General features: G+C 42.7%; 3 protein-coding genes and 1 long non-coding RNA gene across 4 annotated transcripts; 1 reads left to right on the top strand and 3 right to left on the bottom strand.

Moving 5' to 3' along the window:
* Positions 1-4,181: 4,181 nt before the first annotated feature.
* LOC117546839 lies at positions 4,182-16,611 on the top strand. Its single transcript, XR_004569079.1, has 2 exons — positions 4,182-4,719; positions 16,194-16,611. It is a non-coding gene; the product is annotated as an uncharacterized LOC117546839 (long non-coding RNA).
* An 18,540-nt stretch (positions 16,612-35,151) lies between these two features.
* lnpep (leucyl/cystinyl aminopeptidase) lies at positions 35,152-49,999 on the bottom strand. Its single transcript, XM_034217192.1, has 22 exons — positions 49,608-49,999; positions 47,393-47,487; positions 46,519-46,721; positions 45,804-45,915; positions 44,942-45,199; positions 44,319-44,509; positions 44,003-44,141; positions 43,339-43,473; positions 43,107-43,227; positions 42,861-43,012; positions 42,658-42,771; positions 42,447-42,578; positions 41,754-41,888; positions 41,220-41,380; positions 41,055-41,143; positions 40,781-40,964; positions 40,487-40,643; positions 39,142-39,326; positions 38,774-38,935; positions 38,113-38,253; positions 37,924-38,005; positions 35,152-37,445 (listed from the first exon to the last, which is right to left on the bottom strand). Exons 1-22 carry the CDS (start codon positions 49,633-49,635, stop codon positions 37,314-37,316), a joined length of 3,108 nt encoding a protein of 1,035 aa, XP_034073083.1. The 5' UTR covers positions 49,636-49,999; the 3' UTR covers positions 35,152-37,313.
* Positions 50,000-50,693: 694 nt separating this feature from the next.
* On the bottom strand, positions 50,694-58,301 carry erap2 (endoplasmic reticulum aminopeptidase 2). The gene is made up of 21 exons (XM_034217191.1): positions 58,197-58,301; positions 57,170-57,516; positions 56,892-57,078; positions 56,625-56,794; positions 56,402-56,540; positions 56,184-56,318; positions 55,958-56,078; positions 55,702-55,856; positions 55,500-55,613; positions 55,259-55,390; positions 54,850-54,981; positions 54,251-54,319; positions 53,958-54,133; positions 53,762-53,841; positions 53,478-53,661; positions 53,207-53,363; positions 52,927-53,111; positions 52,603-52,764; positions 51,947-52,087; positions 51,359-51,440; positions 50,694-51,166 (listed from the first exon to the last, which is right to left on the bottom strand). The coding sequence occupies exons 2-21, from the start codon at positions 57,334-57,336 to the stop codon at positions 51,023-51,025; spliced, it is 2,832 nt and encodes a 943-aa protein (XP_034073082.1). The 5' UTR covers positions 57,337-57,516; positions 58,197-58,301; the 3' UTR covers positions 50,694-51,022.
* A 2,872-nt stretch (positions 58,302-61,173) lies between these two features.
* On the bottom strand, positions 61,174-70,867 carry rgmb (repulsive guidance molecule BMP co-receptor b). Its single transcript, XM_034217203.1, has 3 exons — positions 70,356-70,867; positions 65,584-66,113; positions 61,174-63,438 (listed from the first exon to the last, which is right to left on the bottom strand). Exons 1-3 carry the CDS (start codon positions 70,471-70,473, stop codon positions 62,692-62,694), a joined length of 1,395 nt encoding a protein of 464 aa, XP_034073094.1. The 5' UTR covers positions 70,474-70,867; the 3' UTR covers positions 61,174-62,691.
* Between the last annotated feature and the right edge of the window lie 399 nt (positions 70,868-71,266).

The following is a 71,266-nucleotide window of genomic DNA, read 5'->3' as shown; positions in this document are numbered from 1 at the left end:
AAGGCTTTCAAAGCGGTATAATTTAATTTTGGTTTAGTATTGATAAGTAAACTTGAGTCAAAGATGGCTGCAACTCCACCTCCTGTGCCTCGATACTCTGTTCTTCCAGACAGGTAGGACTGGAACCAGCGGAGTACAGAGAGTCCGATGGTGTATTGGAGGCGCTGAAGGAGGATGTTATGGTCGACAGTGTCGAATGCTGCAGTCAGATCCAGGAGGATGAGGAGAGATGGTGAACTAGTGTCAGCCGCCATCAGCAGGTCGTTGGTGACCCTGACCAGAGCTGTTTCAGTGCTGTGGGCGGAACGGAGACCGGACTGGAATTTCTCAAAGAGGCCGTTTAGTTGTTAGATGTTCCTGAAGCTGGGCGGCAACTACTTTTTCCAGCACCTTGACTAGAAATGGGAGGTTGGAGATGGGCCTGTAGTTGGCGAGGACATCTGGGTCATAGGGTGTTTTTTTTAGAATGGGTCTGATGACGGCAGTTTTAAGAGCCGATGGAACATGACCAGCCTTGGGGAGCTGTTGATGACGTCGGTGATCATGGGACTTATAGCCGAGATGTTCGATTTGACAAGGGCTGTGGGTAGAGGGTCTAGTGTGCAGGTGGAGGGTTTCATCTTGCAGATGATGTCCTCAACCTCTTGCTGAGAGATCTCCGTGAAGCAGCAGAGCGGTTGGAAAATCCCATGCTGTGGGTTGACAGTAGGGACAGACACAGCGCAGGGGGTGGAAAGAAGAGAGCGAATAGTGGCAACTTTTGTCCTGAAGAAAGTAACGAAGTTATTGCACTGCTCTTCTGTAGTGTCGATGTGTGAGGGAGTTTGTGGCTTGAGGAGATTATCGATAGTGGAGAAAAACCGCTTGGAGTTTCCAGGAGTTTTACTGATGATGTCGTAGTAGAACTGTGACCGTGCTTTTTGAGTGACTTTTTGATTATCTGTGAACAGTGAGTCCAGATCGCCGCTCGAGTACACGCCCAGCTGCCTTCATGCTACGTAGCTCTGAAGTGAACCAGGGGGCTGAGCGTGAGAAGCTGACTGTTCGTGTTTTCAGATCCAGGACAGTACTCAGGGTTTTATTGTAGAATTCCACTGATTCACTGACTGTTGTGAAATTTGCAGGGGGGGGGATTTGCTGCAGGTCCAAAGTCATGATGTCAGTGTCGATGTGTTTCAGATTTCTGAAATGGATTTGACGTTTGGGCTTGATGTGGTGAGACAATTTGAACTCCATTGAGGGTAGAGTCAGTGATGACCAGGTCAAGCGTGTGCCCCCCTGGTGTGGACATCAACTGCTGTTTGAGGTTGAGAACATCCAGTAATTGTTATAAGATTCCAGTTCTTATTATGATATAAACAGCAGTAACAGAGAAGCAAGGAAAGTATTAGATCTCAGGCTCACACACACACACACACACACACACACACCACCACACACACACACACCACACACACACACAACACACACACAGAGAAAATATATCCAAAAGAAATTAATCACAGAAAGACATTTTCTCCCACCTCTAACTGATAAGAGCTGCAACGAGGGGAACCAAAAGTGTCTATGATTGGTTTTCTGTTGACTGTTAATAATCATATAATCATACCTGCATCACGATTTACAACAGCATAATGTATTTTGTCTCTCATGCTCTCAAGCTCTCATTTGTTTCTTGCCCTCTCAGGTTTTCCTTCTGTTTTCTTTTGAAGATATATTGTTGGCACTTCCTTATGGGCCTTGATACACCTCCAATATTGGACTCAGATATAATGAGAGAATAATGAGGGGATTATGTTGGTGGCTACAATCTGATTGGGTCTTTAAACCAAAATGATATTAAAGCTAGATGGAAATAAAAGATGTTGCCTTTTCTGAGGTCATACCCTGCTGCCCTCATGAAATTATCATGATTGTGTCAGCAAGTCATTAACATTTCTTTGTGATTCAAGATAATTTCCTGTTTGACACATGGAGAATGACCTAAAGTGACTGCTTTTTAAATGGTCTTATCTACTGAACCTCGATTCCATACATTTGTAATTTTTAACACATTTACAAGGCCTGTCTTGAACATTTATGTAATGGGTAGACAAACTATCTTCCCTAAAGTAAAACATCTTATCAGTATCATAAATAAATCACAAAAGACAGTCCTGGAGCTGGTTGTGGTTTAACACATATTATATATATATATATATATATAGATATAATATTTGCATAATCAAGTATGTAAGATAGGATCAACCTTGTTAGAATTGCCAATTTATTCTATTCAGTTTCAAGTTTCAAGGCTTTTATTGTCAGGTGTGCATAGCTACAGTGTAGTTATGACAATACAAATCTGAGGTCACAGCTGCTTAGATAAAAGAGTTCATGCTGAAATGCAACAATATAGCGTGTGGACAAGACAGAGGGACATTAGAGCGACCTGGTTTGACGCACAGCAGCGATGCAGTGTCCTATCAGACGTGATGTTATGTTGTGTGGGCCTATCCAAACATCTCAGGAGACTGCAGCTTATCACATAAACTGAGACTCAGCCCGCCTTATCAGACTATCAGGAGGAAGGCTGCTTTCGTAAAAGACTCAAATTGAATCGTCACAAAGATGAGAACTGTGCCAATTTAGATATGTGGTATTGCCTCGTTGCGTTGGTACTGTTAAAGTGTAGTGACCTAAATAGCTACTTTTAAACGGCACAAAACGGCAAATTCAATAATCCCACTTAATTCATATTAATTTATATTATGTAAGTGTTTTAGTTGTTTGATTAATTGTTGAAGGCTTTAATATTCATCATGTTTTTATATGACCTGTTTGTAAACTTTGTACAATCCTTTACCTACAGCTTCACATCCACTTAACACTTAACTTACTCCTTGCATATAGGAATATGAGTTATCTGAATTTGTTCAGATTAGTGTGTTTCCAACGTTGTTATCCTGTGTCAAGATCGAGAGTACTTTAAACAACATATCATTACTGAATATGACACCAGATTGTTTCAGTGTCAGGGAGGAGGCTGCACTTTCTGTTTCAGTCCATCTCATCCAACATCACTCATTGACTGGTGGCCTTAAAACGCAAAAACAACACGTTCACACTTAAACTGGAGCAACCACATTTCCTTTCACATTGCTGGTTATAAACAACCAAAAAAGTTGTTGAAACGGTTGCATAAGAGAGGAGAGAGGTGTTGAGAGGTATGTTAGCACGGAAGGAATTCCAGCCTGTCACACCCTTAACATGACCGTAAGAGTCTTTGCCTATCAGTGATCAGACATGATATTGGTTTGATCTCACAGATCAATCTGATGCCTTCGAAGCAGCTCATGGCGCATGACTCCACTGTGACTGAATGAGGCCACTGTTGATTGCTCGATATGTTTTTGAGAGTTGAAACACTGTCCTACACTTTAAGCATCTTTCTGTTAAACGGTGTGTGCATGTGAAAGGCTCTGTGATATGGTCTTAAACAGTGATTCTTTCTGCTTTCTAAGAATATTTTTTCTCTATTATATTTTCCTAGAAGTATAAATATGCTAAGACCGATCTACCAAAACCCTGCTGGCTACGTTCAACACGTGAGGATTGTAGGAGTTTGTTCTTGTGATTATTCTGATTTGCATTTTGCTTACAGATGGCTGCATCCCCTCACAAAGAAGACTTAATTCTGCTGCCACACAGAAAAGTTTAAATGCTGAGCATAAGATGCAGGAAAAGGAGAGTGAAAGAGGGGTAGGATGCAGCAATGGGCAATTTGAACCACCATCTGCTCCATTCTTACAGATGTGCTAGGTGCAACATACTGCTGATATCCCTGTACCTAGTGAGACTCTAGACTTTTATTTCACCTCATGTGAAACGGGAAGTTTTATTTTAAATGTGTCTTAAATTTAGTTTTTGTTAATGTGTTTTCAAATTGAATGTAGTAATACGGAATTCTGATTTTTACTGTGTTGGAGAAATAATGTTTTCTCCACTCTGTGGGTTGTTTTAATGCACTGATATCATGTGTGGCTCTGAACTGAACCTTGCAGCTGCCTCTTCTTGTGATAGGAGGAGGCAGGGCATTTCAGGTTGTTGATATTTATGAGAAGACAGACTTGCTGTCTCCTAAATATCTCATTTCTATGAAGCGTGAAGGAAGTACGTGACTCTTTCCAGAAGACGTCACAGATGACCAATCGCAGATGACCCGACTTTACACCCGCGGCTGATATTAGCGCCACCTCGATTTACGACTTTGTTGTTATCTCCTGTGTTTTGGACTATATAAGCCTGATGTTTTTTGCTGTTCCTTTGAGCAACATACCCCGTGTGTGTGAGTTAACCCATATCCTTTGTATGTGATTTAACTCTGCTCCTTCTTGCAAGAATAAATTAGTTACCTGATCATTGATTCTCAACCTGGTGTCGAGTGATATTTTTCTAACATATTGGTCCTTCGAGCCGGAATCCAAGATCTCCTTTTTTCTCCGGGCAAACGAGCCTGACACTGTGCACAGGGAGTCGAGAGACTCTTAGAAAAAGACCCCTACCTTGTTTCCCTTACAAAGAAACAATTTGGTAAATAGGGGGGCCAGGTTACACTGGAGAGGAGAGGAGTGACGGATCCTTGAACTACCGACACAGGAGAGAAAGTCAATACAGGCACCGTTTTGGTTTCAACCCCTTGGTTCGCGGAAGGATACCAAATGAGTCCTAGAAAGACAGGTAAACTTATCTAAAGTACTTTTAAATGGTTTGTGGTTTCAAACTAGAGGCCTTGGGTATAAGTAGTTTGTGGTTCAAACTATGAGGCCAGTTTTTTTAGTTTCTTAAAAAACTAAAGGATCTTATAGTTCGTGGGTGGACTATAGGGTACATTTTCTTAGTTTTACTAAAACTATTGTGTGACTTTATAGTAGGATACAAGGTACTGCTATTTTATAGTGGGTGACTAAGTACGGCTATGGGTATTTTCTTAGTTTTGGGGAAAACTAGGACAGTTTAGTTTTCTTAGTTTTGCTAAAACTATTGTGAGTCTGTAGTACGAGGTACGGCTATGGGCATTTTCTGAGTTTTGGGGAAAACTTTGACAGTTTAGTTTTCTTAGTTTTGCTAAAACTATTGCGAGCTTATAGTTTATGCGTAAGCTATAGGGCATTTTTATTTAGTTTTGGGGAAAACTAGGACAGTTTAGTTTTCTGGGTTTTTCTAAAACCGTTGTGAGTTTTATAGTTTATGCGTAAGCTATAGGGCATTTTTACTTAGTTTTGGGGAAAACTATAGAAGTCTAATCATGGGTTCATGCTGCAGCAAGACCCATGGGAAGAAGATAGAAACAGACATAGTCATCTTATCAGGAGATGCTAAATGGATGCAGATCGCATAGAACGAGTGTGAAGAGATTAAAAAGTGGCAAAAATAAATACGACTTCCAAGGGAGGTTAGTGGTAGAGGAATGCCAACAATTGATTGATAGCATCGAGAACAAATGTAATGGGAATGGAAAAAGGGAGGAAGAAGAGGATTTATTAGGGGCTATGATGTGGTTAGCCGAAGCAAGGAAGAGAAAGGGAAAATGCTAAGGAAACAGCTAAATCAGAAAAAGAGAAATTAGAATCAGAAAAGAAGAAATCAGAAAATGAGGTTTTGTATAACTTATATCCTAATCTCCCCTATTCCGAGAAACTGGAGAAACTTGACGATCAAGTGATATGCAGACGCCGCCAGCCCCCGCCTCCGTATCTCCCTCCTGTGGAACCTGCTGTGATGCAGGAGCAATGGATAGATGAAAACCATGCACAAGCTCAACACCCCGGGGATCTCCTCGGACCCCTGGCCTCCTGCTCGTCTCACCCCTCTGCTCCCCCACCGACTCCGCTGCCTTGGCCACCCGCTCCGCCCTACCAACCACCTCCACACACCGACCCTCATGCTCCCGCGCAGAGAACAGCCGGCATGAGGGAGGAACCCAGCAACACACGGTCAGGTAAGACATTCAGAATGCCCGTTATGCCATTTATGAATATATCAGGGAATGTGACTGATTTTCTAAGGGGAGCATTTAAACTGAATGGGGTGAAATTGGCAAACAAAAGAAAAAAAAGAAACAAAAGCAAACTGCCGTGTTTTTAACACAGGATGAATCTGATTACACTTCTGATGTATGTTCTGTTGAATTGCTTTTCCGAGGTGATCAAAGTGGTGGAAGGGACGGACGAGGTGGAGGGCGAGGTGGGGCACGAGGTGGAGAACGGGGAGGAAAATTCCCGGAGGGAAGTTGCTTTTTGTGTGGCAAATTTGGACATTGGGAAAACGACTGCAGAGCAAAGAGGCCACAGGAAGGAACGGAGGACTGGGTGGAGAAGGCATGACTAGAGCCAAGTGCATCTGCAAAATCAGGTCATGTATTATCACACACAAACATAGACCCTGAACAGATGAAAAAGGTTAACGTAGAAAGTCAAACAACAGAAACAACTACAAAAACAAGATAACCCAAATCAAGATGACCTAAGACAAAATGACTCAGACCTTGACGGTGACACAGAAGCAAGTTCAGATAACGTGTCTATCAGCTCATCCGATGAGGAAGTGGATATTTTAGAATTAGGTACAGTAGAATTAATGCTGGCTCACGTAGAGAAACCATTTGTTACCTTAAAAGTAATGGGAATAGATGTAACCAGATTATGCAAAACCGTTTGTTCAGACAGCAGATTGTAAGAATGGATTTATGACGTCATGTATGACGTTTATACTCAACTACATGGGGAAAAATAGACCAGAGGCATTTTACTCCTCACAGTTGGACACCATAGCTCGAGCCATGCCCATTTGTTTACAAGCAGTAATAGCAGCCTCCATGGCAGTACAGGCATCTGCAACAATAGTGCTTTTTAGATCCTTGACTCTAAAAGTAACTCACCAGTGTCCGTACTATTGTTACAAAATAAACAAACCTATATGTCACCAGCTAGACATTTAGCATGCATGGCTACGTTGTTATCACAACCAAATCTTACTATCGAGAGATGCCAGTAGAGATAGATGGGGAGCCACATGACTGTATCGCAGAAACTGAGAACAGAGTGTTACCAAGGACAGACCTGACGGACATTCCCTTCCCAGATGCAGACATAACAATGTATGTTGACGGTTCATGTAAGAGGAATCTTGATGGAACTAATGCAACAGGCTATGCTGTAGTGACACAGACGAAACTGCTCAAGGGCGCAGCATTGCCGTCTCACTTATCAGCACAGGCAGCAGAACTAATCGCACTAACAGAGGCATGCAAACTGGGAAAAGGGAAGACAGTTAACATTTATACAGACAGCAACTATGCTTATTCATGTATACATGTTGTCGGAGCCACATATGAAGCCATTTCTGTGTTTGTTACTACATGTTTTTTGAGTCACTATAGATGGTGGGCGTGTCATTGGATTTGTGTGGTGACGTTTGTGCTTATATCCGGTTGCTTTTACCTGCGCACTTGGTAATAGATGGGGAGTGAGCTAGAGAAGGACAATTTTTGTCTGTGTGTGCACAGTATAACCCTCAGGGGACAGTTCAAACCAAAGCAGAGGGTAAAATACCGGAGCCAGTATCCATTTCAGCACATTTGCATGGACTTTATTGAACTAAATAATATGAGGGAATGAATATTGTGTTGAGTTTTTGCGCGTCCACAGTTGTTTTTTCTCTTGTTTAGTCCCTCGCGGCACTTTGTTTAAGATTACTGCCGCAATATTAAGTCAACAAAAAATACTTGTACCACAGCGTGGATCTACGGAAATCGATGCTACGGAGATTCCTAGGATCGATCTGTGACGCTGTGGAATTAAAAGGAAACATTGAAAACGCCGTGTTCGCCCGCTGTATTGGAGAGCGGCTTAAGGAAATTTCAGCGTACTGCCGGGAGGATAAAGAAAGACTGAAGGACAATCCACACAGAATCAGGACGCGAGCGGTAATGTAACTTCTTCTTCATGCGGTGTAAATGTTTGTATAGAACACAGTGTGAATAAGTTTTACTGCTGCGTGTCCATTGGGGGACTGACTTGTTTGCTTGCGTGTTATGGTTTGTGCCGCTAGAGGTTGTGTGGATTGGAGCATTTGTGTTCATTCATTAAAACATTAAAAGGATATGTCCAATAAGTGGATCAATTCAGATGTCAATGTGGGCAAAAAATGGATGAACAAAAGAGAGAGTCGATACTCACTGCCAAGGCTTTGGCAAATAAAATGGAAAAGCTTCAAAGGAACGTTAATCAAAGGTTCACAAAATGAAAAGTGTGATTAAAACAATGAAGGATCTCATGCAAAGGGGTGACAACGCCTCACAAACACAAAACTCAACTTGAACATTTGATTCAACTGGTTAAAGAAACCATCCTGTTACACAAATCTGTAATTCCTCTTCTTCCTGCAGACGAACAGGAAAAACAAAATGTATGGTTTGCCAAGACACTGAAATACAATAATGGATTTATCGACGATGTCAGGCAATGGCTTTCTGAAACTGGGAGACAACCGAGCAGCACCATTGCACATGTTCCCTCAAATGAGATATCTGATGAACACCAGCAAAGTATGTCTCATGTTTCAAAAACACTCTGGGAAAAATGTTGAAACTTCCGAAGCACAAGATGAAATAAAACCAAGTGACAGTGTTTCAAACATAGGAAGCCATTGGGTCTTGCAAGCGGAGCTCTGCTGAACCAGGTCCAGTGTTTCAACTACATCATCATGCATCAAAGCTGAGGCTGACATGGCCGCTCTCATGGCCTGACAAATGTTATTAAAAGACAAGCATGCATTGGATGAACAAGAGGAAGAGCTCAGGAAAAAGAAGGAAGAGCTCAGGAAACAGAAGGAACAGCTCAGGAAACAGAAGGGAGCAATTGGAAATGGAAGTGGAAAATAGCCGCATCAAGGGCTAAAATGAATGTGCTAAGACGCTCTGGAAGGTCTCGTGCTGCAAGTAACACATCTGTGAGTCCCAATGGCATGCATTCTTATTTGGAAAGGGGATGAAAGGAAGCCACACTCAGTGCTGGAGCAAAAACATTTGTGCCTGACACAAACAGGCCTATAGGTGGCCAGTCTGATGCACAGTTTTTCGCACAGGAGAACATGAAGTAGAATATGGACATCTGCAACATCAAGCCACAAGAAGCTCAGAGGCCAATATACATCAAAGTTCAACACAATCACATCCACAGTTACAGCACCAAGCAATCACCCAGAAGCACTGGCACCAAGCAGCAGTGCTCAGAATCCTTTAATTAATGTCTTAGAAAGACAAAATGAAATAACATCCATGTGGGTTCAGCAACAGTCTCTTTCTTTTCTGCCTAAAAGAGAAATTCAGATTTGTGATGGCTCTCCGTTTCAATATCAAGCATTCATAAGAGCTTTTGAGCACAGCATTGAGGAGAAGACTCACAACCCTAAAGACTGCCTGTATTTTCTCGAACAGTACACCAGGGGGCAGCCTTTGGAGCTTGTCAGAAGCTGTCAGCATATGGCCCATGACAGAGGATATGCCAAAGCAAAGGCTTTGCTACAGGAGCATTTTGGTAATGCACAGACAATTGTTTCAGCTTACATGGAAAAGGCTCTTTCATGGCAGCCAATAAGAGTAGAAGATGTGCGAGCTCTGCAAGCTTACGGTCTCTTTCTCTCTTCTGAGAGGATGCTGCAACGTCATGGAAGAGTTTTGAATACATGTGTGAGTTGAACATGCCTAGCAATATGCTAGCCATCATAAAAAAGTTGCCCTACAAATAGGGACAAATGGAGGAACCCTGGCCTATGACTTACAGAAAAGGCAGGGCCGGAGAGCTACATTCATGGATATTGTTAACTTCATTGAAAGACAGGTGGATATTGTGAGCGATCCACTGTTTGGAGATATACAGGATACTCCACCAGCAGCCAACAAAGATGTGAGGAAAGCTAAGTTTGAACCTTGTTCAATGATGAGGGGAAGCAGCTTTGCTACTACTATTACGACAGCGGTAAAGAAAGTGGAACCTGGAATAAGAATGAAGGAGAGAGGCTCACTAGATACAAGTGTTTGCCTGTTTTGTGGAGGTGGACATACACTGGATCTGTGTTTTCAACTGGAAAGAAAGGCTCATAGTGAGAAAATCGCTTTCTTGAGGGAAACACGGTGTGTGTGTTTTGGATGCTTGTGTATCGGGCACATGAGTAAAGACTGCAGGAAATGCCTCTCGTGCAAAGTATGCAGTCCGAAGCACCCAAGCATACTTCATATCTATCAGAAAGAGAAAGAAACTGACACAATGCAAGCTAAAGGAAAAGCTGTAATCAGTGCTCTGATCTCCGTTCAGTCCAGTGGTCTTACAGGGGCCGGTGAGCCAGATTGTACTCTCTCCATAGTGCCTATTCAAGTAAGTCTAAGAAGGGACATGAAACAATCATAACATATGCCTTCCTGGATCCTGGGAGGCTCAGCATCATTCTGCACGGAGCGGCTGATGAACAAACTGAATTCTCAGGGGAAGAAGAACAGACATTCTCCTTCGGACAATGGGTCAGGAGAAAATAGTTGGAAGTCACATTGTTTCTGACCTGCATGTGGCTGGATTAGACAGCAGTCATTATTGTGAGCTGCCTGACACCGACACCCAGAAACTATGCCAGTTCATAGAGGCAACATTCCTCGGCAGAAAGACCTTCAGAGATGGCCTCACTTGAAACATGTAATGATTACTGAGATTGATTCAGATGTGGACCTGTTGATTGTTGTGTTGTTCCTGAGGCACTGGAGCCATGGGAAGTTATTCGGAGTGTAGACGGGGGGCCATATGCAGTCAAAACTATGCTGGGTTGGACTGTCAATGGACCTCTCAGAGGGAGACAGGAGTAGTGAAATTACTTGGACAGCCAGATGTCACTGTCAATAGGATATATGTTGCAAACCTTGAAGATCTGTGGAAGCAGCAGCTAAAGGCTGATTTCCCTGAATGCAGTCAGGATGAGCAGATGGGGACCGTCAAGAGAGGACTGTCACTTTATGGAGTACGTCACAAAGTCTGCTAAGTTGATGGATGGCCATTACTGTATTGGCTTACCTTTAAGGAAAAGGGATGTTAGTATGCCAAACACAGGAGAGTAGCAGAACAACGTACACTGAGCCTCAAGAGAAGGTTTGATAAAGATGTTTCATTTCATGCTGATTACAACCGCTTTCATGAATGACATCCTTTCAAAGGGCTATGCAGAGAAAGTGCCAGTTGTGGATCTGGAATGCAGTGACGGCAGGGTATGGTATACCACACCATGGTGTATACCACCCAAAGAAGAAAAAGATCAGGGTCGTATTTGACTGTGCAGCTACATTCCAGGGAACATCGCTGAATGCGCAGCTCCTACAGGGACCAGATCTTACCAGCACACTGGTTGGAGTCATGACAAAGATTCAGAAAGGAACCTGTTGTACTCATGGCAGACATTGAAGCCATGTTCCATCAGGTTCGAGTACCAGCTGAGGATTCGGATCTGTTGAGGTTTCTCTGGTGGCCAAATGGAGATCATCATCAGAATTTAGAAGAGCACAGAATGGTTGCACATCTGTTTGGAGCTACATCGTCGCCAAGTTGTGTTCGTTTTGCCCTTAGAAAGTGTGCAGAGGACCATCGGGAGCAGTTCAGTCCCAAAGTAATCAACACTGTCCTGCACAATTTCTATGTTTGATGATTGTCTAACATCAGTGGTTTCAGAGGGAGGAGGCAGTGGCACTCTATCATGACCATTGTGCCCGTTGTGCTCAAGGGGGCTTTCATCTCACAAAGTGGATTAGCAACAGACATATCGTGCTTGCTGCTATACCTTCGATGGAGAGAGCGAAATAAGTTAAGGATCTGGACTTGGATAATGACACACTCCCTGTGGAAAGAGCATTGGACGTACAGTGGTGTGTTGAGTCAGATGTCTTTAAGTTCAAGATCATGATCAAGGACAAACCCATAACCAGAAGAGGGATCCTTTCCATGGTCAGCTCAATATTTGACCCATTAGGAATATTGGCACCTGTGGTCCTATCAGCCAAGATGATTGTTCAAGACTTGTGCAGAAGAGAACTTGGTTGGGATGATATTATACCAGCCTCAGCTGCACAAGAGTGGAAAAATTGGCTGAAGGAGCTCTGCAATCTCGAAGAGTTTAAAGTTGACAGATGCCTAAAACCGGTGGATTTTGGGGAAGTGACCTCTGCTCAGCTACACCACTTTGCAGATGCAAGCGAAGACGGCTATGGAACAGTGACTTACCTGTTATTACATAACATCAAAGGACAAGTGCACTGTGTCTTCATTATGGGAAAAGCTAGAGTGGCCCCATTGAAACCAATAACCATCCCTCAAATGGAATTGACGGCTGCCGTGGTTGCAAGTCGTATGGACAAGATGTGTAGGAAGGAGCTGCAAATGCAACTTAAAGACTCCATATTTTGGACAGATAGTACTTCCGTACTGAAGTACATCAGTAATGAGACCTTAAGGTTTTGAACCTTCGTCGCAAACAGGGTTTCAAAAATACGCAGCGTATCAAATCCATCTCAGTGGAGATATGTTCCCACCGCAAGCAATCCTGCCGACTGGGCTTCCAGGGGAGTCAAAGTGGAAACGCTCCTGAAAGATGACACATGGGTGTCTGGACCTCAGTTTCTCACTGGACCTGAAGAACAGTGGCCTGGGAACCCTGATGGTTCTGAAATGGCACCAGAAGACCCTGAAGTCAAGATAAGTCTGAATGTGAACTCTGTGCAGGTGGAAAAAGAGATGGATGCTGTAACCCGATTGATCAATCACTTCTCTTCTTGGATCCACCTGAAGAAGACAGTTGGTTGGATCCTTAGGTTGAAAAACCTGCTGCTGTGCCTTAGTCGGAAGAGGAAGCAATTGAGTCTGACTCTTGCTCAGTCTGGCTTGAATAAGGAACAACAAGACCGAGAGATGAAAAAGGAAATGCAGACTATCAAGGCTCAGGTGGTCTCTGGTTTTCTTTCTATTGAGGACCTCCGAAAAGCTGAGAAAGAAATTATCTGCTTTTGCCAAAGAAAAAGGTTTCCTGATGAAATCAAAGGCTTGCAAAAGGGAGAAGGTGTGAAAAGGACTAGTCACATCTACAAGCTCAACCCAGTACTTGAAGATGTTGTTCTGAGAGTGGGAGGACGTCTCAGTAGAGCAGCAATGCCTGAAGAATCTAAATATCCTGCTATATTGGCAAAAGATCTTCACATTTCTGACATAATTCTACGGCAAGTACACCAAGATGTGGGACACGGTGGTCGTAACCACATGCTATCTAGCCTGCGACAAAGATACTGAATTCCTGGTGCTAGTGTGGCTATAAGGAAAACCCTGTCAAAATGTATTGTTTGTCGGCGACTAAATGGAGCTCCAGGAATGCAGCAGATGGCAGATTTACCTCGAGACAGAGTTTCTCCAGATGAACCTCCATTCACTCGTGTTGGAGTTGACTATTTGGACCTTTTGAGGTCAAGCGAGGAAGGAGTACAGTTAAAAAGTATGGTGTTCTCTTCACATGCTTAACAGTAAGAGCCATCCACATCGAAGTAGCTTCATCCTTGGATACAGATTCCTTTGTTAATGCTCTTCGACGCTTCATCGCAAGACGTGGACAAGTATTGGAATACGCTCAGATAGCGTCTTTGGGTTCAAGAAAAGCGCTATAGAAATAAATATATTATTATTATTATTATAATGGAACCAACTTCGTCGGAGCTGAGCGTTAATTGAGAGAGGCAATAGAAAGGTTGAATATTGCTAAAATCAACAAACACCCTCCTTCAGAAAGGAATAAAGTGGACTTTCAATCCCCCTACTGGATCCCATCATGGAGGAGTATGGGAAAGGTTGATCAGATCTGTGAGGAAGGTTCTGAATTCCAGCCTGAAGGCACAAGAAACCTTGATGAAGAGTGTCTTCACACGGTTCTTTGTGAAGCCGAATCTCATCATCAAAAGCCGTCCCATAACGAAAGCATCCACAGATCCCAATGACTTGGAAGCACTAACCCCTAACCATCTTTTTGCTGCTAAAAACCAAGCCATCTTTTCCACCTGGACTGTTTCATAAAGAGGACATATATGCTAGTCGAAAATGGAAACAAGTTCAGTACATCTCAGACTTGTTTGGAAACGATGGATTAAGGAGTACTTGCCTCTACTCCAGGAACGACAGAAGTGGTCAAATGTCAAGGCGCAACTTCATACCAGGAGATATTGTGCTCATAGTCGATGACTCAGCACCTCGCAATTCATGGCTTACAGGAAGGATTGTACAAACCATTCCAGACAGAAGAGGACTTGTACGTTAGGTGCGAGTGAAGACAAAAACTAGCTATCTGGACAGGCCTATCACAAAGATCTGCCTTCTACAGGAGCAGAAGAGCCGTGAGGAAATTAGTGAACTTCATAGACCTTGACATTGACGTTTTTTCCGACTTTTTATTAAGTGATAGTAAAGATCACTCCAACAAACTATATATTTTTTATTTTATTTTCTATTTTTTGCCTAAAGAAGAAAAGGACACTTTAACAAAGGACGTTTTTATCCGTAAAAGTTTTTTCCTTGATTGTCTCCTACATCATTTTTCAGTTGTGTAATTATTATGTTGATATAATTAGGGGCCGGAATGTAGGAGCCACATATGAAGCCATTTCTGTGTTTGTTACGATACATGTTTTTTGAGTCACTATAGGTGGTGGGCGTGTCATTGGATTTGTGTGGTGACGTTTGTGCTTATATCCGGTTGCTTTACCTGCGCACTTGGTAATAGATGGGGGAGTGAGCTAGAGAAGGACAATTTTTGTTGACCGCACGCATACAAGGATATACGTATATGGATATGGAATATTGCATTTTTGCAAATAAAGGGTCAAACGCATACTGTGTTGGAAAGACTGAGTTTTTGCGCGTCCACAGTGTTTTTTCTCTTGTTTAGTCCCTCACGGCACTTTGTTTAAGATTACTGCCGCAATACATGTGTTTGCACAACAATGGAAAAATAGGGGGATGGTAACATCCACAAACAAACCTATTACACATGAAGATTTGATCCTATCACTTTTGGATGCAGTACAACTCCCTAAGAGAGTGGCGGTCTGTAAGTGTGCAGCACACACTACAGGGACGGACCCAATTTCCACAGGGAACCAAAAGGCAGATGAAGAGGCTAAGAAAGCAGCGCAAAGACAGTGACAGGACAATGACCAATATATTTCTGAAAATATGGAACACATTGATCATGACATCCTAAAAAGACATGCAAGTGAATGCACCTGACAAAGAAAAGATATACTGGAATAAGAAGTTGTGTGTACACAGAATAAAGAGGGGTTGTGGGAAAGTACAGAAGGCACATTTGTATTACCAAATAGCTTATTTCGATATGCAGCTATATTGAGCCATGGGTTGGACCACGGCTCAACAGTGGGGATGGTGGAAGTAATACAGAAGATATTCACAGCCTATGGCTTTACAAACTACTCTAAAAAAAATGTGTTTAGCATGTTCTGTGTGTGCACAGTATAACCCTCAGGGACAGTTCAAAACAAAGATAGGTAAAATACCGGAGCCAGTATCCGTTTCAGCACATTTGCATGGACTTTATTGAACTAAATAAATATGAGGGAATGAAATATTGTCTAACGATCATTGACATGTACTAAAAATGGATTGAAGTTTTTCCAACTAGGAAAATTGACAGTGGCCAAAGTATTGACAAATCACATTCCGGAAAAGATCTATAGTGATAATGGCACACACTTTGTAAACAAAGTAATTCAGGATTTGACAGCTGTATTTGGAATACAATTAAAACGACATTGTTCTTATCATCCACAATCAGCAGGGTTGATAGAAAGACATAATGGTACAGTAAAAGCTAAACTGAAGAAGATGATGGCCGAGACATGGAAACCATGGATGAGATGCTTAGCACCAGTGATGCTAAGCATGCACATTCTACCTAGTGCTAGAGGGCTATCACCTTTTGAAATGTTGTATGGAAGACCATATTATCTGCCTGAGTTAAAACCATTTGTAAGAGAGGACGAGAGTATAAATGAAAACACAGCAGAATATATGGCAAACATTTTGAGAAGAAAAGAGATCACAAATGTTATTGTCCCCTCTGCACAGGAAGTACCTGACACTACACAGACAGTGAAACCAGGAGAGTAAGTGTTCACCAGAGTGATAAAGAGGAAGAGCTGGCACTCGCCCAAGTGGGAGGGTCCCTACCAAGCACTCCTGTCTACACCGACTGCAGTTAGAGTGGCGGAGAGACCATCCTGGATACATCTGACTGTGAAGCTGTTTAAACCTAAAGACAGAAACTCGCCTCTACTGTGGTGAAGTCTGGCTACAAAGGGAGGTGATTCCAATAAGGGCATTTGTCTCAAACCAGTGAAGAAACCAACAGAACCCAGTAGAACTTAAAGAGTGGACATTAGCAGGGAAACAGTAACGGGTCTGAGTGATAGAAACTGACGATGTACAGAGAAAGAATTAGGCCATGGCATCCATTCGGATTACATTAAAACATGTGCCAATACAATCTACCTACCTCAGCCGTTAATGCACTGATATCATGTGTGGCTCTGAACTGTGTATGACCTTGCAGCTGCCTCTTCTTGTGATAGGAGGAGGCAGGGCATTTCAGGTTGTTGATATTTATGAGAAGACAGACTTGCTGTCTCCTAAATATCTAATTTCTATGAAGCGTGAAGGAAGTACGTGACTCTTTCCAGAAGACATCACAGATGACCCATCGCAGATGACCCGACTTTCCGACACCCGCGGCCAGGGGCGGACTGGCCATTGGGAATACCGGGAGTTTCCCCGGTGGGCCGGTGCTGTTTCTGGGCCGGAGGGCCAAAAAAAAAAAAAAGTTTATAAAAAAAAAAAAAAAATCTTTTTTTTTTGCCTAAATCCTACCGGCCCACATTTGTAAGTGTTCCAGTCCAGCCCAGTGCGGTGTGGCCAGGGTTGGGTTGTAACGGAATACATGTAACGGCGTTACGTAATCAGAATACAAAAATCAAGTAACTGTATTCAGCTCGCGTTACATTTGAAAAACAAGTAATCTGATTACAGTTACTTTCGTAAACCTGAAGTGAATACATTTTGGATTACTTATTGGAATTATTGGTGGAAAGATTTCCTCACAACATTTAATATTCATTACTAAAGGTAAAGCCGAATCATCACAGCGCACAAAACCGCGCAGATGGACCAAAAAGGGGAGCGTTTGAAAAAAATGTGCAGGTCCGCTCAGTGAAACAATAACAACGTAACATGGAGGAACAAAAGTCTGCGTTTAAATCGTGTGTGTGTGTGTAGAGGTGTGTGGTTAAAACACATCAGCCACACCGCTATTTAGACTTTCTAATGATTCTGAAGGTAAACACAGTGAAGGCTGTGCGTGAAAGGCGGTGCGTGAAAGGCACTGCACGCTCCTCTTCTCAGAGACTGAGTTAACCCTCCCGCTGCCTCCTGGTGCTGCAGAGATTTCATGAAGTGAAGGAGGTTTTCCTTCTATAAAACAGCTGCGGGCAGCAGATACTGTGAGAGTCACAGACATGAATTCATAGATCAAGGCAGACTGGTGCTCACACTCTCCTGTTTTGCCAATCCGGTGCTTAAACAAATATAGCTCTACACCCCTGGCCGAAATGTCCTTAAAATGAAGTCCGAGTTCGACATTTTAATTCATGTCCTGCCAACACTGGCAGGACAGAAGGCAACACGCCCTTTCTAAGCCATGTCCTCACATCTCAAGCTGCATCCCCAAAAAGTGTATTATGTTGTTACAACAGGGTTCAGGGGGAGTGGCTGTACGGCTGTACCCGTAAGATAGAAAATGGGGAAGTGATGTCTGACTCAGAGGTCGCGCGGCTGTGGAGAAGAACGTGTTGCCCACATTCTGTTTCTGAGTTTAGGCTAGTTAGCTAGCAGGTTTATTGTTTTGGGTGCAGTCACTTTTGCCTCCATTTGCTGTTCAAATAAATGTTGAAAGAAAAAGTTAATCTGTTTACAGTTCTGTTGTATATGGGTGTTGAAGAAGAAGAATTGGGAGGGATGAAACCCTCTTTAATGGTCACACATGCAGAGCACACAGCACACACAGTGAAATGTGTTCTCTGCTTTTAACCCATCCTAGTACCAGGAGTCTAGTACTAGGAGCAGTGGGCAGCTATTGTACAGTGCCCGGGGAGCAATGGGAGTGAGGGGGGAAGGGGGATGTCCGGTGCCTTGCTCAAGGGCACCACGGCAGGGCAGGAGGTGAACTGGGACATCTCCAAGTAGAAGTCCACACTCCAAATAGGTCTGGTCGGGGACTTGAACCGGCGACCCTACGGCTCACAGTCCAAGGCCCTACTGACTGCCATAGATTTAGTCCCTAATTTTGCTCTCAAAATGGACCAGATTGATGCATTTAACTTCAACATTTAAAAAAAAATCTTCCCGGAGGAGCTTGCCCCCGGACCCCCCTAGAGGAGGTGAGGTCCAGCACCTGCTCACACCCCCTGTTAAATTGTCTCACCCACATTGAGGATGCTTCCTACGCCCATGTTTTATTCCATGTGTCAAGTCAGACAAATTGGGTCAAAATGTTATTGCATCAATGATCTGTTAACATTAAAATCACTAAATATATGCCGTAACTATTTTGCTCTATGCAACTCAAGGGCTCAGGTAATGTGATTACTATATGAATAATGGTCCAAAATAACATTAAATGCATTTAATGTTTAATGTTAAGTAACATACTTTCGTCGCTGGCCGGCCGATACATGCCGCGCATTAAGTGGGCCTGTCTGTCAATTAATCCCCAGGCCACTTTTTTCCCCCAGTCCGCCCCTGCCCGCGGCTGATATTAGCGCCACCTCGATTTACGACTTTGTTGTTATCTCCTGTGTTTTGGACTATATAAGCCTGATGTTTTTTGCTGTTCCTTTGAGCAACATACCCCATGTGTGTGAGTTAACCCATATCCTTTGTATGTGATTTAACTCTGCTCCTTCTTGCAAGAATAAATTAGTTACCAGGGGCCTCATTTATAACGCCGTGCGTAGGATTCACGTGGGAAGGTTGCTTAGTGCTTACGTAGTAGAAATCCAAAAAATAGGTACAGACATTTTCCGATTCACCAAACATTGCGTACCGGCGAGGAAAGTGCGTGCAGCACTTCCTACGCCGGTTTCCCTTTATAAATCACAATCGACTGGAAATGCGGTGCAGCTTTTGCGGGCTTCACGTAACGCCCATATTTGCCTATAAATAGTCAAAGAAACGCCCATTCATTCATTCATTTTGACTGACTTTATGAAGAAGATAGCAGGAAATGACGACAGAACAGCTAAAAAAGACATCTCACACCGTGTCAGATTTTGGTTAATTTGGGGAGGTCGAGATAAATCATATTGTTTGTTGGATGCCGTTTGAACCAGAGTAGCAGCATGGAGGTCGGATCGTCACCAAAATAAATAAATAAGTGGTCCGAAAAAGGTTCATGACAAAAAAAATACACATAGCCTTCCTCAGGCAGTGTGTTTGTACCGGGGACAGGAGACACCCCCTTGATGAGAAACTGTAAGAAATGATCGGGGAATCCCTCCGGAGTGGAGTCATGACGACTGGATCTGAATTAAGTTTTCGTATTTGGTGGTTTGTGTCCCAGCTGTCGATCAGCTGTGCGCAGCGTCTCCACTGCAGCAACTCTATATCCACCAGTTAAAGGAAATACAACTAATGTGTTGTGTTATATTAGCTGTACAATTTACCACATATGGTGTTCTTAGTTTCCATACCTCCTGTGTTTTATGAGCGACTTATCAAGTCTTAGCAAGCGGCATAAAACATGATTAAACATGGTAGTGTGGTGACACCATGTGGGACCATAATTCACCTTGCTTATTGTGTTGCCACACGGACCCTTTAGTGGGGAACACCTGTAGCTTTAGCTGCCATTCCTGCTAGCTCATCAGGCAGAGCAGTGCATGTGTTAACCTCTCTGATATTAATGGATAATAAAGATTGGAACTCCATTCTTAATACACCGCCTCCGACTCTCTTTTCACGGCACTACACTGGTGACCCTGACTTTTCCGAGAAAGTTTCCGGAAAATTAACGAACATGGCTGAGCGCGATGTTTTCATAAAGCTGCCGGAATTCTGGGAGCACGCCGCGGAGGCATGGTTCGCACACGTGGAGGCACATTTCGCCTGCCGACAGGTCCGTGACGGGGATCTGAAATACTACCATGTGGTAGCAACGCTGGGGAGCTCCACGTCGTCCAGGTTGGTGGGATTTATCACAGACCCCCCACACCATGGCAAATATGAGGCGATTAACCTCTTAAGCCCTGAGCCTGTTTTTCAGGTTTCAGGCTCGAAAATGCCACTAAAACAACAAAGACTATATCTTCACTTCTAAAAGGGGTAAATTAATAATATTTTCTCTCAAAGCAAGGTTACATCTGTGAGTTGGATGTAGAAGTGTCAGAATCAATATAGATGTTTTTATTTTAAAGTAAATTCAGATGGAACACAGTAAAAACATGTAAATTCTAATGTCCGCCTAAAAAAAACTCATTACTTATAGTGAAAACCACCCTTGAATGATGGGCTAGTAGACTAAAAGCTTTAGGAATCCAAACTATAACATAATAAGTACCCTGTATCAAGATTGATGCAAAACAAGTGAAATTTGACCTTTTTAGAGAGGTTTAGAAAAATAAAGTCCAAGCGGACTCACCTCTGGGTAATTTGGGAACCATCAGTTCCATTTGAACTTTTTCACTGTAAAAATCATTTTATTACTTTGAATTATCACTGTAGGTATTCATTCCATCCAAATACAACTGTTGTGAACAAATAAATAAAAATAAAACAGATAATTCTGTTATCCTCTGAGCCTCTGAATTAGCCCAGAGCGAAAAATGCTAACCTATTACTGCACCGAAAATCACTCCTAGCTCCCTTATTACTTATCCTAGCTGCACATCCAACACATCGTTTATGATCGTAAAGACACAGAATCTAACGGTGCCCACCTCAACACTGAAAGATACAAACTTGCGACGTTAATAAACAAAAACGCAGTAGGGCCTGGCTCATTTCGTGGCATCTGCAGGCAGTGGCAAGTCCTTCCACAGGGTTCGTACGGGTGCTTGAAATCCTTGAAAATGCTTGTAATTTGACGTGGTGTTTTCAAGGTTGGGAAAGTGCTTGCATTTTGGGAATGGTGCTTGAAATTGAGATAAAGTGCTTGAAAATGTAAATGCTTTACTTTTACAATAAATTGCTGTCTGACTGAATAGTTCGCTTTTTAGATTAAAAGAAAATAATTGCTTCGCTTCTACATAAAACAGCTCCGCTGCGGCCTTCCCGCGCTATGCGCGCGACCTGCAAGTGTTTGTGTTGCGTGTGACCTGGGCATTCTGATGAGTGTGATAGATGACTGTGTGCCAGGAGGTTGCAGTTTCAACAAGCGTTGGCTAGCAGAAGACAAATACAAGTCATGGCTAAGACGAAGGTCAAGCCCACAAGTAGCCTCCTGCAAAGTTTGCAAAAATAACAATGCGAGAGTCTGCGCTGACGAGGAACATGAAAGGTACGCCGTAGTAGAGCATTTTAGATTAGGCTAACGTTGCATGTTACGTTTGTTTAAGCTAACGTTAGCAAGCTGAATAGCGAACTCGATTGAGGGATAATAATAATTGCAGGGGACAATCATTTCAGAGGAGCGTACCTATGTTATGTGCGTTACAGTCGCCATCCTGTGGTGTTCAGAGGATGAAGCACTCACGGCATTTCGTGTTATAGTCACGAAATATAATCTATTGATTCGACACAGAGCGATTTTGAAAGCAATGTATTTCTACTGGTAGTATGTTTCGTGCCTAAAACCAAATGTGACTTGCTCTATCGAAATCAGTCACATTGACCCGAAGACACATTTTCGTTTGTATTACTGGTCTGGGGGAAGCTCGCGAGTGCGTTTGTGTATTTTTGCGTTTGTGTACCGGGTAAACACTTACAAGAAACACCGGCCGTTGTTATGCTTGCTGTGATGTTACATTGATGTTACGTTCTCTGCTTGTAATTATGCCGAAGCTTCAAAGTTTTATTTATCATCTGAATTTGCCGAAACAAGTTTAATATTCTGAAAGCCAATACTTTGTTTATTTGAAAACAGATGAAAACAAACTGTCTTTTATATAAAATTGAAGTATTATACAAGTAAAACTACATTTTGCTTTAATCCCATGTAATTGTAGAATGAACACAGTCTTCCTTTGCAGATGTCTAAATCAGGTGTCTTGAGTAGTCAAAATTACCTACAAAACATTGTACACATTTGTAAATATTATTTTCCAATTGTTACCATTGTGAGTCTATTTTTATGCAGCTCTGCGTGATTTTGTGGCTACAATTCAGGCTAATACGCTACCAGAGGTAGAATAAGTACTCAGATATTGTACTTGAGTAAAAGTACAAGTACTCAGATATTGTAGTGAAGTTATAAGTACTCAGATCGTGTACTTAGTAAAAGTAGAAGTACCAGAGTGTAGGAATACTCTGTCACAGTAAAAGTCCTGCATTCAAAATGTTACTCAAGTGAAAGTAGAAAAGTATTCTCATCAAAATATAGTGAAAGTAGCGACAGTAAAAGTAGTCGTTGTGCAGATTGGTCCATTTCAGAATAATATATCTGATATGTTTTATAATGATTGATCATGAAAGTGTTCTCAAAGCTGGTAAAGGTGCAGCTAGTTTGAATGACTTTGTATACTGCAGGGTAGCTTGTGGATTTACTCCAGGTGGAACTAAAGTCTGATTCAACACTTGATTATATTTCACATCATTCATCCAGATCTGAAAGTAACTAAAGGTATTAAATACATGTAGTGGAGTCAAAGTACACCATTTACCTCTGACTTTTGTTTACTGCCAACCTAAAAGTACCTCAAAAATAGTAATCAATAATGTATTGAAAAGTTATTTGGCTGATTGTTTTATATTGGCTCAGACAGGTTATATGGGATGCCCAGTCTACGACAGATCACTAATTTTGAAATATTAAACTTATTTTTCTTTTCTTTAATTTTTCATCCTCAAGTAGAATGCTATCACGAAACACACATTTGGTTGTTTATAGCGTAAAGAACATCTGATTTAATGTGAGGTAGGGAAATAATGTGTATATAAATATGTAATTTACAACAGCTGTAAGATGCTTGAAAAGCTGGAAAATGCACCTTGAAAATGCTTGAATTTGACTTTGGAAAAGGTGTAAGAACCCTGCTTCCAGCATATGCCACAGAGGCCACTACTCTGTGGTAGCTGTGGCAAGTACTTCCGGCATATGCCACAGAGGCCGCTACTCTGTGGTAGCTGTGGCAAGTACTTCCGGCATATGCCACAGAGGCCGCTACTCTGTGGTAGCTGTGGCAAGTACTTCCGGCATATGCCACAGATGCCACAACTTGCCGAGGTATCTGCCGCTGCTCAACGGGAGTTGCCACAAGATGCCAGAGTAAGAGAACATTTACGGTAGCTGCCACTCGCCTTCCGTGGCAAATGCTGCTATTTAAACCCGTATTTATCGTGTAAAATGTCGCTGTTTTGGCATGACTTTATCGAACTGATCTGTACACAGGACTGATGATCTGTGCACAGGGTTGGGTTGTAACTGAATACATGTAACGGCGTTACGTAATCAGAATACAAAAACCAAGTAGCCTAACTGTATTCAGCTCGCGTTATATTTGAAAAACAACTAATCCGAATACAGTTACTTTCGTAAACCTGAAGTGAATACATTTTGGAATTATTGGTGTAAAAGTTTCCTCACAAAATGTATCCTAATATTCATTACCGGCAGAACTGTGTGCACAGCGCAGCAGCATGTCTGTGAGGCCCCGCCCCCGCACGCAGATGAGAGAGAGAGATCTCTTTTTAAATATATTGAAAGTTAGAAACGGAGATGGTTCGATAAAATGTGCAAGATAACGTTTATGTAGCATTTATTTACTGTTGAAATGACATTTCATAACTGGATCAAATCAAAGTGAATGGCCTGCTGCTGCTGAAGGCATGGGGCAAATATAAGTCCTTTGCCTAATTTATAAAGTAAACCTTAGCATCTCACTAGCAGTGGCAACTGCAATCAGATACAGCTGCCCTAAGTCTGTAGCCAAGTCTAATAACACCAGTGTACACGTTGCTGTGTCAATACAGATATGTATTTGTTAATTATTTGTCTTTACTAGTCATACACCTGGTTTATCGTAGCAAGCAGTGGAAACTCCCCTCAAGAAGCGAACATTGCCAAGGGCGTTGCAACCCTCACTCGCCAATATTTCATCATAAAAATAGCACGTTTGTTTATTTTAGCAATCCATGCTCCAAGTAAAATTGAATAGAAATTATAATGTTTAAAAAAATAGAGATCGGACCATCAGTCCTGTGTACAGATCATCAGTCCTGTGTACAGATCAGTTCGATAAAGTCATGCCAAAAAATGCCACGAAATGCCACGAAATGCGCTTGCTGTCTCTCCAAAAACGTACATCAAAACAAATGGCGCTAATGCGTTAGTCTAACATGGCTTACCTTCCTCTTTGTCTGGTCTAAACTGGTCTTCAATGGCATTAAAACGATAAAAACGATGATGTAGTTAATCCATAGGTTAATATCCAATGTGGCTGTGTCCCCTTTGAAATGTTCTGATAATCTATAAGCAATAAAACTGCAATTCCGTTATCTGCTGTCCGCTCTGTGCTCCGTGCGCTCTGGGTCCTGCTTCCTTACGTAGTAAACAATAAGTAAAGTCTCCTGCGTAATGTACTTAAGCTGGCTGGCATTCTTTATACTTTACGCAGGACCATATCTCTGGAACCCATTGGTAGATTTGGATGATTTACACATTTTTCTTAACCATTACATCCAATAGAATCGATGGGCAGTTCCCAAATCCACGTAAACATTACCATTGCGGACGTAATAGAGAAGCAAACTAAACATATCTGAAAGTACAAGCCTGGACGGCAAAACTTTATACCCAGTATATTGCCATAAATATGATGATCAAATCAAATCACATTTTATTTCTATAGCACATTTAAAAACGATTTTCGGTCGAGCAAAAGTGCTGCACATGCAGATAATAAATAACACATTCCTACCGATGTAAACAGAAGACAATAAATTACAACATCAAATATAAAAATCAAACACAGGGAAGTGTCATGAGTCGTGCTCTGCTCTGATTAGAAGGCCAGGGTGAAGAAGTGAGTTTTTAGTTTAGATTAAAAAAAACCTAGGGTCTGGGCCGACCTCACATGGAGGGGCAGAGTGTTCCAGAGCCTAGGGCCAGCCGCAGCGAAGGCTCGGTGCCCTCTGGTTTTTAGCCTGGTTTTAGGCACTACCAGTAGCAGCTGGTCAGCAGACCTTAACGCTCTGGCTGGGGTGTAGCGCTGGAGGAGTTCAGCTATATAGGCCGGAGCCAGCCCATTTAGTGCTTTAAAAACAAATAAAAGGATTTTAAAATCAATTCGGAACAGAATTGGAAGCCAGTGTAGTGAGGCCAGAATTGGGGTGATGTGGTCACGCTTTTTGTGGCCAGTGAGGAGACGTGCCGCTGCGTTCTGCACTAGCTGCAGGTGTTTAATTGAGGCCTGGTCCATACCCACGTATAGAGCGTTGCAATAATCGAGTCTCGAGGTCACAAAGGCGTTGATAACCCTCTCCAGGTCTTTAAAAGATAAAAAAGACTTGGTTTTGGCCAATACTCTTAATTTAAAAAAGCAGGATTTCACTACGCTGCTGACCTGCTTGTCGAATTTAAAAGTGTTAGTAAAAGTCACTCCAAGATTCATGACAGAGGGGAGGATGTTTGTTTTAAGAGGACCCAGAATGTCAACAGAAGAGGCTGGAGGTTGGGGTCCAAAAAAGATGACCTCAGTCTTGCTCTCGTTAAGGTTAAGAAAATGTCTGCTCAGCCAGGACTTCATTTCTGTCAGGCAATCCATCAACTGCTGTAGTGAGTGTTTGTCATTTCCTTTGAGAGGCAGATAAATCTGAACATCGTCAGCGTAGCAGTGGAAGGGAATGTTACGTTTTGTGAGGATTGAACCTAGGGGCAGTATATACAATAAAAATAGGATGGGGCCCAGGATAGAGCCTTGGGGAACCCCACAAGTAAGAGGGGCCTTTGCAGAGGAGAAGGCACCTAGCTGCACTGAAAAACTGCGGTCTGTCAGGTAGGACCTGAACCATGCAAGGGCAGAGCCTGTGATGCCAGCGGACTGTTCAAGCCGTGACAACAGGATGCTATGGTCCACAGTGTCGAAGGCAGCTGTTAGGTCTAATAGCACCAGGACAGCTGGGCTACCTGAGTCGGCGGCTAGGAGCAGATCGTTAAAAACTCTTAAAAGGGCTGTTTCAGTGCTGTGCATTGGTTTGAAGCCAGACTGAAACTTTTCATGGATTCCATGTGAGGTAAAAAAAAGACTGCAGCTGGGCGTAGACTACTCGCTCCAGGGCTTTGGATAAAAAAGGTAGCTGGGAGATGGGCCTAAAATTTGCGGGAATTGAGGGGTCGAGATTTTTCTTTTTTAGCACTGGCTTGACCACAGCATGTTTGAAGGCAGCTGGGACGCAACCTGAGGTAAGAGAGGTGTTTATGAGTAATAAAATACTTGCTCCAACTGAATCAAAAACATCTCTGAGAAGGCGAGAGGGAATGCTGTCTGAGGTGCAGTTTGTCGGCCGCAGGTGCTTGACAACATCCGAGAGAGAAGAGAGGGATACAGGCTCAAAGTGGTCGAGAACAGCAGGGCACAGAAACGGAGCAGAATCTGGGGTAGCACTAGTGTGGGCTAGCCTAAGGGCAGATACTTTTTCATTAAAAAATGTAAGAAACCTATCACAGAGAGTAGTTGATGGCACAACCAAAGAAGCATCACAGGGATTTATGATCGAGTTGATGACATTAAAAAGAACCTGAGGTTTCTGGCTGTTTTTAGAGATTAACAGAGAAATGTGCTCTGTTTTGGCTGCTTTGACTGCCGTCTGGTAGTCGGAAAGACAAGCACGAAGGATTTCTAGGGAGACATGGAGTTTATCCTTTTTCCATTTTCTCTCTGCACGCCTGCAAGCGCGTCTGAGAGCACGAGTACAGTCATTGAGCCACGGCTCTGAGAGTGCTTTGGTGCGTCTAAGTGTAAAAGGAGCAACAGAGTCCAGTATCAGGGTACATGTCGAGTCAAACATGGAGATAAGCTCATCAGCACTAAAAGCACAGTTCATCTCTAATTTACAGATCGGAGAAACATTAAAAACATCAGAAAACTGTGAGGCAGTCAAGGGGTTAATCAAACGCAGACGGCGCGCAGACGGCGCGCAGGGGCACGCTACTCGACCCCTGCGGAAGGGATCGAGGTTGTAAACAGAACCGGAAAATGGTCTGAGATATGTGTTGCTGCACAGATTTCATCCACAGATACAGACAATCCGAACGATAAAACTAAATCTAAAATGTGTCCTTTTTCGTGTGTTGGGCCAGTCACGGACTGAGTGAGACCAAAAGAATCACGGAGATTTAAAAAGTCCCTAACCAGAGGTTTGGACTCGCAACACACATGGATATTAAAATCTCCGGAAATCAAGACACGATCATATTTCACCATGATCCCGGACAGAAAGTCAGAAAAGTCATTTATAAAATCCTTATTGCACTTTGGCGGACGATACACGACTGCGCAGAGTATAGGTGAGGCCGGGTTCAGTTCAAAGAGCTGCAACTCAAAGCTAGCATAGCTAGTTACAGGGTGAAGCAATCGGCATTGGAGGCTACCTCTAAACACTGATGCAATGCCCCCACCGAGGCCGGTGGTACGGGGGGAGCTGAAGAATGTACAGTCAGGAGGAAGAAGTTCAGAGAACGGTGTATACTCGCCAGCGTGGACCCAGGTCTCCGTCAGAAACATAAAATCCAGTCGTTTAGCAGGAACGTCTTGTTTGCTATTGACCTAGCATTTGATAAAGCCATGCAAAGTTTTTGCTCCGGGCTTGTCGAAGGTGTAGTGCGTCTCAGCTGACGGAGATGTGTGTTCAACGCCGCGCGGGCCGGGAGCAGCCAGTCGGGCAGGAGGGGCTACCAGCGGGCTCAGCAGAGGCCGCAGCTCCGGGAAGACGGAGCGAATCCAGCGCTCCCTCACATGGCGTGCAGCGGGAGGGCCGTGACGTCCGTGGTGTTGATGCGTCCTGGAAGAAGCCGTCATGTGAGTTTTAAGATGGACCAGTGCACCACCACGCTTTCCCCGTCGTCTGAAGCGCTTTTGGCGAGGCGGGATGCAGGGCAGCCGGCGCAGGCAGGTGGGGATATCCAACAGCAGAGGCTGGGGGAACGGTCCCTGGCCGCCAGAAGCATATCCGGGCAGCTCCAGTGAGGGTCTGAGGTGGAGGAGAGCTTGGCGGTCATAAAATAACAGAGCAGAGACATTCTGACAAACATAAAATAAAAATATAAACAGGATAGCTAAAAGCAGAGAGCTGGTGAAGCGGCGACCCGACACAGGCGCCATCTTGAATTCCGTCGCCATCTTTGATTCTCATGTTTAAATTATCAGTAAAAATGTCTACGTGACACAAAGACATTGGATTAACCTTGAGTGGCGTTTTTATTCCGTTGAACACAACTTTTGATTACAAATCAAGAAAGGTAAGACGTAATTATTGTAATATTTTTGAAACCGGATGTTGTTTACTTTCTCTTTTCTGGCTGATAGCTCCAGGAATTCGAGGTCGGACAGTGATGACATTACATGTGTGGAATCTGTGGAGTCTCAGCTTTAAATCGTATATCTTGTTTGTGCAGTTAAGATAGTAATAAGGGCATTTCTACCGTGAGTTCTGTGTAAAAAAGCGTTAGCATTAGTTAGCATTTGTTCGCTCAATGCTAATTCAAAGGCTTGGTATTACTCTTGTGTTTTTTTTAGCTGACAATTGTTCTTATTGTCAGTTAGCGGAGTTTCTTACCTTTAAAAGGGTATGAAACATTAATAGTTTCATGAATGACACTTCAGATATAGCACTGTTGCTACATATATAGCATTTTTGGACCCGAGCTCGGGTCCGTGGGGCTTAAGAGGTTAAGGCCCTTCTCCTTAAGACATTTAGCTTATCTGCTAAGGAGAGGGCCCGCCAGTTACTTGACATTCAAGGCCTAGGAGACAGCAAGCCTTCCCAGCTAATGGAGAAAATGCTAAATCTGCTAGGGGGGGAAGATCCCCGGATTTTATTTCCTGCGTCACTTGCCTCCCCGGGTCCAGGCGGCGCTGGCCAACACGCCTGTCACGGAGCCCCGTGCCTTGGCTGAGGAAGCGGATCGTTTTTTTCCTGGCAACACAACAGCCCGGTGCAGAGACGTTAGCCGCGACGCTCAGCGGCCCATCTGCAGTCAAGAAAGCGTGGCGGAGGCAGGACACGGCTGTATCGAGCCGGCGTGGAGACACCGGAGAGTGCTTTTACCACGCACGTTTCGGGACAATGGTGAAGAAATGCATCGCCCCGTGCAGCTACAAACCCCCGGGAAACGGAGGGGCCGGCGCTCAGTAGTGGCCCCGAGCGTCGGCGGCACGTGCAGGCTCTTCGTCAGCGACAGCGTTTCGGGGAGCCTGTTTCTGTGTAACACGGGCGCTCAACGGAGCGTAGTTCCAGCGTCGAGTGAAGACGTCACCCGGGGTGGGCACGGACCGCGATTGACGACGGCTAACGGTGGTCCCTTTCGCACATACGGCGTAGGCCTATGTGTTTGTGCATCGGAGGACAGCGTTTCAGCTGGGATTTTGTAACAGCGGACATTTATTTTCCCCTCCTCGGAGCGGATTTTTTGTGTGCTCATGGACTCTTAGTGGACGTTAAGAATAGGCGTTTGGTTGATGCCTTAACGTTTTCTTCCCTCGTGTGCACACTTGGCAGCGCAGCATATGGCTGTCGGGCTCGCTGTCGGGGGCAGACACGTTTCCAGACCTGTCGCTGCCCACCTTCTCTGCGCTTACCACTAAGCATGGCGTGGAGCACCACGTCACTACCGAGGGGCCTCCTGTCTACGCCAGGGCCCGGCGGCTGGCTGTAGCGAGGGCGGAGTTCGCAACCATGGAGCGCCTGGGCATTGTCCGCCGCTCCGACAGTCCTTGGGCTTCTCCCCTGCACGTCGTCCCCAAACCGAATGGCGGGTTCCGCCCGTGCGGGGATTACCGCCGACTCAACGACGCCACTACGCCTGACCGCTATCCGGTGCCGCACATTCAGGACTTTTCGGCGCATCTGGCCGGTACGGGGGTGTTTTCCAAGGTGGACCTGGTGCGTGGATACCACCAGGTGCCCATGCACCCTCTGGACATTCCCAAGACAGCAGTGATAACGCCTTTTGGACTTTTTGAGTTCCTGCGGATGCCTTTTGGACTCAAGAATGCTGCTCAGACGTTCCAGTGCCTGATGGATTCGGTGCTGCGGGACCTGCCATTTGTGTTTGTCTACCTCGACGACATACTCGTCGCCAGCGCTTCAGTGCAGGAGCACCTGTCCCACCTCCGAGCCCTTTTCACGCGGCTCAACGAACACGGATTAATCATCAATCCTGCAAAGTGCCAGTTCGGGGTGTCTGACATTGATTTCCTGGGGCACCGCGTCACCAAGGGCGGTGCGGCACCTCTGCCGGCAAAGGCGGAGGCTGTTGCGGCTTTTCCTCGCCCGCTCACAGCCCGGTCGCTCCGTGAGTTTCTGGGGATGGTGACCTTCTACCACCGTTTCATCGCCCGGTCCGCACACATCATGCGGCCGCTGTATGAAGCATTGAAGGGCAAGACCCCCGTCCAGGCGATCGACTGGACGGCAGAGGCGGACTTCGCTTTTGCTGAGGTCAAGACCACGTTGGCTCAGGCGGCTTTGCTGGCACACCCATCATCTACGGCTACCATCTCCATCACCACGGACGCGTCGGACTACGCGGTCCATCGCTTCCATCGCTCCATGAAGGCAGCCCTCAAAGCCGGCCTTAAGGACGGGAATTGGGTCGACAAGCTGCCCTGGGTGATGCTGGGCCTAAGGACTGCGCCTAAAGAAGAACTGCAGTGCTCTACGGCTGAGATGGTCTACAGGCAGCCGTTGAGAGTTCCAGGGGATTTCCTCCCTAACGCATCGGCTCCCTGGTCGGCGTCGGCCCAACGGGCTTTCCTGCAGTACGCCGCTGAGGCCTTTGCTCCGATCCCTACTACTCAGCACGTTACTCAGGTCTCCCAGGTTCCCGCAGAGCTCCGCTCGGCGGAGCACGTGTTCATCCGGCACGATGCGCACAGAGGCCCCCTGCAGCCCCCTTATGATGGGCCTTTCTGGGTCTTGGAGCACGGGGACAAGCACCTGGTGGTCGACCTGGGTGGCAAGGCCGAGCACGTCTCGGTGGACCGGGTGAAGGCTGCTCACCTGGACTTGGACCAGCCTGTGGTGCTGGCTCGACCTCCGCGACGCGGCCGCCCCCCGGCCTCGTCCCCTGTCACGGATTTAAGACCTGTTGTTCCGGTCCCTCCCCTTCCGGGAGCCGCACAGGCGGAAGTCACTTTTCCGACTCCCGTGCTCAGGAGTCGTGGGGGTCGGCGTGTCGTTCCTCCCCGCCATGCTGATTTTGTTTGTGTGAATTCTGGGGGGGCTTGTGTGGTGACACCATGTGACACCATAATTCACCTTGCTTATTGTGTTGCCACACGGACCCTTTAGTGGGGAACACCTGTAGCTTTAGCTGCCATTCCTGCTAGCTCATCAGGCAGAGCAGTGCATGTGTTAACCTCTCTGAAAGTAATGGATAATAAAGATTGGAACTCCATTCTTAATACACCGCCTCCGACTCTCTTTTCACGGCACTACAGTAGTGTATAAAACCATCCTCGTACAACCTATAGAAATGCAAAACCGCATCATTTATGAGAAAACATTTCATAACATTAACACAACATATTCGAGGTGGTTTTAAATAACATATCCGTATTTATTTATTTCTCCAAGTTATGTTCTTGTGTGCACTGAGGAGTCTCAAACAGGCGTTTGTTTAATCATTTTAAGATTGTCTTTAATCAATGTTTGAAAATGAGTTCTTCATATATGATAAATGAGAGGTAACATTTTGTTTATGGTATTATTTCCACATATTTCTCTCCATTCTTCCTTCTGCCAACGGTGTCGCAGTTTCTCGTCTCTCCCGTTTTTGTGCTTAGTGCGTACGCATGGGTTAGAGTTTGCGTTGAGGACCGCACGTTTTCCCGTCAAGTTAGTATTTTATAAATCGCAAACATTGCGTAGAAACTGGCGTACGCCATTTTTTGATCGTATATCCCTTTTATAAATGAGGCCCCTGATCATTGATTCTCAACCTGGTGTCGAGTGATATTTTTTCTAACATACTGTATGATATTTGTAACACATTCACAGTTGCTTCTTTCGAAAAACTAACAATGAGCTCAAAAATACAATGCACAGTCATTTGAAAGCTTTTTAACGCTATTTAAACTATATACACCAACATTAAGACACCTCACACGGCTTGCAAACATGGGAGGTGTGGTTGATGTTTAAAAAATTACGCTGTTCTGCTGCATAAGCAACAATATTATGAAAGCCCAACACCTCTATAAAAACCATCTACTGCATGGTAAGTGTATGATATATCTGATTCTGGTGTGTTACACAAAGCTACATTTAATAAATATCACATAAATAATGTTAGTGGGTCTCAGAAGTGTCTCATCATGCTTAGCTACAATGTGCTTTTAATTGAATGAAAATCATTTTGGGAACATTGACAAAAAAACAACACAATTGAGTTTATGGCCACCTTTGAGGGTAAAGAAAATATATGAGGGATTGGACTTATTTTATTTCAATATAAACCCTTAATTGTTTGTATACCTTGTGCACTTGACTTAATCATCCCGAAACAAAAGTACGAGCGGTAAAAACGCTGGCGCCATGATGTCTTCCAGTTGTGGGGCATCCTTCCAAAACAAGTATGCAGGGCACAAAACTGATTTCCTTAAACACACACTGAATATATGCTGATATGACATTACATTGAGTCCTTTTAAAAGATAATTCCAACAAATACATCCACTTTTAAGCTAGAGTAAATCCAAATGATGAAAAACATGAGTGAGAGCCAGGGTGCAAGTTTTCAGAAGTGCTAGATAGACCTCTGGTGGGGAAACTGAGAAACAGCATGGCCTGTAAATCACTGCAGAGTGGTGGTGATTTAAGCATGCAGCTTAGTATTTACAATAAATAGAATAGAAGCAACAATGAACTAAAATGAATTTCTGTTCTCAAACGTGACAAAGCTTAGTGAAACTGGATGAGGGGAAATAGTGATCAGGGGCCTCATTTATAAAGGGATACACGCTCAAAAAATTGCGTATGCCAGTTTCTACGCAATGTTTGCGATTTATAAAATACTAACTTGACGGGAAAATGTGCGGTCCTCCAGGCAAACTCTAACCCATGCGTAGCACTAAGCACAACACCGGGAGAGACGAGAAACTGCGACACCGCGTTGGAAGAATGGAGAGAAATATGTGGAAATAATACCATAAACAAAATGTTACCTCTCATTTATCATATATGAAGAACTCATTTTCAAACATTGATTAAAGCCAATCTTAAAATGATTAAACAAACGCCTGTTTGAGACTCCTAAGTGCACACAAGAACATAACTTGGAGAAATAAATAAATACGGATATGTTATTTAAAACCACCTCGAATATGTTGTGTTAATGTTATGAAATGTTTTCTCATAAATGATGCGGTAAGCAGGACAGAATTACGTCTAAACTGACTGTCGATAGGTTAGATACGAGCATGGTTTTATATACCATCACGTTTAATCGTGTTTTATGCCGTTTGCCAAGACTTGATAAGTCGCTCGTAAAACACAGGAGGTATGGAAGCTAAGAACACCATATGTGGTAAATTGTACAGCTAATATAACACAACACATTAGTTGTATTTCCTTTAACTGGTGGATATAGAGTTGCTGCAGTGGAGACGCTGCGCAAAGCTGATCGACAGCTGGGACACAAACCACCAAATACAAAAACATAATTCAGATCCAGTCGTCATGACTCCACTCCGGAGGGATTCCCCGATCATTTCTTACAGTTTCTCATCAAGGGGGGGTCTCCTGTCCCCGGTACAAACACACTGCCTGAGGAAGGCCATGTGTATTGTTTTTGTCATTAACCTTTTTCGGACCACTTATTTATTTATTTTGGTGACGATCCGACCTCCATGCTGCTACTCTGGTTCAAACTGCATCCACCAAACAATATGATTTATCTCGACCTCCACAAAATAACCAAAATCTGACACGGTGTGAGATGTATTTTTGAGCTGTTCTGTCGTCATTTCCTGCTATCTTCTTCATAAAGTCAGTCAAAATGAATGAATGAATGGGCGTTTCTTTGACTATTTATAGGCAAATATGGGCGTTACGTGAAGCCCGCAAAAGCTGCACCGCATTTCGAGTCGATTGTGATTTATAAAGGGAAACCGGCGTAGGAAGTGCTGTACGCACTTTCCTCGCCGGTACGCAATGTTTGGTGAATCGGAAAATGTCGGAAGATTTCTGTACCTATTTTTTGGATTTCTACTACGTAAGCAACCTTCCCACGTGAATCCTACGCACGGCGTTATAAATGAGGCCCCAGGTCAATATTCAATACAAATAAATAATTGTAGGCCTTTTTAAGGTTGTTGTTTTTCTTTAGAGTAGATTTTGTGATGGTTAAGGATGTAGCTTTCAGGTAGCATGTCTTTTGCAGCTTAATCTAAAGAACCTTCTTGCATTCCCCGATGCTTTTTCACTTATTTCATAGTCCATCCATCCATCTTCTCCCGCTTATCCGTGGTCGGGTCGCGGGGGTAGCAGTTCCAGCAGAGCCGTTTTCAAAAAGTTCTTATTTATTTCTTCAAGCGCAGCAGCATGCAGTGTCACGTATTGTTAAGTTGTTAAGACATGGAAAATACAAATAAAGCCAACATTTTGAGGAAACAACTAACATTTTTTTTTTTTATTAACATGAAGAGCAACACAGTCACAAAAGCATCTGCAGCATTTTATCCCAGTGCAAAAAACAAAGACGCTCCGATACAGTTACTGACCTTCCTACATCCTCCCATCAGACCGGCCACATCTAAACCTCGTACCTGCACGACTTCAGCAACTCTTAAAGCTTATGACTTCACATGAAACAGTTGTTCTCTAAACAAAACATGATGGAACATAAAAATCCCAGAGCCTCAGTAAAGCTGATTCATTCATCTGATTGCTGGCAGCTGGAGAAACAAAAAGTGTCACCATAATAATCCAGGAAATAAAAGCATAAAACATGTATATAAAAAAGGCATATTCCTAACTTCCATATATTAACACACTATGACAGAGTGGAACAAGTCAATGGCAATACTGTGAAAAACGCCTACAGTACCTTTGTCTAGTTTTGAATGCACAATTCTTTGGGCAGGGTGTACGGCCATGTTTTCGAGTAACATGGCGTCTCTTAGTGTACACAGCGCTGAGGTAACACTGGTGGGGATTGGACCAATGTTGGTGTTTAATACATTTTTTAAATAAATGAAACAATGAGATAGCATGACAACCAAAAAACAGAGATGTTATCTCATGGGGATGTTAGGGATGTTCAAAGGAAAGGATTTAATCTACTTTATTTACTCAATTATCCTAAATATGTAATGACAGTGATGGAGTGGATGGAGTAAAAGCAATGCCACTTTAAATATAGCTCAGTGTAAGTAATCAACTGTATTAGCTTAGAACAAAAGTAAGGGAAACATGTTAAGACACTCTCAATAAATAGCTAGGCTCCTCTTTGATAGGAGCAACATGACTGGTTAACATATATAACTTTAAACCTTCTGTATTTTCATTTGGCTAATGAACAGCTTACTGGACACAGCAGTAATTTCCAAAATAAATGTTCTGCTATACCCTCGGTGTCTTCAATGTGCACATTAGCCCTTAAAACACAAACATTCAGCAGCAAACTGCTCTGCTCGGATGGTCTCAATCCAGAAAAAGTATTTGACTCTTGCTTCCTTCTCTTTACACTCCATATACACAAACAACACAAAAGCAAATCCCTAAAATGTTAAAAGTCAAGATGATCGAAACAGTAAAGTCACAGGTTAAAACTCTGTAGGGTTGAGCGTATTTACATTTAGAATACAAGTTTAAAAACACACTGTTAAATCTGAGTCTGTCCGATCACCGCACTGCAGGCAAAATAAAGCTTGTTGATGAGGAAAACTGGGCTTATGATGGTAGAGGAAGAAAGAAAGAAACATTTGGCTCCACTGCCTGCTCTAACCTAAGACAGGTTGTTGATTTAAACGTGCGCAGTACGCCCTCTGCTGGACACAGTGGGTAGGTTTTCAGTACATTCAATCGATGCCAACACAAGTTTGGTATTTGACTCAATCAACTAATCGTCAAGATCAATCCTGACTAAAACGCTCATCAGTAACTAGAGGTCAGAATGACAAGCAGCTATTTTGTAACATGGCGACACAAGGTTAGTCTAAGTCTAAGAATAACTCCTCTAAAAAGTACCGGTGATTTTAACGTCTCATCGCCTAGGAATCCCTGACAGCTGCATCAACATATATCCGACGATAAGGACTGACTGACAGCACATAATAATAATAATAAATTGAATTTATATAGCGCTTCTCAAATTCGCTTACTTTACTAGAAACAGTAATGTTGACATTCTTCATTCGTCCTCTTTTTCCAGTGGCCTATCACAGCTCACAGAGTTAGGATCCTTAGAGCAGGCTGACGGAGGAGTGTGGGCGAAGCACGATTGTCTGCTCGGGCGGGAGGTTAAGATGAAACCCACGGAGGAGAGGTTTGGTCGACAGCATCAAGTGTGAGGAGTGTGTTCAGCATCCGACAACTTCCTGTCAGACGCACAATCAGAGCCACCCTGAGCAAAAATACATCTCACCGGACCAGTCTCAAAAAGAACACCTTGTCCACCCAGGTAGAGCAAAACCTCTGGCTTTGAAACTCTGGCCTGGATAAAGAGAGTTAAGAGACAGAGTCCTACAATAGTGCAAACATTGCTGTTGCCCCGACGACATGTTGCATGTCAGCGGGGCGGAGCCTGGATGGCGATCGTTATTAGAGCCATTTTTGGAGCGTGGACAGGTTTGTATCCATCCAGTGCCGGTTCAGCCTGATGGTTTCCAGAGCTTCCTGCATGCTCCTCATCTGATAGCCACGCTCCTTCAGACTGGAGAAGAAACTCTGGACCTACAGAACACACACACGGTTTTACTTTGCACTTTTTGATAACAACGGTCAAAACCCATGAGAAAATAGATTGCATGTAGGGATATTTTTTTTCTTCATATTTAACTCATGTGTAATACCTGTTGACATGCTGCTGTCACAAAAAAACATCCCAATTTGGCATAAATAAAGTGTATCTACACTAATCTAACTGTGCCAAATGATTCATATATGTTGTGCTTTTTTTGTGAACAGTGCACGAAAGTACATTTTATTTACAGTTTTGAATATAATGTCTATATATTATTATAAATTAAAAGTTCATTGTTCTTTTAGAGGGTGCACTTGCCTTTTTATGATATTATCATTACATCAGAGGCATACAATTGTTTTAACATGACAATTATTTAGTTTATAGTAATTACTTCTGGGCCATTTTTTTCCAACACCGTAGTTCTTGAGACAGGCCTCAAAAACATACAAATATAAAATAGCGTACCTGATCAAGGTGTGCCTGTGTGGAGAACTGAGAGGTGACGGAGTTGACGATTGACTGGATGGCGAAGGAGCCCAGAGGAAACCTACAGCCAGACACACAAACACTCATGTTATTTCACCTTATCATTCACATGTGAAATCAGAACGTATTCTCAGTATAACCTGTATGAAGCTGAAAGGGACCACTCACTTCTCGATGAGGCGGTCCCAGTTCTCCTGAATGAAGTCCCAGACGAACAGGTAGCCAGCGAAGCCGTTACACACCGTGCTGATGACCAGAGGCAGCTCCTGAGTCTGGATGATGTTCCCCTGCAGGCCGGCCTTCAGAATCCTACAGACCGAAACACGTGTTTAAAGGCTGTTCAGAGAATAAACAACACTCACAATACACACATTTCTATACAGCAGAATACAATGTAGGTCAAATCAATATTATTTTTAGTTATACTACAAACCTGTTTAAGAACAAACACATTAAGAGAAGAAGAAAAGAAAAACGAAGAAAAAAGTTTTATTCTCAAATATTAGTGTTTTTGTATCGGAGATTCTTAACTGTAATAATCACAGACCCCAAGATGAGAAAACTCACTATTGGCATCTGGTTTGGGGTGTTTTATTGCATAATTTAAAAGTGTAATTTGTCAAGTAATTGTTATAAGGGTGGGTTAGTAGAACTAAGCCTCAGAGTGGATTTGTACTGAACTAAGAGTGCATTGCTATGAACCAAAAACACACTGGTGCCCTCTTACGCATAGGTTTAAGGCATGTTCAAATAAATAATTAATTAAATTGAGTCGATTGCTTTAAAAATATTCCCTCTCGATCCTGGCCATGAGAAAACACACACTTACCACACGATACGCCGTGCGTCCTGAGTGGATGCTAGGCCTCGTAGCATGGATCTCTTCTCTGCATCATAGGTGGCATGTGCGTACAGGTCAAACAAGTTCTCCCAATCTTCATCTGACTGTCCGGCCACAGTGAATACAACCTGCTGCAGATCGCCTGGGATCCTACCGAAAATATTAAACATTTTTAAGGTTAAAATTGCACCAAAATGTACTTTATTGCCTACAAATAAAATATAAGATACGAACTAAATCAAGACACATTTCTTCTTTATGCTAGACATGCTATCTCTGAAAATATGTTAGGGCTGAACCTGTTGTTTCTGTCAATGTGACGGAGAAAGGAACAAGATAAATGGTGTCAGACGTACTTTATGGACTCATTGGACTGGAGGTATTGTTTGAACAGGTCTTTGGCTTGCTTTAAGCAGTTCTCCTCCCCCAGACTGCAGGCCGTCCCCAGCAGGGCCGCACGCAGCTCCTGCTTAGAAACACTCTCCTCCTCTGCCCACGTCTGGTTGTCCATCAGAGAACGAAACTGATGCAGGACATAAATCTGTCATATGGAGAAATAAAATAATCATGAATGCATTAGTAAACAGAAACACTGTACTCAGTTCACAAGAGTGTCCGGACACAACAATAGCTTGAAACTAAAACCCACCAACATCTTCACTTCTTAAATAAAGACAATACAGATATGAAAATGTGTTTTAATGAGAGACTGTTGAGATTGTGTAATTCATGTTTAACTTCATTGAGTACTAGTGTGAATTTGGGCTTTTAAGATTCACACTCATAGATGTATTTCTAATAGTGTACACAATGTAAATATAAATAATACATGTCAATAAGGTTTGAGTCAGTGATCTGTAATTACTTGAGCTTTAAATGGAAAGGCTTGAGTAAAGTTTAAGATGGTGTACATAAACTCAAGACCTCAAAAGTCTAATGTTTTGGTATAAGACAGTATTTGCTGCTTGAACTTAACTGCCTATACGTTAACTTCATATAACTCCTCATTTTATATCAAAATTCAATGTCCGTCAACCTTTTATTCCCAAAATGTGACTTTCATCTCTGAACCTGTGTTGTGAGTTTGTGCGTGTCTGTGTGTGTGTGAGTGCGAGTTAGAGTGTGAGTGTGTGTGTGAGTTAGAGTGTGAGTGAGTGTGTGTGTGAGTTAGAGTGTGTGTGTGAGTTAGAGTGTGAGTGAGTGTGTGTGTGAGTTAGAGTGAGTGTGTGTGCGAGTGCGAATTAGAGTGTGTGCGAGTGTGAGTGTGTGTGTGAGTTAGTGTGTGTGTGAGTGAGAGGTGTGAGTGCGAGTGTGTGCGAGTGTGAGTGTGTGTGCGAGTTAGAGTGTGTGTGCGAGTGTGAGTTAGAGTGTGAGTGTGTGTGTGAGTTAGAGTGTGTGTGAGTTAGAGTGTGTGTGTGAGTTAGAGTGTGTGTGTGAGTTAGAGTGTGTGTGCGAGTGTGAGTTAGAGTGTGTGTGTGAGTTAGAGTGCGAGTGTGAGTTAGAGTGCGAGTGTGTGTGTGAGTTAGAGTGTGTGTGCGAGTTAGAGTGTGAGTACGAGTGTGTGTGTGAGTTAGAGTGTGTGTGCGAGTTAGAGTGTGTGTGCGAGTTAGAGTGTGTGTGCGAGTTAGAGTGAGAGTGAGAGTGAGAGTGTGTGTGTGTGTGTGTGTGTGTGTGTGTGTGTGTGTGTGTGTGTGTGTGTACCTTCATGCGGGCCACAACACTGTGCGCTTGTCTTTTGTCGAGCTGCCGGTAGATGACATTGAGCTGTAACAAGGCCTCTGTCACAGGAGATGTCTCAGTTTCATTGGACACGTAGTGCAACAGGTTGAGGACTTGGCGGAAGGACACACGTCCCAGTCTGTCAATGAAACAGAAAGATAAAGGAAAGAAAGATGGATAATAACATATTTAAAAGAAACAAATACAGTTATTTTAGATAACTCCTCTACTCAATTTTCTTGTCGTCACTAAAACTTTTTATGATGTCATCTATACCTGGAGAGAGCAAAGATGTTGTGTATGAGCGAGGCACGGTCCTCTTGTGTAAAGACACTGAAGTCGCTGTTCAAAGCTTCGATAAGAGTGGCCCAGCCCTCGTCTCCGTAGTGGACGATGTAGAAGCCGGTGTTTCTGTAGTTCAGCTTCAGCCACTTCACACTTTCTGCTAGCTTTAGAGTCCCTGAAAACACACACAAACATGCACCATTTGACACAGCACGTGAGATTCTTGAACCCTGACTTGATGGTGCTGGTTGCGACTTTGTTTTACCTGACTTGGTCTTCAGATTGAACACCTGTCTGCACTCAGGGGCCAAACTGCAGTTGTCAGTCACGTATGTCACTGGAATATTCCATAAGCTAAGAAGAGAGCAAAATACAGTTAGTGTTGTGATGGGTTTCTATGATCATCTGTGTGTGTGGTAACGTAACGCACCTGGACGTATAGATGGCCTCATCAGAGGTGAGCAGGAAGTGCTCCTGTGTGAGGGTCACTTCATCTCCCTCACGGCTTACGGTGACCAATGGGAAGCCTTTCTGTGACGTCCATGAGCTCATCATCTCCGACACATTCTGGTGCTGAGCCGAGACCTCCACCTGCATACAGGAAAATAAATCTAGAGTCTGTGCAGTACAATGCTGTGTTCACTGATTTATTTCTCAAAACTTGAAGAGGATTGTGTGATCTGAAACTTTGCAGCTGTTTTTCTGAAGATTTGATGTGACAATTTCCATTTTTATAATCCAAACCCAAAGGCAATATAAACGGATACACAGAAAGTAATTATGTTAATGATGCCGCTCCTGGGCAGTTCTCTGGGATTACACATTTTGTAATAAAAGTGAAACTAGCTAAAGAGAGCATAATTCAGGCTGGCTGACAGAGGGAGGTAAAATGTTAAATGTAGTTAAAGTGATATATGTGCTGACTATAGCACCAAGAAAAAACTAAAAAGGCACACACACACACCCGTGTAAGGCTGTTCCAGAGGTCGTTGGTGACGGTGTTTGATCCACTGAACTGCTTCAGGTATTCAATGATACCCTTTCTGAACTGTTGTTCCCCTGGCAGCGAGGCGTTCAGCATCAGGAGGATGGACGCACCCTGGAAGACAGAGTCACAAAGCATCTGTGATCACAGCCAGAGCAGCACTAAGACAGTTATGACTCATAAGATCCAGTAGAGACATTTCTCTCTCGGGTAAACAATCATCCATACTGAGCACAAGCCGAATACAAAACCAGGACTGTTTGTAACAGCCTTTACACATCAAGCCTTTAAATATGAGAGTGGTTTAGAGAAGTCAGATAAGGGCTTTTCATTGAAAATGGGAACTGATTTTTTTGTGGAATTTGCAATGATATTCTTATTGAGCTATTCTTGTTTTTTGGAGTGGGAGTAATTTTGTATTTACATGTTGATGTGTCTTTTGTTTAAGGATAGTTTTACTTTTTTCTGTTGTTAATCATGTGTTTCATTGTATTTTCTTTCAATTCTATCATTTTGGCACTGTGTTGTAAAAAAGTGTTTTCACTTTTCCATGCTGCACTTTATTATTGTTTCTTTGTCCTATGATCCATAAATAAATCAACCAATAAAAAAACTAATCTTGATTTGGAGTTTTATGAGATTTATGAAAATGTATCAGAGTAAAAAGCGTACCTTCTCATAGGACACGAAGTCAAACATCTCCTCCACCTGCTCCGGCTTGTTAACCTTGGTGGACACAGCGTGGGAGGAGTTCAGCGCGTCTTTGTCCAAGGCTCTGAAGCGGACTGCCAGGAACAAATTACCCTGCAAACAAACAGTTTACTGGAAGGCAGACAATGAAGCACGCCGCTTTAATATTTCTGAGGCAGGTGTGTGAACCTACGATGTCCAGCTTGGGCATCACGGCCTGCAGCGACATGTACTGCATGTAGGTGGCAAAGCCTTCGTTGAGCCACAGGTCATTCCACCAGCTCATCGTCACCAAGTTTCCAAACCACTAAATATGCAACATCAGAAAAACATGAGGACCTGACTGTAGCATACTGCACTGCATCTGCTTCTTTTTACAGACATAAAAGTAAATACCTGATGGGCAAGCTCATGCGCTACCACAGAGGCAACGACTTGTTTTTCCAGAGGAGAGGAATTCTGTCCCACCAGCAGGCTGGTCTCTCTGAAAGTGATCAGGCCCCAGTTCTCCATGGCTCCTGCCAGGAAGACAGGGATGGCTACCAAGTCTGAAACAGGAAATATTTAGGTGTGTGAAGAGGTCATTTAAGTCAAGGAAATGGTGTGTGTAAACCTTTTGTGAAACTACCTGTGTGTACTCACCTAGTTTTTTAAGTGGGTAGTTAATTTCAAAGAAGTCGTTGTAGAACTCCAGCAGCTTGGAGCATGTTTCCAGAGCATAGTCAGTATGCTCCTTCTTCTCTGGCACAGAGTACACAGACACCTAAACACACAGATAAACATCTACATATGAAGACACTTAGCAGCAAAACACAGAAGCTCACTGAATACTTAAAGAATACAAATGAAGGAGCCACACTTTTATCAGACCTACCAGCGTGTTTGAGACATTTTTAGTCATGGAGGTGAAGTTAGCAACGATGAAGGCCACCAGGTAGGTGCTCATGTTGACACTGGTCTTTTCAAACTCATCTTGCACGAGGCCATTGACAAGTGGTGTGCTTTTAGCCTGAAACACAAAGCATTAGTTCAAGATTAGGACCAACTATAAAACAAGATTTTGCAAGTACCATATCAATACATGAGACATGGCTGCTTATTTGTACCCACCCTAAGAGCTTACAAGTCAAAGGAAAATTCTATAGGGCTGAAATGTAAATTGTGTCTTTGTTACAAACGTGACATTATTTGTCAGCTGCAGTTTGGAGGCAGAGAATGAGGCTGTGCACACTGACAAAGACAACGCTGTTTTCAGGTCATAAACCACAAAATTGTCTCTAGGGAACATGCCTAATTTTATTTGAGTTGGTATATACTGCCGTCCTAATGCTAGTAACCACTGGCATCACACTAAGCCATGTCAGTAAACATCTGTGCTAACCTAGTAACAGAACACTGGTCAAGCCCGTTTGTAGCTCACCAATTGAAAATCTTTCATTATTTGTGCATTAAGTTAGAACAGCACATGTATGTGAGGTGTTTGAACACGAGTTGCCGTACAGTAGCAATTAACCAGGACTTAGTAAATGTTACGGTACCAAAGGCATGTTGGAAAGAGTCATGAAGTCTGTTTTTCTGCTGATTTTGATAAGGAAGGTGGCTTTGAAAGCTGGTTCATCAAAGCACGGAAAGGCTTTCCTCGCTGACAGTGGCTCAAACTGGGTTGCTGCTAAGACCCTGGTGACAAGAGGGGGATGAGCACAGTCAAAACACATTTGTAAATAATATTTTTAACAGCAACGTTTTTTTTTTTAGTAGTATCTGTCATAAGGTCTGATGATGAGGCTTTTGATCAAATCCTCTGCAGAACATCTTCCAGCTGTTTTGAAAAGCGTACACAACGAGCAACTGTACCTTTTGTTTCCATCTTTATCGGTGTATGAGCTGTTGTAGAAACCATCGTAGGAGTGTGAGAGTTTTGCAGAGTACTCCAGGGTCAAAACACAGGACTGGCCTGCCTTCAGATCCTCAGAGAACTGAACAGCTATCTGCTGCCTGGGGAGGTATTCCAGGACAGTCACAGCTTTGGAGACCCCTTCACCCAGCTGGAAGAGAGGACGTATGAGTTAACAACTAGCAGACAACATCACATCGTTTAAAACAATTATTTAGTTCAGGAACAATCGAAATCTTAATTTTTGTACATCTATTTAGACTGAAAATCACCTGAACTTGTTAATTAGGGTTATTACACCTAAATAAAATATATGATGCATGGATCCACACTGAGAAGGTTTCATTATGAGAATGACCAGACTCACAGACTGCAATTAAACAAGAGTTAAAGGAATTAATGCGTGAACACTCCCCAATTGTGCTTTATTACAATGATGGAAAATGATGTGCTCTCTTGTTATATTTTACACAGCACAGCAAAACAAAGATTGACGAAAATAAAAAACTAACTTAAATTCTGGCATACAAATATATAAACTAAAGCACTTTCCATGACCCCACTAATACCCTTTCTAACCCACCTTGAAGGTAGCTCCGGTGATGTTGAGTTTGGCGCTGTGCAGGACGATGCGCTTGGTGTTGTGCTGCACAGACATGTTGATGACGGTGTAGCCGGTGAAGGTCATGTCCTCAAGGTTAGGGTTCAGGGTGACCTCATAGCTCAGAGGATGTACGCTCTGAGGCAGCCGGTAGCTGTTCCATGGAAACGGTTCGCCACTCGAAGACGTGGGGTTGACTGGCACTAAGGGGGTGGTCTGGTTGGCCTTTCGACAACCCGTCTGCAGAAGAATGAAGGGTCAGCAAACAAAGGTTATGACAGAGAACTAAAAAGGGAAATTATATGACAGAGATATCAACATAATGTGTTAAGCGAGTCCTGTTTAGTAATCGAAGCATGATAAAGAAAATCTACCTGAATAGTGTAAGAGAATATTTTCATCTGATCTGTTTATAGAGTCTTTTATGGTTCCTTAGAGTCTGTGATACTGCAAACATCTGCTTGTAGTCACTCAAAGACCCCTCTGTAGGTTGAGGTCACAGGTCAAACGCTTCTCCTATGTCCGAGGGTTGACCTGGCAGCATCTCTTTGAGACAAGCCGATCATTGTCTTGCATCGGCTATTGATTATACGCGGGCTTTCTGGAAGCCCGCCTCTCCTCGTGTTGGTTAGATGTTTTGGGTCTTTTGGTTGAGAGATCGCTGGTGAAACACGGGACGGTGTGCAACTAAGTGATCTCCCCGGCCGTATGTAATTAATGTACTGTGATCAATAAACTCTCGGTGCTTTTGGCTAACAACGGTTCCAGACTCCTTCATTCTACCTCAACATTGCAACAACAGAAGTTTACCTTCACAAATAGAACTAGTGAATATTCGTCTTACCTTGGTAAAGGTGCATCCAGGTAAGAAGTACAGTACCATGGTCATAGAGGCCACTATCACCAGGAATAACACACATACAACCGTGGTGCGGGCTGAGGGTCGGGAACACGACCTGAGACAAACAAAGTTTACAAATATAACTTTGACTTAAAACTGAGCAGTAGTGGTTATGAAAAAGCTGGGGATGGTGGTGTTGTGACAAACAGCTTTACATTGGTATCTTGACTGAAACCTTTTCCCATACAAATCTGAACTTTTAAGAATGGTCTTTAATACAAATCGAATTGGTGTGTTGCCTTTTTGTGTGTGAAGAACACCAATCTCAGAAAACACTCCCTTGTGTGTTATGTTGCAGGTTCCTTATGTAAAAGAGCCTGATATTCGAACCCACTGCATCATATTCATTAACAGTACTATCTGGCATTGTCTTTGGGCATCTTACTACATTTTGATTAGCTTTTTTAGTTTCCGACAGGATCTTCAATGTAGCTGCTGTTTCTCTACAAATCTTAGAGCAAGTGGTTCACCGAAACCACCACTGCTTGTTTTATGACTATGTAAATCTTAGTGATAGATGAGGTCATTCATTTTGTATTGAGCCCACAGAGATAACACACTGTTTGACTATGTGTATTACTTTCGTATATTTTTAGTGGCTCAGTACAAGCTGAACCATCTCAAATGCGCTTCCCAGAAATACTTTTTAGAGCATTACCTTGGTGGAGGCTGCCTGGCGTAAGGTGAAGAGCTGGGTCTGTTAGCAGAGCTGCGGTTCATGAAGGACATGCCCAGCAGACGGGCTGAGGACTCGCAGTCCTCCTCATCCTCGTCCATGTCGTTCTCTCCCAGCCCTCGCACAAGCAGCCGCGAGCTACGAGGCTCATACGCCACCTCATCTGGGTCAAGAGCAGGAAATGTCTGCCGAGAGCACGGACAGTACACTCTGTTATTCTCCAACTTAGCTGTGCACTGTTCCCAATTTATAGTTAATAATTGAATTCTATGCAGAGTGTCTGTCAACAAAGAACAGGGAAAAATGGAGAGCAATAGAAACCTTATATTTTAGGATTAATTCAATAAACATGAACATAAAGGGAACCACATTTAGGAGAGGGTTTGTTGGGTGACTGACATTGAGGGAGGACAGGGGGGGTCGGGTACTGAGTAACACACTTAAGGTCTTACTTAATCTAAAAGATTTTTGACACCGTATGTCGATACTGTACATTTGGAAAATAGGTCCTTTTAGTTCTGAACAGGCGACAGCTTGATCTTCATGATACAATGGCGTTTTTTCGTGCAATTTTCATAATTCTGTGTATAGATTATTGCAGCTGACAGATCTATGTTCAGACCAGTGAAAGATACACTGAACTCAAAGTTTGCAAATTAGGATTCTAACACGGTTACTCACAAGTGGTGGCTGACCTTGAATTAGCTGGTTCTAATTTATATTGCCATGATCTTTTCACATTATCAGATTTAACGAGAGAAACACTGCAGAGTGTTGCAAATAAGCATTACAAATGATTGAGCCAGACTGGTCTTTAAAACGAAGACAGGCATTGCATGAGATGACGGGAACATACTGGAAACGCAGTGGAGTCTTTGGCCAAATCCACCACATCAGGCTCTTCTTCGAACATGCTGTTCTCAATCATGTTTCTTGGAAGGTTAGCTCGATCTGCAACAAAGGAAAAAGAGGAAATTAGAAAAGTGGAAGAGTAGAATATTTATATACATTGACACATTCACACTGTGCTGTATGTTAAAATATGTGGTGTAATTGTTGGAGTTTGATAACCAGAGAAGAGTTGTGGCAAAAAGTCTTTTTTCAACACAAAGACTTGTTATTGTCACCCAATATGCAGGCAACAAGAAGCCTTGTTTTACAAAGCACTAACTGGGTTTTTTCAGTTTCCTGTATGTAAACCTCTTCAGCATTTCCTGGTATTTGACGCACATAAAATGGATGCATCAAGCTGGTAAGAAAGTACTGGTTTAACAAAATATGTTTAAAGAGGAATTTCTTATTAACTAAAATAAGAAAACATTGACAAAGTATATATTTAAAAAATATCAGGAAAAAGCAAACAATTAATTCAACTGGTCATGTCACTAAGTTCTGCATTTCCACAAACTAACTAGTGTCTAAAGCATCATGTCGGGTATTATGCCTTGTCTTACAAAAAGCATGTGACTTTCTGGCAGGCGGCTTCTGCCCTACATTTTTGGAACAATCGGAGACATGTTCAACTTCCTAATTGAATAATATCAAAAGTAGAAAAAAACCCTAATCAATGCAGTTCTCCTATTTGTTTCACTTTTCATTCTTGGTTGAACAAGCTTAGGATAATGCATTTACATTCTCCGTTGGGTTGGAGGGGAAAGCACAGGGAGACATTGAACACTTACTGAATTCACAGGGCTCTTACAGAAACAATCTCACCAAACACGTGAACGTTGCCTCCCCAAACACAAGACAAGAGGCCGAAAATGCATGAGAGGAATTTAGTTTCTTGTCTGTCCGTGTTTCTGATAAGACTGTACGGGCTAGTGTCCCTGTCTGCACCACAGTGCTGGGGTATGAAGGCCTATGTATTAGCTAACAGCTAAGTGGTAATGTGTAATGTGCGACGAGGATAATAACTTGATTCATAAATGATTGTCATGTCTACTTCTAATTGCTGTGTTATTGTAAGGAAAGTTATTTCATATTAGCAAGATGACATGCTCAGATAAGAGAAGAAGTTGATGTTATACTCATGTTTTATTATTAATGATAACTATTACAACAACTACTGTTCTTCCATAAAGCCTGCTCGAGCTCTGTAGATACAGCAGCAGTGCATGTTCATCTGCTGACTGCGCACTTCCTGTTGACCTCAAAACACTTATCAACCCTTCGTGGTTTGTATTACGCAAGTCTGACCTCTCACAGAAATAAAGATGAATATGTCTGAGTTTGATAGGTGGTCCACTCATTTAGAAGTAGAGAGTAGACAACCAGCATGAGGCAGATTACTGAGCAACAATATCAGTTTGTTGGTCATTATAATTGTGTTTTTTCTGCTTCTCTTTTCTCATCATTATCTGATTAAAATGTGATTGTGAAATGTGACTTTGGGTTTTTACTTAAAACACCAAGCCAAGCACACACAGGAAGAAAAAACAGGAAGTGTTATCGCTGTGATTTTATGACTGCTTCCAAGTTGAGGCCAACATTAATGAAATACACCCTCAAAAGGAGCTCATGTGTGCACTGGGATTTGTGTTTGTTTTCATAAAGCCTCGCACACTCTGGGACCAGAGAGAGGTTGTAAAAGCAGCCTGAGCCGAGCATGACTTATCTCTCCACACCAACACAAAACACAGCTATCATCAAACCAACAGGCTCACTGGGCAAACAGTGCTGTTGTGTTTTAACAGTCAACTTGGGCATTAACATAGGCATACTAGGTTTCTGCAAAGACAGACATTGTTTAGGATGTTAGAACAGTGTTATTGGCTTTGTCTGTTAGATAAACTCACACTTTGATAACAACAAGGTTCAACAACAGCCCATCCCGTTTTGTCCTTACACTTATGTGCGTTAGCAGACTGATACTGTCTGAGACTCCATACAATGTGACATTGAAATCACTGAGAAAACACAAGGTTTAGCTATTCAGAAGTCAAGTCCCCCCCCACTCAACATGTGTCCTCGGGTGAATGTCACTGCCAGTGATCTCTATGCTAATGTGCCGTTAGTTATTAGCTGGCCTGTTAGCTTGCTGTTATTGTACTGACATGTTAATTCCTTACCTGAAATGTTGCTGTCAAACGGATCCATGGTTGTTTATCTTAAACAGCTCCTCTCCTCCAAAACAACAGCTCACGCAGCTCGACAGACGTGATGTTTTTTTCCTGGTTGGCCACAACCCACAGCAGCCTGTCCTCTCTCACGTTAGCTACGTAGAAGCTAGCCAACTTCTGACAACTGAAACTGACTGAAAGACATCAAGGTAGCGAACGTTAGCTCGTATCCATAACTTTATCGCCTATAGCTGTTTAGTAGACTTAATTATGATTGGGGTCTAAAATAAATATAGCCTTACGCTTTAAATATGTAAACAAAACATACTCTAACACGCTCGGTACTTTAACGAAATAGCAGATGACATTTACCGTCCTCCCCGACCAGTTGTTGACAATCTCCCATCGAATCACAATGCTGATATCCTATTGGATGTTATCATCGGAGGGCGGGGTCAGGGCATGACAGACACACGCACGCCATAATGCAGATTTTACTCTACAAGAGGTCGAAATTCTTTAGATCATCCCTAATCTTCGCATCTTTGACCCTAACCCTAACAAACCCCTTAAAATATTAAAAGTAATTGCTTCAACATTAAACCAAGTCCTAACCCAACGCCACATTATCTGCCATCTAAAAATTCTCCACTGAAGGTTGTTTTGCACATCTTCAACATGGACACAATAAATATGTATACGTTTTCTGTGTTTTTGGACAAAGAGCAACACAGGCTCTTTAAATATATTTAAAATATATTAAACAACGTTTTCATTATCATATGCATTATGTATTACTTGACTGACTATGGCTGACTTTTAACAATACTTTTATATACAGTCAATGCTTTTAACTCTAAATGTGACACGTCTTACTTTAACCATAGCCTTTAGTTAGCAATCTGAGACATCCACACACAATATAACATGATCTGCCATTTTAAGAGTCTGAAATGAAAGTGGTTTTGCATATCTTTAACATGGACACAGAATAAATAATAGAGTTCTGTGTTTCTGGACAAAGAACGCATACAATGATTCTACTTACCACAATGAGATTTCAGTTAATGCAACACACAGAAAGGCACAATGAGATACAATGAAAACTTGAATTGTTTATTTGTTGAAGAATCAATTAACACAGCATGAAATCCCTCTACCTCTCTCTCACACACACACTGATACTCACATACATGGCTCCTCACACACTCAGCTGCCAGTTCTACTAATTAAATGTGTTCGTTCAAACAAATAAGTCCCGGGAAAATTTACAAAGCCACTCATTTATATACAAAAATGTCAAATCTTCAGTGAAATGTATCGCATTACAATTATCAAATAAAACCCATAAACATTCAAAAAAAACTTTAGATATCCCATCTGTGATATCTGTGAACCACCAGCTCCCGTTCCGCTGTCTTTCACTACATTTGCTGGTTCAACCAGTTTCGCAGAGTCTCTAGGTTCCTCTGAAACCAGCGAACATTTTTCTGCACGTTGTCCAGAGCAACCTGAGTAGCTCTCAGCTGTGACGCCTGCTCTTTGATGGACTCAAAGAACAACTGCACCTGCAGGATCAAACACAGATGAATTTACAAAAACAAGCATACAACTAAAGGTTTCTCAGAGATTTCCATGTCTAATTATCATCACTATTAGTACAGATATTGTCAATGCCAGCCATTAAACATTGAAATATTGGTAATCTCTAAATTGGCTTGTAGACTTTAGATTAGTTCAAAACATAAGAGTGCATTTACTTCAGCGAGTTCCTCTGGAGATGAGAAATGGCCTGTGGTGCCAATGATGATGCTACTAATACAAAATGAACCCAACTGGAACCTGGAGTGCAGAAAGACAACAGAGACACAGATTAATATATCTTCCTTTATTAGCGGTTACACACTTATTGTGAATCATCCAACCAATGTGTTGCTTGTGATATAATGAGGTCTTTGTTATTGTAAATCAGAACCTGTTAGACTTGTTAAACAGCATTTTAGCTGCTTGAAAGGTTGGGCTTACTGGTTCACAAAAAGGATTTGCATTCAACTCACAGCAACTTGATAAGTAAAAAGCACTTATTAGAGGGTGAATATATTAACTGGGAAAGATGTTTAAAATAAGTAGTAGTAGTAGTAGTAGTAGTAGTAGTAGTAGTAGTAGTAGTAGTAGTAGTAGTAGTAGTAGTAGTAGTAGTAGTAGTAGTAGTAGTAGTAGTAGTAGTAGTAGTAGTAGTAGTAGTAGTAGTAGTAGTAGTAGAAGTAGAAGTAAGAAAAATGCATTTTCATTTATTTGTAAGGTTTTTATCTTATCTGTATTGTCACAATGTCTTGTGTTGCACTAACCTCTGAACCAATGTGTCCCAGTTCTTTTTGACAAAGTTCCAGGCGAGGCGATGTCCCTGTGGGTTTCTGGCCACCATGAAAATGAGGGAGGAAAGATCCTGGGATCGAATCACCTTCCCTTCAAGACCCAACTCCAGCAATCTGAAAAACAGACACACACACAGAATATAACATGTTTTCATTTAATTTCAAACCTTTATTTAACGAGATTGGTCCCATTGAGATCATAGAACTCTTTTTCAAGGGAGACCTGCAGCAAATAGGTTCCATGTGAAACATAAAACAATAAAGGACATCACACATTATATTTACAGGATACATTTACAAGTGCCCATAGTATCAACGAGCATTTCATTTAGCCTAGCTTTAAAAACATGCAGAGGAATGAAATTGTTCAGTTTCAATTCTAGCTGAAGATTGTTCCAAGCAAGTGGAGCTGCGCACATAAAAGCAAACCTGCCTTGGTATACAGTGGTACATGTATAAGTGCTTTACAACATGCTCTATTAGCGTCACATTATCTATCATCTAACTCTGACAAGGACACAGAATAAATATTAGATTTCTGTTGGCTGCAGCACTGGGATGTAATACCCTATGTTTGCCACATGGTGACAGCATACACTGTGTAAAAATGAAAAAGAGAGAAGATGTACCTGTGTAGTTTGTTTGTGTCTCTGCTGCAGGTTAAGGCAAACAGGATTTTGCTTTTTTGTGCTGCAGACGAAGAGATGTTGTATGTGTGTAAGAGTGAAGCCCAGCCACGGTCCTCCTGAGCTCCGACTGAAAACACTGCCTCTGCCACATCGGTCGGCAGGCTATGGTAAACACAAGCAGAGACGTGCACATTAGAGACATGATGAAATACAACATTAAATAGCTCAGCCGCACACAGGCCATAGCTGTTGTTTATTTGAATGATATCAGAGTTTGGTGACTTATAATGATGAGTGTAAAAAACATAATTTAGGCAGACATACTTGAGTGTACCCTTGGACTGCAGCCAGTGTTTGAAGCTCTGACGGGCCCGCTCCAGACAGGGAGGGTCGTCCAGGTGGCAGGCCAGTGACAGGAGCTCTGACCGCAGCCGCCGCTCGGACACAGAGCCCCCGTCGCTCCACGTCTGCTGGTCAATGACAGCACGGAAAAATCGCAGGATGTGCATCTGCACACGTCAAAAGAAAGCATTAACCATGAAAATAAACTGCTTTTAATGCCAACATTTGCACATATATCATCCTCATTGTGTAGTCTTCTTACCCGCAGCTTGCGTGTTACATCAATCTCATTCCGTTTCTCAATCATATGGTAAAAGGCCTGCAGAGAGCCCAGTCCTTGGAGGAGAGGCACGTTGTGTGTCTCCAATTGCAGGTAACCAATCAGGTCTAAGCCTTTATCGAGCGACAGGTGACCTGCCCTTTGGAGACATGCAGGAATATTTCAAAATGTTAGATTTCAGGAGGGATTGGTTTTTTTAAAAGACTGTCTGTGTTGGTCTAACACAAACCCTCAAGAACACATAGATGCTTACGTGACCAATTGAAAAGCGTTGTGTATTAATTGAGTCCTGTCTTTGTAGCTCAGAGCGGTGTGGTTTTGTCTCAGTAGTTTTGTCATCTTGTCCCAGCCACCATCCTCGTAATGAACCACATAATAGCCTGTCATGTCAGTGTTGACTTTCACCCAGCTGACTTCCTCTCCAATGTGTATACTGTCTAAATGAGAAATAAACAGAATAATAGAATAAAAAACACTATAATGTCAAAGCAAAAGTGATATTATACATGATTTATATTTAACACATTCGCTCTTTACCTGTTTGTGTGGTCATCAGGTGTCTGTGGATGGTGTTTGAAGCATCCGTCTTGTATGTCAAAGGGATATGCCAAAGGAAACTACAGGAAAATAGAGTTTTATTGTATCATCAGGTCAACTTAAAGTTAAAGGTTTTACTGGGTAATACCAAATTATAATAGTTTTAGAAACTGTGAAAGTGCATGTGCATGCTCACCCCTTTTGCAAAGAGGACCAGAGAGGATCAGAAGGCAGCACTGTCCTCAGGAACCTGTCCTGTCTGAGCAGCAGATGGGGCCCCTTCCTAGTAACGGTTACCAGAGGAACACCTTTCTGCAGAATCCAAGTGTTCATCATGGCTGTCAGGTCCAGGTGTTCCCCTGCAAACAGGTACTGAAGGAGACAACACGTGCGACCGCACCATGGCACAAGGTCAGATCGAAATCTTTTAAAAGGAGCTTGAGGAAAACCCATGAAAAGAGGTCAGTAAGGTTTATTATGTTTACTCACTGCATTCTTGGAGGCCTGGCTGCTGCTGTAACAGTGTTTTCCTGAGATGAAGTCCTCCTCGGAGCATGTCTGGAAAACAACCAATAAATACCCTGCATTGCACCTTACCATAATACATGAACATTTATTTTAGGCAGCTGTTCAATTACATTTGTGATCGATATAATTCAATACAACTAACTTTGATACTTAATTTGTGTGAGATTTGTAATCTATCACAATGTACACCATGTCTCAGTGGTGTATTCTTTTAAAAGGATTTACATAACTTGTAAAAGAGAAAATAATACTCTTAAAAACAGACATACTTTTCATTTTGATTGATACCCTACTTTGAGAAACTTTCAAGTATCAGCAGTTGATGTATGCACCATAATGAATGGAATGGCAAACAGTCACTGCTGTCTGAAAGCTATAGAAACATCTACATTTAAAAACACTACAGCATCCATTATGAAATGTTAAGTTAGTTAATAAATATACCAGATATCTAATATATGGAATAAAACAAATACTAAAAAGATTAGTTAATTGCTTTACAAGAAGTCAAAAGACTTCACAGTGAATTTCACACACATGTATGTAAATTGTGTTTGTACATTGGCTAGGCTGTCCCACAGGTCCTGGTTGAGTGCATTTTTGTAGCTGTATTTGCGGAGGTATCGCACGATCCCCCGCTGGAACACATCATCTGTCAGGAAGTGTCGCAGCATGTGCAGGACACATGCTCCCTGGTGGGAGAGAAAAGGTATTTTAATCAGGCCAGAACATTTTATATTGCAGGTTGATTTCAACACAGTTTGAATGGAGTTACAATATTCATAAAGAGATCAGTTGTGCTGTGTGAGTTTAGCGGTCGTTTTCTAACAATTTCAAACCAGGCCAATCAGAAGTGTTTTTATATATCTTTGATTCTGTGGGTAAAACATTTCCACAGATTATACTCATAATGAATTGCTATTATCAGTTGAATGTTGTCTTTGGGACTGAATGAGAATGAAAGCTTACTTTGTCATAGGAGGCCGTGTCAAACATCTGTGTTATCTGAGTGGGGTTCTCTGCTGGGCTGGATATTGGCCGAGAGGAGTTCAAAGAATCACTGCCAACTGCTGCAAAACAGGTGTGCAGAAGATATTCCTCCTGCAAAATTGCACACAAAACATGTTAATAAGTGCTCTCTTCTAGGCTTAATATTAATCTGCCACTATTAATCATTTATGTTGATTCTCAGATTAAACAAAGCACATACCACTTTGAGGTCAGGGTAAGTGGCCTCCACTGAAATATACTCCATGTATCGCGCAAATCCTTCATTCAGCCAGATGTCGTTCCACCACTCCATGGTCACCAAGTTACCAAACCACTGCAGGCAAGATCAGTAAGATTACTACTGAAGCTTAACAAATATGTAATCCTGTCACCAGAGTCCAGACACAATGTCACACTCTCACCTGATGGGCGAGCTCATGGCCAATCACCATAGTGATCCAGAGTTTATCAGAAATGGAGGATGTGAGAGGATCATAGAGAAGGCTGGTCTCTCTGTAGGTGGTCAGACCCCAGTTCTCCATCGCACCAGACTCGAAATCTGGGATGGCTATCAGATCTGAGAGAGGGAAAACACAGCTCAGGGAGCACAGAGTGGCAGGGTAAAGAGAAGCAAATGTCACATTATGTAAAAAGTAGTGACAAAAACAAATAGAGTACCTTGCTTGGGAAGAGGATAGTGGATGTTGAAATATTCATCGTAGAAATCTAGCATTTTGACAGCAACCTCCAGGGCGTAGCTAGTTTGCTGCCACTTCTCAGGGGAGGCATAGATGGACACCTACAGATACACAACAGTGCATGAAAAAGCAATTAGAGTGTCCTTGAGAGAGAAATATTGTTGGCGAGAAATGAAGGAAATCAAATATCGTTGGGGAGACCACACCTGCACCCCAGAGGATGTTGTTGCCGTGACAGATTTGAAGTCACAGACGACAAAAGCTACGAGGTACGTGCTCATCTTTACACTGACATCAAACTGGTCCTCAAGCAGGCCATCACCTACTTCAACTGTCTTGACCTGAAATACACAAATCATATATTTTAGCCATTTCTTAAACATATGTAAACATGTGAGACACCTAGCATACAGGCAGCACTCACTATAGGCATGTTGGACAGGGAGATAAACTCTGGATTCCTCTTGATCCGAACGGTGAAATTGGCTTTGAAGCTCGGCTCATCAAAACAAGGGAATGCCATCCGGGCACTCGTGGGCTCAAAGTGAGTTGAAGCTAAGGTTCTGGAAATCAGAGGATAGTTTTTGTATTTAATAGACAACAGACTATTGAATATTTTACTAAGCTTGCTGTGAATCATCTCTTGCCTTGTCTCTCCTGTGCTGGTTCTGTAGGTGCTCTTATAGAAGCCATAGAAGCCTTCTGCAAGTTCTGCCCCAAACTCAATGCACAGAAAGTACTTTCGCCCACTGCTGAGCACCCTGGGAGAGAAAATGCCAATCTGCTCATGGGAAGGGTGATGAAGAACTGGAAGAACCTAGAACAAGAGGAGATAGACAGTTGAAAATATGTGTTATTCAATGGTAACAAGAACAAATAAGCTGTAATAATATTAACTCTGCTTTTACCATTACCTTATCAGACAGATGAGAGAGGTTCTTGTCCAATATCGTGGCCTTTGAAATCTTCAAACCCTTGCTGTGTAACACGACCCAGTTTGTGTTGTTCTGGACGTCAATCTGGATCTGCACTGAGCCAGTGAAACTGAGACTAGTGAGATTGGGGTGCAGGTGGAGGTCGTAGTGAAGAGGAATGATGTACCTGAGATAAAGATACACTTGTTAATTCAATGATCCTGCAAAATATACTTATGTCTTAGATGGGGCCGTTATAAAAAAAGAATGAAGGGCACCTTGGCAGACGAAGACGGCTCCAAGGGAACGAGAGGTTATCCGATCCTTCAGGAGACTGTTCCCCTGCGGGTTGAGGAGGACTTGATGCGTGTTGTGAACTTGTGTGTGAGCCAACCAGAGACACATGGAATAGAGAGAGAACTAATAGCCCCAACAAGGCCATCATAGATGAAATGTCCTTCAACCAAGTCTTTCAAATAAAATAAAAAGGGTTGTGTGAAATGCTAAGTCACTATTGAACTGGGGGCATATAGGTTGAGTGTTGAATGTCTGCCGGGAGGATGTCCAGATGTCATACTATCAGAATACTGCTGAATCAAAAATACCAGGACGTTTCCTCTGCAACCTGAAATACATTTGAGCAGGATTAAAAATACATCACATGTATATTTAAATGAAACGATTATACCAATGTTCTTTCTTGCCTCCTTCAGCCAGTTGTATGGTAATGGTTATGGTTATGGTTTCAAAGGTTATTTCCTCATCACTTTCAAACTTGGAGCATACATAACTGCCACTGTTAAGTTGTTATCCAAACCTTCAAATAATGTATCTGCCTACAAACCTATTCATACAGTGTAGCTTGCAATGCAGAAAAAATATATCTACCTACGAGGCAAATGTTTTTATATTACAAAGGGCTTCTGCATTCTGTTGAGAGAGGTCTATTAATATGCAAACTGAGCTAGGCCCTAACAACAACACAACTCGATCTGAATGAGACTCAAACATGTGACAATCAAACCACATGATTTTCCATGGGACAAAACAAGCTGAGGACACAGCTATAACTGTGTGGGGACAACAGCTGCAGCAGCATAACTGCAGTTCAAACAAGGCTACTCACAGTAGCTGTGCTGCACCATGCTGATAAGGTGAGGAAGATGTAATTCACAACATAAACGTAAATTAGTCTCAAATATTGTTATAAAGTCACAGTTAGTAAAGTATTGCTCACATTTACAGTAGGCTACTTAATTGGAAATGTCTTAGCAGTAATCAAATAGCAATTGTTAAGAGCTTTACCTCGTTTATTTTAGCTTCATCATCCTCCCCTGCATTTCCTGCTGTTGAGTTTCACTTTCTCTTATGAGTTCCTGTGTGTGTGTGTGTGTGTGTGTGTGTGTGTGTGTGTGTGTGTGTGTGTGTGTGTGTGGTGTGTGTGTGTGTGTGTGTGTGTGTGTGTGTGTGTGTGTGTGTGTGTGTGTGTGTGTCTGTCTGTGTGTGTGTCTGTCTGTGTGTGTGTGTGTGTGTGTGTGTGTGTGTGTGTCTGTGTGTGTGTGCAGGTATGTGTGTGTGTGTGTGTGTGTGTGCGTGTGTGTGTGTGTGTGTGTGTGTGTGTGTGTGTGTGTGTGTGTGTGTGTGTGTGTGTGTGTGTGTGTGTGTGTGTGTGTGTGTGTGTGTGTGTGTGTGTGTGTGTGTGTGTGCAGGTGTTGTCTATAATCTGGGTGTGTTGATAGGATCATCCTTTCTTACCTCAACAGTCGTAGGCAGGTGTTTCCAGTAGATGAAAGGACTCTTCATTGACTCCACATTACGGTCCTCAGTTTTAATGTTTTAACCAGTTAAAGCCCACATTGTGTAAAAGGAGCTCACAATAAGCACCAACTGTTCCCCCTGTGCCTCGTGTTAGGGTGGGGGGGTTTCATTGTTAGTATGAGGTCAAAACAATGTGACATGGCAATCCCCATAATGCAATGCTCCTGGCAAAGCCAAACGGCATGCCCCCATTTCACACAGTCACACGTATACACACAGTGCACACAAACACTCACACACACACACAAGACAGCAGTCACTGAAGCCACTAAAGCTAACAGAGACATGACTGAGCCATCCAACGGTTTATATTACCTTCCTATCATCTATTTGTGGACAGGTAAGGGTTCTCACATTTTAATACTTTTATAATTTTATATTATGAAAAGGGAATATTTTTTAGCCAATGGTCAAGAATATTCTACATCACTAAGTATTTAGTGAAAATCAGAAATATCCAAAATATCAACTTCTCTGAGTTAGTTTTACTTTCGTCTTTTTGTACATTTAAAGAAAACTGCAGTGTTTGAACTTAATTAATGGCTGTTTCAGAAAGAGTAAATTAAAATAAAGAGTCAATATTATTTATAAAGCAAAAATTACAAATGTGCAACAAAGAGCTTTTGACAATATTCTTGTTTTTTTTGTATTAGGGTACCTTCTGCTAGAGTTACTACATAAAATCACAACGTTTTTTGGAGGTTTTTAAGATTTCAGCACAAAAATAACTAGCGAGTCTTTTATGGCAAAAATGATAAATGCATGGAGGATTTAAATATACTTTAATATGTAAGATGTGTTGTGTGATGTTATATTGATGTCCATGTTTGAAATTCTGTTCCCATAAGAAAACAGCAAAGTTGTTTGTTGTTTGTTTAAACAAATTGCAGCATATCTACAATTACTTTATACACTTTTTCTACATCATTGCCTGGTTGTGTTTGAACCAAGGCATCACCTTCAGTCGGATAGTCACCAACCAAGATCTTTTTTTTTCATTCTAATATCCTCTTCATGTATGTCATCTTCAAGGAGGAGTAAAGTGTGATGTGCTGGCATCTCTGGCCCCTCCGGTCCACCTGTCAGGGGAGAGGTTGGGCTGGACCCTGCTGGTCTGTATGGTGAGCGACTTCAGGAGAGGGCACCTAGAGGTCAGCTGGAGGTCACCATCAGAAGGCCAGGTATCCAGCTCCCCATACAGCATGGCTGTTAACAGGAAGCATCGTGGAAACAGCGCTGTGGCAATCATCACTGTGGCGACCGGTGACTGGCCATCGTACAGCTGCTCTGCGAGTCACAGACGTCACCCAAAAGTCCCCAGGAGACACCACTCATCAGGTAGGACTACACATCGGTGTGTGTAATTTCTACTCACAAATAAAAGCTACTTTTTGATTTACAAAGGTAATTCTTTTTTATAATTTTAGATCACAAAAACAACACCTGTTATGAACGTGAAGAAACAGAAGGTAAAGGTTTGCCACTATTTAAAAAAAGAAACCTTCTGGGTCATACAGATGTTGTTTGTTATGTTGGTGTGTGGTTTTTTTCTACAGATGTTGGTCTGTGGACTAATACAGTGGTAGTCTTGGCTCTGAGGCTGATTCTCATGAAGATCATCGTCTTCAACACTTTGATGACCATTTATGCTGTTATTAAGTGGTGAGAGGTTTCCACTCACATTCATAGTGTGGTCCTATTGTGTGTAATGTGTTTTAACTAACATTGTATGTAACTGTTCAATGTATTTAACCTTTCAGATGATTGAAATGGAGAGCTTCGTTAAAATCAAGTGACCTTGAAAAGAAACCTAACCCAGAAAGGGAAGTATTTCTTGACTGAAGTCGGCAAAGTAAGGATTTCTGCATTGGAAGAAGTTGAGAATAGCCCACTTTTGGTTTACACTGAGTTTTGGATGGGAACCTCTTGGATTAAATGGGAAATCCTCCAACGTCAGGATCACAGGAGTAGCAGGTCTCAAATTCTACTAATCTTTTGTGGCGCTTTTTCTCATTGACATCGCAGGTGTTGCAAACTGTGGCAGTTGAGCACAGATCTTGTTTGTGAGGCTGATCTTGGTATCTGATCAAAGCCTAACCTCAGACAGATGGGTTAATGCACATGCTGTTGTGTGTGTGTGTGTGTGTGTGTGTGTGTGTGTGTGTGTGTGTGTGTGTGTGTGTGTGTGTGTGTGTGTGTGTGTGTGTGTGTGTGTGTGTGTGTGTGTGTGTGTGTGTGTGTGTGTGTGTGTGTGTGTGTGTGTGTGTGTGTTTATGTTTGTAAGAAGATCTTTTTGTGTTCTCACTGATCTTTATTCCTGAATTCCTTGAATGCTTAAAATACTATGTAAAATGTAGGGGAAACTTAGCTCAAGGTTTTTGGAAGTTTCCAAATGAACAAAAAAATGAGCATCTTGTTTTGTTTTTTTATGTTCTGGTCAATTGTGACATTAATAAACAGGAAGTAAACTTGAACCATTTTGACTTTATTGTTTTTGAAATAAAACACTTGCACACAGTTTTTTTCTCCATGTTTTTTTTCTGTTTTTGTTTTTTGAGCGCCTTAAGTAACACACTGACATAGCAACAGAGCACCACTAAGTGGCAGTACAATCACATCTGACATTTTTTTTAAATTATTATCCAACAGCAAGAATATGGAGCTTAACTTCCTCTACAGGACACTACGTTCATAAATAAGTTAAGTATTTCAACACTGACCAGTCGCTCTTCACCAAACTGACACTCACACGCGATGTAAGAGATTACATTGCCAAGAACTGAGATTAAGCTGATTATTGCCATCATTTCTATCAGGTTTGAAATGGCATACATTTCCCACAACACACTGCTGAAGCACATGTCTCAGCAGTGAGTGTGGTTTGCAGTGTTTTTTCTACACTCCAGTATCTTACACTTATCCCAGGAAGGATCAGCTCATCAAAAACAATCTACAGTAGCAACTTTAAAAAAGAGTGTGACAAAGATAACGGTGCTGGTTTGGTGGTGAGCTATGATCTCCTTTGTACATAAACATACAATATCTGTCTTTGGCTCAAATTAACACAACAAAGATACGAAGAGCAACATACATGAGCCCGTACTGTCACAGCCTTTAGTCAAAATGGTGGGAATAAAACAAGCACATCCAAGCATGTCACCAACTGGTAAAAAACAACACAGCCACTCTCACACACACTTTCACTCCAGATATTTGAAATCAGGATTGAGGAAAAACAACAAATTCAAACGGCAACAGAATTGTACTGATGGCATTTGCTGTGACAATATTCATAATACATTCAAAAGAGAACAACTCACATTGACCGACTCGCATTAAAATGAGATGCTGAGTCAAATCAGCTACTGGAAGAATTATGGATATCAATAAAATGGCAGCTCCTTGAATTTAAAAGACGTACTTTGAAATGATCAAAATGTATATTACAGATGGTCTCCAAAACTTGAGCCATTGAGGATTGGTGGAGGATAGCAAGAGAGAGAGAGAGAGGAAAAACACTGATGTGGATTTATAGGAATAAAACGAAATAAAGTGCTTCTGTTTAAAACAAACATCCTCTGTCTGAGGTATCAAAGAATAATCACAACAAATGACACAAAAACAACTCTACGCCATTACACTGTGCACTGAAGACAAGCTATTTACAGTTTGGAGTGTATATCCACACACTCTATTCACCCACACATGTTTGTGTCATTGTCAGGCGTCTTATCCAAAGATAAAGACAGATTGTGAAAGCCATCATCACAACTCTTGAGTTACTACCCAGTAGGCTGACTCTGCCAGGTATGTCAAGTTAGTGTTGCCAGTATTTTTTGGCCAAAAACTCGAGTTCCCAGTAACCGTCCAGCTGTTTCCTCTTTACATGAGAGAGGCGTCAGTGCTCAGTATCAGTGCCTTAGCTAAAAACTTCCCAAACTCTCTCTAGTGCACACACATAAACAAACTTCCTGCTTTGCTCTCACATCGCCACACTCAGGAAACACAGCAAGAGCACAGCCAGTTGTTTGATATGTTGAGAATCAGAGTGTAAGGTGGAGTGGGCCGAGCCGCGGGGGTAGATCCTCCATTTATCCTGGTGAGGGTGGAGACTCTCCATGTCCTTCTGGGCACTGTACGCCGCCACTGTGAAGTTAGCATCCCCGGTGGTGAGGAGATCAAACACACAGGAGTGGAAGTAAATGTCCTGCACCTCTAGCTGCTCCCTGCAGCGTTGCTTGGCCCCCTCCACACTAAAAACCTGCGCGGCACCGTAGGGGGATGCTTGTGTCTGTGAGGAGTAGCTGGGTCGGCGTAGCTGCAGGCCGAGCGGCGGAGGGGAGAGGGGCAGGGGGAGGTGCCCCGCCTTGTCGATGCGCTCTCCCCCGGGGCAGCCGTTCAGGCAGAGCTGCAGGTCCTGGGTGGAGTCATAGGCCTGAGCCAGCTCCTCCGGGATCCGCACTGCCATGGTGAGGTAGCGGCCCAGCTGGCGCACGATCACAGTCACACCGATGTAGCCGGCGTGCAGCTCCACATGGTTCCCCGGGCTGCGCTCAGAGATCCACAGCGCCCGCACCTTCCCAGTGGCACCTTTTGTACCGACAGACATGTGGATGGGCTCTCCGCTGCTCACCGTACCATCATCAAATGCAGCCGGGAGGTTGTCTGTGACGGCCTGGTAGACCCTCTGGTCTGTGCACCCCTCATAGGGCTTGAAGATGATGGTGATCTATAGAGACAGAGAGAGGAGCATCAGGTCAGTCAGAGATATTTTAGTTTCAAGTTGGTTCAATGAATGATATAGAGTTCACAAGTCAATTCATTTAGGACAAACACAACTACAGTAAGGAGATGAGACAATAGGCAAGGCAATTCAAGTTTGCTCATATAGCACATCTCAACAAGAGGCAATTCAAAGTGCTTTACAGAAAAAAAAACATTAAAAGCATTAAGGTATGGTGTATAAATACATTTCAAAACAGTCATTTAAAAGCAAGGAGAATAAAAAGCTACAATAGAGTAAGATAGGTATTAATAACAAGAATAAAAGTTGTTGTGCAGATATGAATAGTTATTTGATTTATTACAAGGTTGCGGCAAAATAAAAGTCTTCAGTCTGAATTTGAAAGAAGTAAGAGTTTCAGCAGACCTGCAGTATTCTAGTACTTTGTTCCAGATATATGGAGCATAGGTAGGAAACAATATGAAGATGAAATGTCGAGCTGCAAAGATCAGTCAATTATTTGATTATATAATTGAAAATAAATTAATTGGCAACTATTAACCCTGGGGATTTACTACTTTTACTTGTATAACATATCTTTGTTTGACATTCGCAATCAGCAGTTGCAGCCCTAATTAATTGCTTAGTTAATCGACAGAAACTAATCACCAACTACTTTTATAACTGATTTATCATCTAAATTAATGTCTTTCATTCACGCATTTGAACCATTAATCAATTAATCAAGAAAAAGTACCAGAATAATTGGAAAAGATTACTAGAGATAAGGTAAAAGGTACTTCTCTCTCTGTCTGTCTCATACCCGCACACAATCACACGCACACAAATATTAACATTCACCCATTACACAGGTTATTGACTCTCATCACCCTACATTTGATAAATTACTAAATTACTTTTTAACAAGTTGTAATTTGACACAGCTATGCAAACATGCTGACACACACGCACACACACACACACACACACACACACACACACACACACACACACACACACACACGGCTCAGTGGTAAGTAGAGCCAGTGGTGGGTACAGGGTGTGGTGTGAGCATTACGGTTAGCACTAGCATCATAGTTCCGGTGAATGGCGGCTTTGTTCACATGACAGCCGTGAGGAATGAGGCCTGGCAGGCCATTAGGCCTGGAGGGCTGTTAATGTGTGTGAGTGTGTGTGTGTGTGTGTGTGTGTGTGTGTGTGTGTGTGTGTGTGTGTGTGTGTGTGTGTGTGTGTGTGTGTGTGTGTGTGTGTGTGTGTGTGTGTGTGTGTGTGTGTGTGAGAGAGAGAGGGTGTGTGTCCCTAATAATTGTGACTAATAACTTGCCCCACCTCTGACACAAGGTCAAACCTTCAGTTCTACAGTGTAGCAACCCTACTATTTGCTTAATGTGTGTGTGTGTGTTTTTTTTTATGTCAATGTGTGCATGACTAAGTGTATGCATGGGTGTGTATGTGTTTTAATAATTAAAGCTATCGACTAAGCTAGAGAGGGTAGATCATCGGGGAAATATCAACATAGCTTCTTTAACACCACAAAGATCACCTTGTGTGGCTCGCCATCCATTTAGCTGTGTGTGTGTTTGTGAGTGTCTTTTTGTCATAAAGGGATAAGGACTCTTAACACGCATAGTGCTTTAAGCTGAGTGCAAGGAGTGGCACTTATGAGACACACACACAAATACTTGAAAACACACACATGGGTAAACAGTGGGTCCTTTCACACATCTCATTCCATGTTATTAGAGGTCAGGCTATATGCAGCCATAAACCAAGTTAACTAAGTTTCCAACACTGCCTCAGTCACAAGAGATAGTCACAAGATCGGGCTGTTGGCCTCACACCTCTTGAGTCTAAGGAAGCGAGAGACATTGAGACAGAAAGAGAGAGAAAAGTAGAGCAGGGAGAGCAAGTGTATTTTCCAGCCTCACATTGATACGATTTCTTACTCTAACGCAGAGGAAAAGCAACTTAAAAGGTCATTATTGAAAAAATGTGTCCCTCTTACCGACACAATTACCTCCATTACACCAGCTGCTCTTAGTTAATATACTCTTTCAGTCTTAATACAAACAAATTAGACCCCAAAAGCCTGTTTCGCTTTGATTCCCCTATTAAAATATATCTTCTCACCTTATTGGTTGCTGTGGCGCTGGAGCCAGGTACCACGGGGACATTAGTGACCTGTACTGACAGATAGTCGTTATCGATTAGAGGCCACGCCCCCTGCACCTTGCATGTCTGGAAGCTGTCCTTAAACGTCCTCAGGTGTGGGTCCCCGAACAGCCCGCAGAACAGGTAGACAGGCCGAGTGTGGACATGGCCGTGGGCGTGTGTGTGGGAGTGTGTGTGTGCGTGCTGGGTGCGACTGTGGTAGTTGCAGGGCTCGTGTTGGACCTCAGGGAGCGTGGAGGACGTGGGCCCGTCTCTGGAGCAGTTCCTCTGGCTCATGAGGTCGGAGATGCCCAGCATGGCCGCGTGGAAGATCAGGTCCCCCCGGCAGGACTTGGCTGTCTTCTGGGTGCAGGCCGAGTATGAACGTAAAGCCTTGCAGAACTCAGTGTGAATGCCATCCACTGCCGGAGACAGGTGATAGGTCAGAGACACAAAGTCGGTGTTGCACTTCTGGATATGGCAATGAGGGGTGGCCACCTGGCACTCACCTGGAGAGGACAAAGAGCGGAGAGATTGTTATCAAAGTGATAGATAGTACAGATAACAGTAATATAACCAGAGGAGCAGCTACAACTAGGGTGGGCAATATATTGATCAATATGGTGATATAACACTAGATGTTTTAATATCGTAATAAATGTTTTATTCTGGTGTTATACGCTGATTTACAGAAAGTTATACAATTCTCTGAACTAACAGGACTGTTCCAACTGTTCTATAATGTCCATTCACTAATTAAGTCATTAAATAAATTACTGATAATTGTTAAAAAAAATCTTATCAAATAAGATTTTGAAAGCAATATAGTCAACCCTATAATATCATTGCAATAATGATATTATGGTAGTTGGTTTAAAATATTGTGATTTTATATTTTCACCATATCACCCAGCCCTCTCTACAACAACCACAAGTCTGATAATGTGGGTATGTACTAAACTCAGAGGTGGATTTAACTAGAAATGGAGAGCTCATGTGCACATAGAAGGAAACTAAGGTTACTTTGAACTTAAAAACACACAATGCTACCGGTCGGTAACAATGCAACCTAATAAAATTGAAAAAAAGAACCCTGTGCCAGTAAAAACTCTTGATGAATCAGTAGTGCCGCTCTGGAGTGTAATAAATCTGAAGTGTAATAAACCAAAGAGCAGCCGGAGAGAAAAGATAAAGAACATTTTCCCACAAGGAGTGAGATAATACTGCTCATAAAGACAAGGAGCACATAACACATACAGTAAAGGAGCGAGCAAGACACGTCAAGGTGTGCTATGTACACAAACCTGCTACCATTAGTTTGAGACGCTCATAATTATAATGTCAAGGCTGTGGGAAAGGTTTTGATTGGTAATTTGTAGAGGGTATTGTATTTATGATCCTGCTTTTCCAAATAAAATACAAAGCCAGAAATGTACCTTCATAAGATAAAGCTTTTACTTTAGTGTTTTGAACACCATAGTAGGCTGAAAATAGTAAATGTATCCTAATGACTTTATTCTGCCCATGTATACACATTAGAAACAAATGTCATGGTCTGAAATTGTTCCTGATGTTTTATCGGTTGCTATATTTTCAAATGCAACAGGGGTCAAACTTTCCTTTTATATCATAGATCATCAGAGAGAGAGGGAGTAGGAGCGAGGGAGAGATTAGAGACCAGACCTAATGCATCAGTCACAGCGTGCTACTATTAGATTAGGCCAGAGAGAGGTTCTGCAGTGTATGGGCAGCTGTACACACACACACACACACACTCACATACACACACACAAATAGCTTTCTTAGAAAGAATGCTGCTTATGCTTCCGTTAAACGTACACAGTCTGTGATCTTCAGATGGTGGTATGATCTCCTAATGGCCGACCAAATAAAAAAAGAAACAGAAAGTGCATGGTGTTTACTGATATCAACAATGTTCTTTGTGACTCCAGCACCTCACAACCAGTAACACATCAACTCACAAGCAAACAGCACATTCCAGCTTTTCTTTGTACATTTATTTGATTTCAGGGCATGGCGGAGTTGGGCGCCACCATTTGGGGGCAGCAGTGCTCTGAGTTTTAGAAATGAAGGTAGAGGTAGGACCCACACTCGCACCACGCTTCAGAATCTCTCTCCTGCATGTTAAATACTGACAGCAACCCACAGAAACACACACACACACACACACACACACACACACACACACACATACAGCCTGCCGTCCATGCCGACCACCACTGTACAGACGGTCTGAGTACTGAGGACACATTGTGTCTTTGACTGGCGCACCAACAGCCTCCTTTTTTCCTTCCTATCTGCCTAGCAGTACCTAAATACCGCTCCCAATCTAATCAGAGTGGGTTTATTCTCTTTCGAAGGGGTATCAGAATCATGAGCTGCTCTAAAAACACACAGAAGCACTCATTCACTGATGTTTTCCCAGCAGGGTGACGTAGCAGACACTCAACACTGTAACTGAAGGACTCGGGTTCAAACCGCTGACTTATATAAAGGTTGAAACCTCTCTGATGACAAGCATCTACTGGAGTTTCACAGCAGCTGACCCTGCACTTTTGCCTGCCTGGGTATACATCAAGCAAGAAGAGATGATTTCCACATGCTGATTATTAATATGAAGCACCATTTTTTCCATTAATCTCTCTCCTGTGAAGCCGTCCTCTTAAGCGTCCTTTCTAAGCCTGCATAGCAGTAATTTCAAAAGAAAATCCAATCTATGCATATAAATGTGCAATTTGTGGAAAGAAGAGATGAATACAGAAGTGATTTGAAGATATTGTAAAGAAGAGTGTAAAGATCTCCTCCTGTGAGGAGCTGATGCAGGAGAGTCGTTCAACACATGCCGGCGTGGTTTATTTCATCCCCTGGGGTGAGTATCTAATATAGACACAATAAAACAGCCAGCAGTGCCCACACCTCTCCCACCACAATATGAACCTGTCTTTTTCACTCCTTCCCCCTCTCCCAGGTCTCCTCTTTTCTCTCAAGCCTCATTTGTTGTCAGATTTGTTTCTTAAATCCTTCCCTTCCATCGGTACTGTTATGATACAGCCCTCTGCTTCTCTCGCCCTCAGCCCTCTCTGTCTGATTCCCTGCTCTCTCTCTCTCTCTCTCTCTCTCTCTCTCTCTCTCTCTCTCTCTCTCTCTCTCCCACACATCCTGAGGCCGCCTCTCTACCATCAGACAGAGGTCAAAAGATCCAGCAGCCGAATCTCTCCGGCTCAGTTTAGCGATTCTCTCTCCCTGTTTGATGTTCTCAAAATTCTCTGATCTCCGTAAATCAGAGAAGGATCTGCTGGGATCATCTCTCAAATGAGGGAATGGCTTGTGAAGTGCTTATTGATCACCTTGTTGTGTGCACTCTGTCTCTCACACACACACATCACACAAATCACACAAACATCCCTCAAAGCTAAAATATACAAAGCTTTACAGGAGCTCACTACAGCATGCTCTCTTTCTCTTTCTCGACCTGACAAGCATGAGGCAAACAATAAATCCCTGCCTCTTCGTCTAAGAGACACATGGACCGACGGCTGGAGTAAAATATGTCAAAATATCTTGATATGTACACAAGTTATAACAAATAAAACAACAGACTCAATAATACACATTCTTTCCCGGTGACGGATGTGTAGCAGAAGGTGCCAGGGTCTTTAATGCGAAGTGGGTCTCTGTGTTCCCACCAGGCTTCGTGCAGAGGCGGTTTTGTCCCGCTGGTTGAGCCGTGTTAAACTAATTACTGGAGGTGTGACTGCTCAACAGACAGCCGCCACATCAGCCGACCCCCTGCACACACAGCAACACACACACCCAAAAAGAGCTGTGTTTTTTTTATAGATGACATTATACTGATTTATATATTAAACATGCCTCTGCGATGATGAATTTGAAACCAAAAGACAATGTGGTAAATAGTTGGTTAGTAAATCATGGAGTCTGTTGCCACAAAGAATGAGTCATACTTATGTTTAAGTATCAGTAGCCCTAACAAACACCTTGTAAACTTTCAGGGAACACACTCTTCTTTTGTGAAATTCTTCTGTTTTTTTCTTTCTCCTGTCCAGCATGTGGATAAGATTGTGAGTTGTGATTTTCTGCTTTTGGTGATTATTAGAAAACAAACAACCACAGATTCAAACGCAGTGCCGTTCACTTCAATACTATCATATGACGCATTATATTAATGTGCACCATGCAACTGAACATTAACTGTATTTCCCAATATATTAAGTCTTATTTACAACAGTTCAGCCCTAATCCTAACTTTGTATGATCAGATGTACACTTTAATGGATCCTGGTTTGTTTGATATTGCTCTGAGTATAAGCTGTGATCTGCTATATGGACATGAGGAGAGATAGTCACCCTATCTTCCCTTCTCTTCCCCTCCTCCATGAGTCATTAAGGGGCAGACAGGAGAATGACGGCCCAGGAGAGAGAAGGGGAAACTCGATCCGTGCTCAGACTGCTGCACTGCCGCTGGAGATAGAGCCATTGTCAGGCAGCCCTGGGCCCAGCACAAATATCAGCTCCGCATGGAATACACACGCATAATAACTAATAAAGTATCTCTAATCAAGACTTAATGCAACAGACAGAGAAAAAAACATGATGTTACTGTGGTTATAGTGTGAAACTGGAGAACAAAGTGCAGGAAATGACAGATTAGTTGCGACCACGAGCGAGAGACACACTATTTGTTGCAGTGATAGAGTGCAATTAGTTACCTAGTTGAGCACCGCAGCAGACAGCGATGATCAGCAGCAGCAGTGGCCGGAAGCGGCGCACCAGAGACGCGGAGACGAGGCGCTCAGCCCCGCGGCAACAGCATCCGGCTCTCCCCATCCCCGTCCATGCAGGGCCAGGAGGGGAGAGTGGACAGTCTTCCGAAAGGCGAGGAGGGGTGGTGTCCAGGCCTTCTCACTTCTACTTCTTCTTCTGCCTCTTCTGCCTCACTTTGCTCTCCTTCCTCTCCTCCTCGGGTGCGCATGAAAACACAGCTGCTCCGCGGAATGCAGGGCGGAGGGGGTCGAAAGGCAGGAAGAAATCAAAGTGCAAGAGAAGTCACTCCGACGATAGTTTTACGTTTTGTCCGGCACTAACCCAACACACCCACGTGATTTAAGTGCGCTCCCTTCACGGTCGGACTTTCGCCAGGATTGAGATCACTCTGTGCTCTCCTCTCGTCCCAAACACGCAAAATCACATCACTCTTCCTCACCAGGCCGGGGTTTCTCCTCCACTCCTCCCCTTTCACTTTCTCCTCCTCCTCCTCCTCCTCCTCCTCCTCCTCTGCCTCTGCCCCTCCAACAAATCAATAGAGAATCAACCAAACCCTGCTGGCGGAAAACCCGCCGAGCACCACTCTCTCTCTCTCCCACACACACTCACTCTTAGAGAGAGATCTGTCTACAAAACGAATGAAGAGGCCGGAGAAAAAAAGTTGTAAAACGTTGGTAAGGTGCCATTAAATCACTGTGTATAATAACGGGTTTCCAATGTAGGCTAATGCTACGGTCAAGGTCCTTTATGTGGCGGTGAGAGGTGGATATTTAAATCAGTTTTACAAGCTGTAATAGTTGTTATACTGTAGTGACCACAGATAAAACACACACAGTCATGAATCTGTTTCTTGTGT

This window comes from Gymnodraco acuticeps, unplaced genomic scaffold, assembly GCF_902827175.1.
Source record: "Gymnodraco acuticeps unplaced genomic scaffold, fGymAcu1.1, whole genome shotgun sequence".
Classification (NCBI taxonomy): Eukaryota; Metazoa; Chordata; class Actinopteri; order Perciformes; family Bathydraconidae; genus Gymnodraco; species Gymnodraco acuticeps.
The sequence above is the reverse complement of the archived record's forward strand: the minus strand, read 5'-3'. Positions and strand labels throughout refer to the sequence as shown.

What these genes read in the sequence shown, in the direction of transcription:
- lnpep (XM_034217192.1), bottom strand. Translation starts at nt 49,635, where the DNA reads ATGGATCCGTTTGACAGCAACATTTCAG. An exon ending in AAGACTCCACTGCGTTTCCA is followed by an intron (nt 46,722 to 47,392) that starts GTATGTTCCCGT and finishes TGCTCTCGGCAG; the next exon opens with ACATTTCCTGCTCTTGACCC. An exon ending in TCACCGGAGCTACCTTCAAG is followed by an intron (nt 44,510 to 44,941) that starts GTGGGTTAGAAA and finishes CCTCTCTTCCAG; the next exon opens with CTGGGTGAAGGGGTCTCCAA.
- erap2 (XM_034217191.1), bottom strand. Translation starts at nt 57,336, where the DNA reads ATGATGGCCTTGTTGGGGCTATTAGTTCTCTCTCTATTCCATGTGTCT. An exon ending in TCTCTCATCTGTCTGATAAG is followed by an intron (nt 56,795 to 56,891) that starts GTAATGGTAAAA and finishes CTCTTGTTCTAG; the next exon opens with GTTCTTCCAGTTCTTCATCA. An exon ending in CAACATCCTCTGGGGTGCAG is followed by an intron (nt 56,079 to 56,183) that starts GTGTGGTCTCCC and finishes GTGTATCTGTAG; the next exon opens with GTGTCCATCTATGCCTCCCC.
- rgmb (XM_034217203.1), bottom strand. Translation starts at nt 70,473, where the DNA reads ATGGGGAGAGCCGGATGCTGTTGCCGCGGGGCTGAGCGCCTCGTCTCC. An exon ending in CTGCTGCGGTGCTCAACTAG is followed by an intron (nt 66,114 to 70,355) that starts GTAACTAATTGC and finishes TGTCCTCTCCAG; the next exon opens with GTGAGTGCCAGGTGGCCACC. An exon ending in GCGCCACAGCAACCAATAAG is followed by an intron (nt 63,439 to 65,583) that starts GTGAGAAGATAT and finishes CTGTCTCTATAG; the next exon opens with ATCACCATCATCTTCAAGCC.